General features: G+C 37.3%; 6 protein-coding genes across 21 annotated transcripts in view; 3 read left to right on the top strand and 3 right to left on the bottom strand.

The window, feature by feature from the left end:
• The window catches only part of LOC113660277 (ryanodine receptor 3), a 170,686-nt gene extending 163,092 nt beyond the window's left edge, over nt 1-7,594 (top strand). For all 12 annotated transcript variants that reach the window (XM_047821329.1, XM_047821332.1, XM_047821334.1 and 9 more), the window contains 9 exons: nt 235-362; nt 458-518; nt 635-781; nt 870-1,004; nt 1,182-1,338; nt 2,249-2,313; nt 3,065-3,165; nt 3,620-3,671; nt 4,077-7,594. In XM_047821329.1, coding sequence (XP_047677285.1) covers nt 235-362; nt 458-518; nt 635-781; nt 870-1,004; nt 1,182-1,338; nt 2,249-2,313; nt 3,065-3,165; nt 3,620-3,671; nt 4,077-4,172 — 942 coding nt within the window. In that variant the 3' untranslated portion in view covers nt 4,173-7,594. The remainder of the gene's footprint in view (nt 1-234; nt 363-457; nt 519-634; nt 782-869; nt 1,005-1,181; nt 1,339-2,248; nt 2,314-3,064; nt 3,166-3,619; nt 3,672-4,076) is intronic.
• A 15,653-nt stretch (nt 7,595-23,247) lies between these two features.
• chrm5a (cholinergic receptor, muscarinic 5a) lies at nt 23,248-25,934 on the top strand. The gene has a single exon (XM_027173695.2). The coding sequence runs from the start codon at nt 24,372-24,374 to the stop codon at nt 25,902-25,904; it is 1,533 nt and encodes a 510-aa protein (XP_027029496.2). The 5' UTR covers nt 23,248-24,371; the 3' UTR covers nt 25,905-25,934.
• zgc:194887 (uncharacterized protein LOC571819 homolog) lies at nt 25,885-28,962 on the bottom strand. Of its 3 annotated transcripts, none has more exons than XM_027173696.2 (3): nt 28,816-28,962; nt 28,459-28,609; nt 25,885-27,213 (listed from the first exon to the last, which is right to left on the bottom strand). In XM_027173696.2, exons 2-3 carry the CDS (start codon nt 28,598-28,600, stop codon nt 26,519-26,521), a joined length of 837 nt encoding a protein of 278 aa, XP_027029497.1. In that variant the 5' UTR covers nt 28,601-28,609; nt 28,816-28,962; the 3' UTR covers nt 25,885-26,518. The 3 variants fall into 3 exon arrangements, with proteins under 3 accessions (XP_027029497.1, XP_027029499.1, XP_027029498.1); XM_027173698.2 differs by having other exon boundaries at nt 28,821-28,949; XM_027173697.2 differs by having other exon boundaries at nt 28,826-28,943.
• A 511-nt stretch (nt 28,963-29,473) lies between these two features.
• LOC113660313 (ER membrane protein complex subunit 7-like) lies at nt 29,474-34,141 on the bottom strand. Of its 2 annotated transcripts, XM_027173699.2 has the most exons (5): nt 33,832-34,137; nt 33,633-33,752; nt 32,062-32,200; nt 31,443-31,523; nt 29,474-30,467 (listed from the first exon to the last, which is right to left on the bottom strand). In XM_027173699.2, the coding sequence occupies exons 1-5, from the start codon at nt 34,023-34,025 to the stop codon at nt 30,321-30,323; spliced, it is 681 nt and encodes a 226-aa protein (XP_027029500.2). In that variant the 5' UTR covers nt 34,026-34,137; the 3' UTR covers nt 29,474-30,320. The 2 variants fall into 2 exon arrangements, with proteins under 2 accessions (XP_027029500.2, XP_027029501.2); XM_027173700.2 differs by lacking the exon at nt 33,633-33,752 and having other exon boundaries at nt 33,832-34,141.
• A 1,542-nt stretch (nt 34,142-35,683) lies between these two features.
• Nucleotides 35,684-39,771, bottom strand: LOC113660264 (PH and SEC7 domain-containing protein 1-like). The gene is made up of 2 exons (XM_047821339.1): nt 38,167-39,771; nt 35,684-36,637 (listed from the first exon to the last, which is right to left on the bottom strand). The coding sequence occupies exon 1, from the start codon at nt 39,618-39,620 to the stop codon at nt 38,376-38,378; it is 1,245 nt and encodes a 414-aa protein (XP_047677295.1). The 5' UTR covers nt 39,621-39,771; the 3' UTR covers nt 35,684-36,637; nt 38,167-38,375.
• Nucleotides 39,772-41,562: 1,791 nt separating this feature from the next.
• On the top strand, nt 41,563-58,999 carry acp7 (acid phosphatase 7, tartrate resistant (putative)). Of its 2 annotated transcripts, none has more exons than XM_027173673.2 (14): nt 41,563-42,056; nt 43,348-43,483; nt 44,323-44,523; nt 44,916-45,098; nt 47,846-47,871; nt 48,755-48,852; nt 51,110-51,172; nt 53,181-53,295; nt 53,491-53,604; nt 55,204-55,270; nt 55,793-55,860; nt 56,034-56,105; nt 57,879-58,016; nt 58,599-58,999. In XM_027173673.2, exons 2-14 carry the CDS (start codon nt 43,372-43,374, stop codon nt 58,662-58,664), a joined length of 1,323 nt encoding a protein of 440 aa, XP_027029474.2. In that variant the 5' UTR covers nt 41,563-42,056; nt 43,348-43,371; the 3' UTR covers nt 58,665-58,999. The 2 variants fall into 2 exon arrangements, with proteins under 2 accessions (XP_027029474.2, XP_027029475.2); XM_027173674.2 differs by lacking the exon at nt 41,563-42,056 and adding an exon at nt 42,597-42,615.
• Nucleotides 59,000-72,089: the final 13,090 nt, after the last annotated feature.

Raw genomic sequence — 72,089 nt, 5'->3', positions numbered from 1 at the left:
TTACACATACGATTCCATACCTGTATATCTTGAGTGACAGGTGTCTTGTCCAATGATCGGTAAGTTTCCATTCAAAAACAATACCTACCTCTTCCGGGTTGTCTGACTTGTCGTTGTGTTTTCGGATTTGTTAATTTGTTTTCTGATTTGTTAATGTGTTTTGCACTTCTTGGCCACCATAGTTTATTCTGTAATAATGTATGTGTTTGTATTTTATGGCTAATTTATCTGTAGGTAATAAATAAATATGGGGACTTGTATGGAGCAGAGCGGATTGCTGAGTTGCTCGGTCTCGACAAAAGCGCTCTGGACTTCAACCCTACTGAGGAAACTATTGCTAAAGAAGCTTCACTGGTGTTCTGGTGAGACTGAAGGTTTAAGATCATTCTGATTTAAAATGACTGCAATTTAAAGTGTAGTCGTTGTTTTATAATTAAAGTACTTTCTCTTCTCTCAGGTTAAACTTCATTGATACAAAATATCACATCTGGAAAATGGGTGTAGTGTTTACAGACAATGTAAGTTCTCTGGCAACGGTTTAGTCTGATTTGTTTGTAACTCACAGGAGTCCACGTGCACGCCGATACCATGGCACGGGCAGATTTATTAGTTCCTTTTTTCTCTTCTTTTGCAGTCTTTTCTGTACCTGGTGTGGTATACCACGATGTCCATCCTAGGCCATTACAACAATTTCTTTTTTGCTGCTCACCTGCTAGACATTGCTATGGGTTTCAAGACTTTGAGGACTATCCTTTCTTCTGTCACCCACAACGGCAAACAGGTTGCAGTGCACGAATGTTCAGCTCAGTTTGTTGGTATTGTTTACAATTTATCCTATATTTACATTTTGTCTTCTTCCATTCTTCTAGCTGGTGCTGACTGTGGGTCTGCTGGCTGTAGTTGTGTATCTATACACTGTTGTGGCCTTTAACTTCTTCCGTAAATTCTACAACAAGAGCGAGAACGAAGACGAACCAGACATGAAGTGTGATGATATGATGACTGTATGTTTCATACACTTGTTTTTTTTTGTCTTTTTTGCTTCTTATAATTTCTCATTTGATATTTTCTCTAGATAGTCACCATTTTATTAAATCTTAAAAACATCATGCAAGACAATACAGCAAATACAGTACAAAGATAAGCTCTTATTACTAATTTATTTTCTATTTCTTTATCAGTGCTATTTGTTCCACATGTACGTGGGTGTGCGTGCTGGTGGGGGAATAGGAGATGAAATTGAGGATCCAGCAGGTGACCCCTATGAGCTTTACCGCATCCTCTTTGATATCACCTTTTTCTTCTTTGTCATTGTCATCCTTCTGGCCATTATTCAAGGTACAGTATGATTCAGTGGGCAAAGGCAAATAAGTAGTTTTAATATGTAACACAAAAACAACACCACATTCAGGACAATGTACAGAAATACTCTCACAATGATACTAGTAACGGTATTAGGGAGCTATTATATCTATTACTAATTTTAGAATACACAAATAGACATTAATTGTAAAATTAATTTTTTAAAATAAGATAGGATTAAAATACATTTAAAGTATGTACGCAACTCAAGCAGCTTCAGCAGACAGGTTGACACTGGCTTTGTCTCAGTGGGTTAAAGTCACTCTGACTGTGTGTCAGGATCTGGGAGGGCTCAGAAGGACACATGCTGAGAGGGGGATTAGAAGCATGCTGAGGAGTGTGTGACGTGAGGAGAAAGACATAAAGATTCTTAAAAATTAACACGTTTTTATGTACAACTTGTATTTACTGTTTATATTTTAAGTCATTTAACATCATGGCTGAAACACCGGATTTCATAAACCTTAGCTACTCGTAGGCAAACAAAAATTTCTATCACTTTATATTCCACTAAAAATATTTTAAATACTTTGGTTCTAGATTTATTCCAAAAAAAAGCTGAATAAAGTGCATGGAGACTTCTCCTGAATGAACTTAAGATATAATTTATGTATACGAATGTATACACATGCTTTAAAACTGTAATAGTTTTTGTTTTAACACATTTATTTATGTACATGTGTTTTTATGTACATGTGTTGCTATTGTGACCTTAATCGTTTAATTCCTCATGCAGAGAACTTTCTGTTACTATAAATTATTCAGTACATGCTGAGGTCTGTAAGGATAACACAGTGCACATCGATAGATATATCATATAGTCTAATATCTAATAAATGTTATTAAATAAATGTGCTCCGATTAAGCCTTACGTGTGTGGCTACAGGTTTGATTATCGATGCCTTCGGAGAACTGCGAGACCAGCAGGAGCAAGTCAAAGAGGACATGGAGGTAAGAGTACAACAGCAGAACAGCATTGCTTTGCATGCTTATAAAGAAGTACAAGCTACAAAACAAGGAAAATATGCAAAATAATAAATAATTGAGTATTCACAATGGCTATAATGGCTATAGTGTTCAAAGTAGTAGCTAACCCAGCCACTGAAGAGACTCTCACTGTTCTTTATTTCTGTTCTACTGGATGAGCAAATATTCCCTTGTGGCAAACTCGCGTTAAGTCATCAAGGCAGCAAGAGGATAAAACTGAACAGTGAATAATTGAATTTCATCAGAAACACATGAATTAAGATGTGAGTGAATGCAGAACAGAAATATGAAAGACTTGGACATGGACATTTGAACTTGATCTTGTTTTACAATCAACCAACTTAATACTCGACAGGATCTTGTCTAGTGGTCTTGGCTACAACCTTACCATCAATTGCAGTTTGCAAGAAAAGTAGTAAATGTTCTTAAAAACGTCAATGTACGCAATGATCTGAAAAACGAACAAACTAGGTGTTGTTTTTTTTTTCTTTTAATTCAGCCATGGGTAATTATATTGAGTTGACATTTCAATTTCCATCCCAAATAGCATAGGTAAAGTCTGTGGTTGTAAATTGGAGAGATTTTGTCACAAAAGAAACCTCACGTTGTAGATTTTCTATCAAGTTGGTTGTTCTATCAAACAGCAAAGAAAAAGAAAAAAAATCTAATAGTACTGGCCCTTTAAAATATGAGGGTTGATATTTGTGTGTTTCAGACTAAATGCTTCATCTGTGGCATTGGGAATGAATACTTTGACACGACTCCACATGGCTTTGAGACACACACATTACAAGAGCACAACTTGGCAAACTACCTGTAAGTAGCACACTCTTATATGAGCGACTTACATTTCTATCTCATTATTATACAGCTGAGCAATTGAGGGTTAAGGGCCTTGCTCAGGGGCCCAGCAGTGGCAGCTCGGTGGACTTGGTATTTGAGCTCACGACCTTCCGAGTGGTAGTCGAATACCTTAACCACTAGGCTAACCACATGCACATCTCATGTTTATCTTTATCCTCAATGAGACATTATATAAGCAATTAAACATTATAATGTTATAATGCATTGTTCAGTTAAAAGCATTTCATGGTCAAGCTACTGATGGACAGCCTGTTGTCTTTTCTAAAGCTAAAATCTAAAACCAGATTATCATGTTGTAACACCACCAGCTTAGTGTATGTTGGCTTCAGTCAGCACTTGAAATTAAACCTTGCTGTTTTAGCGTTATACCAATTCAGTTAACACGTTGTTATGCCTAACGTTATAGGTTTTTCCTAATGTACCTTGTCAACAAGGATGAAACAGAGCATACTGGGCAGGTAAGGTTGCCTTTTCTGTTTTACTGACTTGTCTAGTTCTGTCAATGAAACTAAACCGTAATATAAACTTCTTCTAGAGTATCAGAAAGTTTTTTTATTTGAAATATGTATAAATTGGGCTTGGTTCTAGAATAGGCTTAATGAGAAATGTCTTCATGAAGCAGGCTTAATAAAATGTCTTCATCTTTCTTAGTTTTTATACGTTAGTTGTTCCCAGTAGAGGTTCTGTTTTTTGCTTTTCTTGTTGTCATTCTTGCTAAATTTTTTCCACCATGTATATTCAGTGGTTTCCCGCTTGTGTTCATCTGGACTCGGGCCCTGCTAATTTGCTCAATCAAACACGTTTATTCATTTTTCTTCCCCACCAGTACAATTAAAAGCAGTTTCCGTTTATTACCTCTACAGGAGTCGTATGTGTGGAAGATGTATCAGGAGCGATGCTGGGATTTCTTTCCAGCTGGAGACTGTTTCAGGAAACAGTATGAGGACCAGCTGGGCTAAAGAAAGTGAGATTCCAACCCACCAGCCTGTCCTCAGAGCTGTGAGCAGGATACCAGCTGCTTTTTCAGTTTATATTTAAACCACTAACATTCTCAACCACTAGAAATGGCACTTCTCTTTCACACAGGAGGAGTCCCAGTGCCATGTTTTTGTTTTTTTTTGTACCACAGATGATGTTACATGATGCATTTAAAGTTCAAATTGTTACCTCGGTCAACAGTGCCAATTTAGCAAAGACATTCTTGTTTTACCTAGTATTATTTTCCATATTTGTTTGACAGCAAAAAAAGAGGAAACAAAAAAACAAACCTTTTGCCACATGACCCTGAAACCTCTGCGCAAAGATTTTTTTGTCCTTTTAAGAACCACTTGGTTTTGTCGGGTTACAGAACATGTGAGTCTATACTCTTATATGCACAAGAATACTATTTCAGTTTTTGGAGCAAATGGAGCAGAATAAACACATGCCAAATGGGAGTGATGAAGTATTTATAGAAGATATGCATTTTGAAGCCGTGCTCAGATTTCGTTAAACTGCTTGATTATATAAGCTATAGGATGAGCCCAGGGCAGGTATGTATAAAGCCTCTCAGAGTAAAAATTTGGTTCCAATAAATCATGAAATTTAATAACTCTACTCTTAAACCCAAGAATGGGCAAAAATTCTCACCAGGTGTTTCTTTACAGGTGGTAACTCTGAAATAGGATGTATGCTGTATTGCAAATTCAGAATGTCATGTTTAATTAGAAAGTCATTCATCAAAATCTCCAACAATATAAGAAACAATGCAATAATGGCTGATTGAGGCACAGCTATTAAATTCATTTGGTCATCTGGCTGCTCTGTCAATTTAACCTCAATAGTAAGACGGCATGTGGATTGTAAATATGAAAAAAATGACACATTTTTGTTAAGTGCTTCCATTCTTAGCCAGTTACTCACCATTTATTTACATGCTGACAACATAATATACAGTATCAGTGGCATTAGCTGTTATACTTTCTTGGACTGTCTTCATCCACAATGGCTTTACTGGAGTGACTAATTGCACACAGATTTCAATCCACCTGTAAATCTTTGCTTGAACCGTGCAAAACCAATATACAGTACAGTATAATTTACATTCACATTACATTTGCGGCATTTGGCAGACACCCTTATCCAGATCGACATACAACAGTGCTTTTAAGTCTCTATTGATGAATACACTAGTTTACTCAGTTACAGACTTAGGATCTCATCAACATAAAAATGTTCCTTTTTTTTTAAATATACACATACAACAAACAGGAAAAAGTGCTAGTTTGATGTGCTGGTAGATCTAAGGGAGAATCGTGCAGTGCAAGGTGTAAGAGGGAAATGGTCCACGTTTTGGCTTTGTAGGCAAGCAGCAGTGTTTTGAATTTGATGCGTGCATTTACTGGAAGCCAGTAGAGGGTTTGCAGCAGTGGAGTGATATGTTAGACCTTAGGCAGGTGGAAAACAATTCGAACAGCTGCATTTTTGGATCATTTGCAGAAGACGAACTGTGTTAATAGGTAGACTTGCCAGCAGTGATTTGCAGTAGTCCAGTATAGAGACTAAACAAGTACCTGGACAGCCTGTGTTGACAAAAATGGCCGAATCCTTCTAATGTTGTTGAGAAGAAACCAACATAAGCGTGTATCATGAGCAACATGGAGGAAATGGACAGTTGATTGTCCATGGTTACCCAAAAGTTGCGTGCTGTGACCGAAAGGGAGATCAGATTGTTGTGCAGGGATATTGTGGGATATCCTGACATCTTGGATGATCAGCAGTTCAGTTTTGCCAGAATTGACTGATTTCAACTGATGAGCTGTCATCCACAATGCTGAAATCCATGCAGAAGCTGTGGTATCTGAGGGAGAAAAAGAGAATATAAGTTGAGCATCATCAGCATAGCAGTGGTAAGAGAACTCGTGAGGAAATAACTTCACCAAGAGAGTGAGTATACAGGGAGACAATGAGAGGATACAGTACTGAACCCTGTGGCACACCAGTGGAGAGACTGCGTGGAGCAGAAGTCACTCCCCTCCATGTTACCTGATATGAATGACCTTGCAGGTAGGAAGCAAACCATTCCCAAACATCTGCCAATTTCAAGACTCCTGAAGCTGGATAAGAGAGTATTGTGGTTGACTGTATCAGACGAGGCCTTAAGGTCGAGGGGGACGAGGACAGATGACGACTTGGCTGATCTAGCAGCATGCAGTTTTTCAGAGACATCCAAAAGAGCAGTCTCTGTGGAACGTGCTGTTCTAATGCCAGACTGGTTAATCTTAGAGTTTGTTTTGTCAGAGATAGACAGACAGATGATTATACACTATGCGTTCAGGAATTTTTGAAAGAAAAGAGAGAATTGATACTGGTCTATAGTTACTGATGAATTCAGAGCAGAATTTAATACAGTCCAGTTGTTAAACCTGGATATAATATTTTTAATATTATATTTAATTTGTCTATGGCTTCTTATCATTTTTAAATTCTGTGATCTGCATCTAACATGCCATTAACTTGATCAAATCTTGATATTATCATTATCCTTTTTATCATATTCTTTATGCTGCCCTTACTTTCATCCAACTCCACTATAGGCTTCATATTTGGGTCCGGTAGGCTTTGTGTTTGAATAGAGAATTAAATGTCATAAAACTAAATCTCTAAAGCATCACTATTAAATATGAAGCTGTAACTGGATGTCTTTGTTGGAAGTGGCATTAAATCTGTTATTGATACTGTAGCTTATTAAATTATGTTTAATAAGTATATTTGAACATGTCTGTTTAAATTGCAGGGTTATTCTTTTCAGAAACGTACAAGACTGGTATGAAATCGTGATATAGTTAAGCAGTTTATCACAATGCAACTATTGTACTTTAGATATATTCCTGTAAGTAGGTACTCCTTGCTAAGAGTTGCTCAACAAACTTTTCTAACAGGTTTACACACAGCTTTGACATACAGTAAGGTTTCTTTTGAACTTGTCATATAAAAACCTTTATACATGCCAGCCCTGGCATAAAAAAATGGTTGGTCAGGGAATGAATTGCCTCTTATCAAGTACTGGTGAAGTGCCTTATCTTCATGACAACTAAAGCTATGCAAATGTGTTTCTTTCTTTATTTTATATTTTTGCCATTATAAGCATATGACAGATGCTCAGAGTATCACAGCTTTTAAATTTTATTTTGAAGAGGTATAAAATAAGTGTATGTCTTGCTAGAAGCAGTGTTATAATATGAAACAGAATGCTCATGAAGCAACATAAATTTAATAGAGAATTGTGGTGAACAACCTAATAAAAAAAAAGGCAGATTGCTGATGTATGGCCATTTCTATGTAGTAGCCTTGCTGAATTGTGCATTTCTTTTAAGGACAAATAAAGACATTGATGAATAAAGTCTTTTATTTTTGAATGCTAATTTCATTTGCTTTCAATATTTCATAACTAATGGTCCTGATTTAAATGGCATACAATTTGATGTTGATTAGAATGCTATTTGGAAACAGCTACAACAAAAACCACATAGATTTGTTATTTAAGTATTACATTCTTTCAGAAATTATATTTTATAATAACTATCCATAATGCACATCTGAATTACACTATAAAATCTTTGTTAATTCAGACACACTGAAACTCATCTACACTGCAAATATTCATTCATTCATTCATTCATTTTCTACCGCTTTTCTAACTTCTCGGGTCACGGGGAGCCTGTGGCTATCTCAGGCGTCATCGGGCATCGATGATGTCACGCTTGTCTGTCTTCAAAACTTGAGAGCCCTGCAACTATTTTACTGAACAATGGCATTTCATCTACTACATCAACACAAACAACTAATCCACAATGAAACTTCATTCCATCACACTTTACCCATGCAGTGTAATGTATAGCTAGGTCCATCAATAGGCAGAGCCGGCATACCTACAGATGCGATGGCATTTGAAGTTGGCAAATCCGAGCAATTCAGAAGTTCAGTGTCACTATTTTCTGTGTGAACAAGTTTAAGATGTCTTCTGAAACCACAGTAACTTTTAAATTCCAAAGAACAGCCATCCTGTGCACATAACAATTTGAACTTTTTGCCAGGATATAAAAAAAGGTTTGAGAAAGTTTGAGATGCCGAATAAACAGACCACCTGAATTATGTGATGTCCTACAAACATAACACCTAAATTTCCTTCAACAACTTGGCTCACAGTTTCTTCACTTTTGGAGTCTCTTTGGTGGTTCCCACATCAATCTCATAGCCAGTAGTCTGGATGAAAGTATACATGCTGCGAAGTGCGTCATCATAATTTAAGCTATGAACAAAGTGGGCCTTGAAAAGCTCATCAAACGCTGCAAGCAATGCTCTTCCTTGGCATGAGATGAGTTTTTTATCCGTGACTATATAGAAGTTGCCGATGGCTCGTCTGATGGTCCCTGAAGCAAGAAGGTAAGGCTGTTGACGTTTATCAGTATCCAAATGCTCTTTAAGACTCCAGCATGACCGATAGAAGCAAAGAAGAATGTAACATAGTACTTGTTCAAAAGAATATATTTAGGTTAGAGATTTACTGACAGATTCATGGAATCATAACATACCTTGTGAAAATCTATAAGGTGGTCCACAGCTTGACGAGCACTTATCTTATTTGTCCTAGTGCAGGAATACTGTCATTCGATTCATCAAAATAAAACTCAGTTTTGAGATAAAAATTTTACTTTTTTTCAACATCAAATACATAGTGCTACCCATCACTTAAACATCAAAACAAAACAAATATGGCTAATAAACATATGGCAATAATCATATTTATTAACCACCTAAAAACATTTGGATAAAAATCAAAAGCCTTTTTGCGGTTCAACATGTGGAAAGGAAGACGAAAAGATACACTGCTTTTCCAATACTGAACAATTTACCTTCTATGCTATCTTCAGATGATCCCCCTTGCTCCTCTTTGACAATGACAATGACAATTTATTTATATAGCACGAGTAATTTCAACTTCCGTCGACCAATGTGCTTTCCATTAGGTCATTAAGGACAGAAGAAAAAAAACACACAACAAACAAACAGAAAATCGTACAAACATCCCATCAGCCATATGCGTTTGAATATAAAAATGTCTTTAGCCTGGACTTAAAAATATTTAGAGAAGAGGCTTGTCTAATGGACAGTGGCAAGGAGCCTGGGGGCAGCAATACAAAAAGCACGATCTCCCCTGCACTTAAGCCTCTTTGGCAGACTGCAAAATCTGTTCCAGATATGGCGTTGTCACAAGCGCAGATGCCTCGTATATCAACTTTGGTGTGAATGATGGCCACATTTCCAGAAGTTTAGCAGATATTTCAGGTCCAAAGAGAAGGCTGAAATCTTGAAGAATCAAAACTATTGAATGACACAAGAAAAGACCTGAACACGATTTAATTGATAGTTCACCGAAAATGAAAACTGTCATCACACGAGGTAAATATTCTTCTGAACACACAAGACAATATTTCAAATACTCTACTTTTAACAAGACTAATATATTCCAAGTCTTTAAAAGTGACAATTAAAATCACATAATGCGTTTCATTAATCCATGGATTAAAAATTCCGAAAACTAGTTTTTTGTGTTCAGTTTCTATAAAATGTCGAACAGCATTGCAATGTTATTTAATAACAATACAATTGTTCATGTTACTTCATTGAGCATTAATGTTAACACTTACAACTTTCAATTAGATTAGTAAATGTATTAGTAAATGTTGAAAAAAATAACATGAACTTAGATAATTAATAAATGCTATCAACGTATTGCTCATTCTTAGCTGCCGTTAACAAATGCAAGCTCATTGTGAAACACAACAGTTATATTTCTACCATAAACCTGTAAAATGCAAACTTTAGAGTCTTTACTCACCAGCTGCTGTGCTCAGGGGGAAAATGGTGGCTCAATATGGTGCACTCCTCAAGCTGATGCTCGCCTTGACCAGCCTTCCTTATCCTTTGCTCGATTTGGCGCCTTAACACGAATTAATACAGAAAACATGGATTCACTTAGCACTCTCACTCTCACTCATTTTCTACTGCTTTATCCGAACTACCTCGGGTCACGGGGAGCCTGTGACTATCTCAGGCGTCATCGGGCATCAAGGCAGGATACACCCTGGACGGAGTGCCAACCCATCGCAGGGCACACACATACACTCTCATTTGCTCACACACTACGGACAATTTTCCAGAGATGCCAATCAACCTACCATGCATGTCTTTGGACTGGAGGAGGAAACCAGAGTACCCGGAGGAAACCCCGAGGCACGGGGAGAACATGCAAACTCCACACACACAAGGCGGAGGCGGGAATCGAACCCCGACCCTGGAGGTGTGAGGCGAACGTGCTACCCACTAAGCCTACCCACTAAACCTTTCAAATGGAGTACAGTGATTTATGGTGGTTAAATATAGTAATTAATGTTATATAATGTTTTACTGACTCCTACTGTATATAGCAATGACACAAACGATAACAAGTAGCTCGTTATAATGTGTTAGCTACATCTACAATAATAGTGCATATACTGTAAGTTATATTTCCATACAGTAAGTCTATAAAACGCATATTGTGTTGCTTGTTAGCTTTACAGCAGTTTTTTCTCTCACCCAGATGCGCTCTTGTGCGTGCGTGACGATGCTTCCCTTGGCTCATTTTGGCACTATTTTCCATACCAAAGGTATATAAAATGCTAACTTTTTATCGTCTTTACTCACCACTTGCTGATTGTCTGAGGGAAATGACACACTCGTGCCTGACGACGCTATTTACCGTTCTCGTTTTGGCATTTTAGTATACAATTTAATGTATTTTAAACTTTCGAACATCAGAAATCCTCATGTACCGACTCATAAATATCTGTTAAACTTATTTTTATTTTAAAAATTGCAGTAATTGCAGCTTTAGTGTCTTTACTCACCAACCGCTATCTGTCTGAGGCGAGGAGAAAATGGCACCTAGAAAATTCTAAATTAGATCGCTGCATAAATATGAAAAAGATGTTGGAAATAACACTGTCACAATCCAGCTTCTAACACTTATAGTGTTAATTTCTCAAGATTTAACACTACAGTTTCAACACTTTACTCTGAAATGCCTTAACATTGGGAATTTAACACTCATGAATTTTCTGTGTATTCATTCTTTTGTTAATGGCAAAGGAGCTTAGTACTAAGAATGAGAACAGCGAAACCTGTCAATAAAAACCTGTCCCAAAGCTATATTATTCCCAGTTAATTTATTGGGCCATGATCATGGGTCCAACAATGGAAACTTTACCTCTGAGGCTCTCCTGGATTGTCAAGCTACGCACACTATCATGAAGAATAAGCCCAGCACTAATGGTAGCTTTCTGAGGACAGAGTTGGGGACACCTTGGAATGGGTGCCATCCCATCACAGGGGAAGGAAAATAGAGTACCTGAAGTAAACCTCCAAAGTTTGGGAATCAACCCACAGAGGTGTGAAGCAAGGGTGCTGGCTACTAAAGCCATTGTTATTGTGTTGTAACAAAAAAGATGAGACTTTTCAGAGAAAGGTGGTTTTTCAACTCAGCGAAGGACAGCTAGGTTTTTTATTTAGCACAGTGGCTAGATTAACAAAAAAAAAACAGAAATCTGAACACAGCATTCCATCGCAGTTCAGTATTGAGGATTTTATGAGATTCTTCACTGACAAAATCGAAAGTATCAGGAATAAAATAGGTGATGCTCAACATATGAGAGCAACTAGTGACCCAGCCTCACCTAAGGCTCTAGACACACAACTACAGTGCTTTACAAGTACAGGACAGGAAGAGCTAGATAAACTTATTACTACAGCTAAATCAACAACATGTTCACTAGACCCCATTCCAACTAAATTACTGAAAGAAGTGTTACATAAAGCTGGTGAGTATCTTCTTTATATTATTAACTCCTCGTTATCTTTAGGTTACGTCCCTAAATCCTTCATGTTGGCAGTTATTAGGCCCCTCATTAAGAAACCTAATTTAGATCCTAATGAACTACCAAATTACAGACCTATTTCACACCTTCCGTTTATGTCTAAAATACTAGAAAAGGTTGTGTCTGTTCAACTGAGCTCCTTCTTACAAGAGAACAATATCTTCGAAGAGTTTCAATAAGGGTTCAGGCCCCATCATAGCACAGAAACTGCACTTGTTAAAGTCACAAACGACTTGCTCTTAGCTCCAGACAAAGACTGTATGTCTCTATTAGTTGTACTTGACCGTAGTGCTGCATTAGACACTATAGATCACAACATTCTCCTAGATCGCTTACAAAATTACACAGGTATTCATGTGTTCATACCTGTCTGATCGATACCATTTTGTAGAATTAAATGGTGCATCCTCCAGTTTATTGCCAGTTAATTATGGGGTCCCTCAAGGATCAGTTCTAGGACCTCTGCTTTTCTCGATATACATGCTTCCATTAGGGAACATTATTAGAAGGCATGGGATTAGTTTCCACTGCTATGCTGATGACACACAGTTATATATCTCATCAAAACCAGAAGTGTTCAAGTTACTCAATGCCTTAGAGATATAAAAAGTCTGGATGAGCTGCAATTTTCTGCTGTTGAACTCTAAGACAGAAATACTACTTATAGGTCCAAAAACTAGTACACAGAAACTCTCACAATTTAACTTCCATTTAGAGGGATGTACTGTTACTAGTAGCTCGACAGTGAAAGACCTGGGTTTTATATTAGACAGCAACTTGTCTTTTGAAAATCATATTGCCCATATTACAAAAACAGCCTACTTCCACCATAGAAATATTGCCAAGCTAAGAAACATCCTGTCTGTATCTGATGCTGAGAAGCTAGTTCATGCATTCATGACCTCCAGACTGGACTATTGTAATGCATTACTAGGTGGTTGTCCTGCAAATTTAATAAATAGGCGACAGTTAGTCCAAAATGCAGCTGCCAGAGTTCTCACTAGGACAAGAAAATATGACCATATAACCCCAATTTTATTATCTCTACACTGGATACCTGTTATGTTTAGAAATGATTACAAAGTGCTACTATTTACATACAAGGCTCTTAATGGTTTAGCTCCCATGTACATAACTAGACTTCTAACACGTTACAATCCTCTGAGATCACAAAACTCAGGACTTCTGGTAGTTCCCAGAATATCTAAGTCCACTAAAGGTGGTAGAGCATTTTCTTATTTAGCTCCCAAACTCTGGAATAGTCTTCCTGTTCGGAGCTCAGACACACTTTCCCAGTTCAAATGTAGATTAAAAACTCACCTCTTTAGTCAGGCGTACACATAATACATCCCATAATATTGTGCACTATTACATCAGACTTGCACATTTTTTATGAACAGCAGATATGTTAATCCCTCCCCACTGCTTCTCTCTTTTTACCCATCCCGAGGCATCCAGATATTGTACCAGCTCCGATCGTCTTCCGTGCGACGAAGATTTTGGACCTTCACCGAGATGAGGCCGACTCTGTGAGAATCCTGTGACATCTACAGATCTACCAGCTCCAGTTGGACTCTGTGATACTAAAGAGGAGACCCGAACTCCATGTGATCCTTACACCGATACAACATTTGTTTGACTGTGTATTTATAATCACACCCTCCAGTGTCACCCATATGAGGATGGGTTCCCCTTTGAGTCTGGTTCCTCTAAAGGTTCCTCTAAAGAGTTTTTCCTTGCCACTGCTGCCTGAGTCACCTCAGACTTGCTCATTGGGGATAAATCACATTGTGAACTAAATATATCTAATAATAATCTTGAATTTTTTTTTACTATATTAATTCTTTATATTATTCCTTATGTTTACCTTCTGTTCTATGTTTATGTTCTGTAAAGCTGCTTTGAGACAATGTCTATTGTAAAAAAGCGCTATACAAATAAACTTGAATTGAAAACTGGAATTGAACATATGTTTACATGCACATGTAATGGTTTTCTGCAATTTAGCCCATTGTCACCTTGCCCATTTCTCTTTACCTGCCTTCCAATATCTCACTGAAAGGTATTAGGTGGGGAATAAATGTCTTTTCCTTGTGAAAACCCTTTTCCCCCTAAATAATAAATGGAAAAATAAGAATTTTGTTAACTTGTTAAGATTGTTCATTTCTTAATGGTTTTGTATTTTTGGTGCTTATTCTGACAAAATACTAAATGAACACATAATGAACAGTAAAAAGGTATGTATAATAAGTACAATATTTAGTATATATTGGGTATCATCTTTTGGTTTGGAGATTGAGCTAGTTATTCAATTGTTCTTGTTCATATATTAGACTAAATACTACACATGTGGTGATAAAGTTGATAAAAGCCCATATAGAATAGAATTAATAAAACATAGAATGAAATATACTGTATATAACTGTGTACATGACAAATAAAATGTTAAATCTTGAAAAGCGTACTAGATATAGAGTTACTGGTACGAACAATCAAAGTGTTCTGATTCATGTTTGTGGACACTTTGCTGTTGCCATCTCTAATTCACTTAATATCAAAGACTTAATAAAAAGATTAGTCTGCACTGTGCAGGAAGGTAGAGCTAGAGCATCTGTCCTCCATCGTTTAGACACATAATTCTGCAACAGATGTGACGTCTCCTTTCAACTACCCTTGATATTGTGTGTATGCTTGGTTTTAAAAGACAAAAAGAAGAAAGAAAGAGCAGAAAGTGTGTGCATACACTAACACATGTAATAGAAAATGCAAACAAAAAACTTTAAACTTTAGACTAGTGTCCTATATGATTCCATTAACATCATACATTATAAATGACTGTCTTTCACATCAGGCCAGATACAACCACAGCCATTGACCTAGAAATTGGAGTAATGATGTAAACTCAGCAGGATTGTGTTAATCTCCAAATCCGCTGTGAACACTGACCTTGCATCTGCAGCTGGGGTTAAATTTAGTATTTAGTGTTGTGAATAATATCCAATATGAATGTAAGTCTCTATAGAAATTAGCTGTGAAATTGTCTACTATGTCTCATAAATCAAAGGTCGATTTTACCTTACAATTATTTTTTTAGTTTGGCTATTGTGATGGTTCAATCTGCTTAAGATACAGACTTTTTTGAAACCTGACATCTAATTCATCTTCAGACATCTAATTCATTCACATGTCAATTTGCCATAAAGAGATTAAAGGAATGCTCCATCTTCTAGAGATTTACACACTCTGTTTCCTGATAAGTGGATTGTTTTATTCATATATGTGTCACTGAGGAAAATCTAGGACAATACCTTAAACATTTTTGTAGTAAACTAATTCTGAGTATGGGTCACCGTACTTAGCCGTATGTCACTTTCACATCTCAGGGAGTTTTTCATTGCAGCTGTCGTCTCTGGCTTGCTCATCTGGTATAGAAATAGATATATAGTATTTAAAATTTGAAATTAATATTTTTAAAGTAATCTTAACTTTTAAATGCATGTTAATTTATTTATTTGTGTTCTTATTTTTTCTTCTTCTTCTTTATATATATTTATTTAATATTTGTATTTAATTTTTTTTCCCCAGTTCTGACTTCTGTCAATCTGCTTTGAGACAATGTTCATTCATTCATTTTCTACCGCTTATCCGAACTTCTCGGGTCACGTGGAGCCTGTGCCTATCTCAGGCATCATCGGGCATCAAGTCAGGATACACCCTGGATGGAGTGCCAACCCATCATAGGACACACACACTCTCATTCACTCACGCAATCACACACTACGGACAATTTACCAGAGATGCCAATCAACCTACCATGCATGTCTTTGGACCGGGGGAGGAAACCGGAGTACCCGGAGGAAACACCCGAGGCACAGGAAGAACATGCAAACTCCACACACACAAGGCGGAGACGGGAATCGAAGCCCCAACCCTAGAGGTGTGAGGCGAACGTGCTAACCACTAAGCCACCGTGCCCCCCGCTTTGAGACAATGTGAAATGTTAAAAGCACTATACAAATAAATTTAATTTGAATTTGTTTGGCAATTTGGGAATCACAAAATCCCATACTGAAATACTGAAATGAAAGCTTGAAAGAGAACAGTATATCACTGGATTCCACCCCACCCACCACCTACCCCCCCTTCCACAGCAAAGAATGAGGCAGGGATTTGCTTATCTAGACTGACTACATGACATGCTTCTCAGATTATAATGTAACAGGAAATCCCTCAGTAACATTATGTTTCTGTTCAAATTTCCCTTGCTGACCTCTACCTCTACCGCTCCCATATAACGGATGAGCAGGCCATGGATCGAACCATCAGAAACAGCCTCTTGAATTCTTCCTCTTCTACCATTATAGCCATTATAGCCATTATGACAGCTCAGGGTGGTGTTAAGGAATAACTAGAAATGGTTGAGGGCACCGTCTTGACATTGTCAGAGCTTCCCTTCCAGGCTTTTAAAACAGAAGGCCCAGCTGGCTACCCACAGACTGCTTAGTGAAAGCTATTGTATTTTATGGTTTAGACCCTCACACGTTCCTAGCTGTGAATAAATATTATCCTTGACTTTTGCTGTCTGCTTTAGAATACTCATAATAAACATGCTGAGATAATGACCTCTCCACTTGCACCTCACTTACATACAGTACACCAGAAAACTTCACTGCTATATGACACAGCGAATCAACTGTTCTACATCCTCCACCTTCTACTGTTCTACATCCTCCACCTTCTGCTGACCTTGAAAAATATGTTGGCAAACCACGTCCTGCTGACCATGAATATGATATTGTCATCTTGTGTCCTGCTGAATTCGTGGATGATGCCTCCGGCCAACTTTGAAGATCATGTTATTGCCCTGCCTCCTGCTGACTTTAAGGATAACATTTTAGTCTTGTCTCCTACTCATTTCAAGGATTACATTGTGGTCCCACATTAACGCTCTCCCAGGGACACCACACTGCCTTCCTGATCCACTGAGGACATTGCTCAGTTGTTCTGCTATGCTGAGGACATTGCTATGCCTCGATACTCTGCTGAGGACATTGAACTGCATCCTTGCACCACTGAGGTACTACTACACCTCCCTGCTATCATAAGGACACTTCATTTGTCGAAATACCCACCGCTAGGCCCTGTTCAGATTGCAGAAATTTTGCCTACGGGTCCCAAACTTTCTTGGCCCCTCTAGACAGGGGGGTTCTGTCATGAAAATTATTTTTTATTAACAGTGTTCTCAACCGAATGTATTCTTAGGCACTGACCTATTTGTGTTTGCATTAGTATATGATTTGGACAAAGATTACAAGGCATCTTAAGCCGCCCTGGTTAAAACCATGTGACAAATGCTATACATGTAAATGCACACCTCCTATAATGCCCATTGCTTTTATGTGCATGAATCAGTGGCTTAATGAGGACTAGAAATGAATGTAGGCCAACATCCTGCAGCAGTGTATGACTTGTACAGCCACACAAGCATGCATACACACACCTAAAATACCAGCAGCTAGGAGCGACATGACTTCTGAACTGCACTCTATATAATGGACTTAACAGGAAATTAAGCCTTGTCTCAACAATGTATACCACCATAGAATGCCTTTCATGGCAGCAGAATTTAAGCAGGTATCTTTGATAAGCAGAAAATAATAGGAATATTATCATCTCAAAGCTACAATTTAAACAATTTACACAATTGGAACTTTTGTTTCATTTGCTCCCACTGATATGAAAGAAGCAAAATCTAACACTGAATCCTCCAGGCTGTGTTTATCATACCAAAATTATTAGCTCTCTATCCAATATAACAGACTAGGTGTAAGCCTCTCTATTGCTCGAATAGTATTGCAAATAAATCAGTGTTACTGGTGTTTAGTGCAAAGTTTCCAAAGAACTTTCTCTGCAGCATGAGGTCTGTAATATAACCCTGTACATAAGTACTATTTCGAACTTCTACCTTTGGTGACAAAGTAGTTACTGCTATTGATTAATGAGGTTTTGCTTGAGAGTACTCCGTGACCATGTTTGTGGTGATTTTCCAAACACTGCAAAGAAAGATGCTAGTGCAAATGTGCTAGTGCAAAAGTCTTTTTTCATAGCTGAATAAATATAAATGGTTAAAGAATCAAGTTTTAGATAGAAAAAAAGCAAAAAAGGAAAGTTAATAATCTAGCCAGATATTGCTATTAGGTGTGAATGATTATGTGTTTGTATAGTGCCCGGCTGTGGACTGGGGTCTCACCACATTCAAGTGTCATATATTAAGATACTTCATTCCATACATCATATATACACATCCATATGCCTCCATACTTCAATCCATAATCACCTGAAATGTGTGAGAAACCTGAGAATTACTAGTTGAGAGGACAGAGGTTTACTGGTCATATTGTGCGTGTGTGTGTGTGTGTGTGTGGGTGTGTGTGCGTGTGCGTGTGTGTGTGTGTTTCCCATGCTTCAATTATTAGTCAAAGCAAATTGGAAAACATGATGTTTCATGTGTCTGTGCCAGCACCTGTCACCTCAATACTTTGTCACCACAATAACTTCAAATAAGACATTATTTTACATTATGGGGACCGAAAACCACTCAACCAAATGAATGGCATTTTAGCCAGTATTTGGCTACACAATGGGGTGATGGGTTGGGGTGTGTGGATGCAGAGTTTCTGCAGAGTCTGCAGAGACATTGATAAATAGCAAAGTAAAAGCACTTAAACGTGGTAGCAGCACTTAGTGGCAGGCACGACAGGGTGGCTAGTCAGCTAGAAGGATGGGGATGTTGAGTCACTAATAAAAAGTGTGGTATAGGCAAACCAGGAAATCACTCTAACAAATCTTATTCACAAGTACACCTTCAAATAAACGGCAGGGAATGCAGAACCAACCAAATACCAGCTAAGATAAGGAGATGCACCAGCAAATATGTGGTATGGTGAGGAAAACCCACTGAACCACAATAGCAGCAAGAAACAATGGCCAGTTAGGCAAAAGGAGATGTGGAACATTTTGATTCATTCATTTTCTACCGCTTATCCAAACTACTTGGGTGACGGGAGCCTGTGCCTCAAGCACGTTTGCCTCACACCTCCAGGGTTGGGGGTTCGATTCCCGCCTCCGCCTTGTGTGTGTGGAGTTTGCATGTTCTCCCCGTGCCTTGGGGGTTTCCTCCGGGTACTCCGGTTTCCTTCCCCCGGTCCAAAGACATGCATGGTAGGTTGATTGGCACCTCTGGAAAATTGTCCGTAGTGAGTGAATGAGAGTGTGTGTGCCCTGTGATGGGTTGGCACTCTATCCAGGGTGTATCCTGCCTCAATGCCCGATGACGCCTGAGATAGGCACAGGCTCCCCGTTACCCGAGTTAGTTCAGATAAGCGGTAGAAAATGATGAATGAATTACTATTATACTAATTTTAATAGGAATAACATAGATTATATAAGAGAGAAAAAATGTTTGTGTTGATGCATAGCTACCACTTGCATTCTGCCAAGGTACCAATCTATGTACGTACTGTACTTGTTTTTAGCAGGTAAGACCTGCCCACTGGTACTGTATGTAGATTTTCATTTTAATGTTGTCTTTTCAAAAGAATATTTTGTAACACATGATCATGCTGTTTAGTGAAACAGATCTGAGCTCAAACAGATTCAACTCTTTATGTCTTTACTCCCAGTGACACAGCCTGGAGGATGGACAAATAAAATAACGTAATAACACAGTGACACACATCAGAATGGTCAAATATGAAGCGGGAGCAGTTGAAATTCAGAATGAACGACTGAAACTAACGACCCCCACCCCCCACACACCCACCCTTACAGCCCTGTGTGCTGCCTAACACTTATGCAGACCTTCCACATCATCTCTCTCACTTTTCCCCTGTGCTCTCACTCTCTCTTTCTGCTCTCATTCCACGCTTGCATGCTCACTGTCCCGAAACATGATAAGACGTAAAGCCCTGTGGGAATTTCTCCCAGCCTGTGAGTGTCAGCTACATCTGTGACTTCCAAAGAGGACATCAACATCAGCAGCAGTAGCGTCTCCTGTCTAGACATCTAACCATCCATATTGCTTTATTCGTCATGTTCTATTTTTGGGGCAGATGAATCCAATTTTATATCCATCCATGAAGGAGCTCCATACAGCTGTTAAAGTTTGGAATTTTTTCGTTGTGATATTTTCACCTAACAGAACATATACTTGGAGAATGGAACTAGGGGTTTTTGATACATCTTGACTTGGATCTGAGGACTTTTTAAACATACGTCCTCAAAATGTTTTGCTTTTTCTACACTTCATGTCCGATTGTGAGACCGGAGGACAATGAGAACAATCACAGACTTTCACTGAGAAAGAAGTCTCTAGCACACCAATTCTAAAGAGTTACACATGTAAGTATACAGATATGCAAACAGTTGTTTGTTTTTAAAGTGCCAATATGCATACAAATTTTATGATAAAATGGTGCGAACTGTAAAAAGGGTTTATACCACAGTAAAGTGTTGTTTCTAGAAGCATCCAGCTTCTTAAGTTTATGACCTTATTCTTGAGTAAGTAATAGTACAATAGTAAGTAATATTGATTTCTAAATGCCACGAAGAAATCTGTCTATCGGCATGTACTGTATATTTGATATAGATTTAACTTAAAGAAAGGAAGAGAAGCAAGAGATACATCAGGTTAAAATGTGTGTGAATTTCTTGTGTCTGTTGGGAATCAGGGACACTGCTTTGTCTTAGAAAAAATCAATTAAATTTTTCCGTAAGAATAAATCTTATCCATGTAAGATGAAAACTGAAATTTTATTTCAGGGGCAAAGAGATTAAATGTATTTTATATAAAAAAAAATTAAAAAAAAAAAGGAAAGAGTGTTCATTTAAATGCTGTGTTCATTTAAATTTTAAGTGACTTATCTTCTGATGGTTTTCTTACTTACTGGTCTCCCACTATTATACTACACTAATCTGGATGCAGTAGGGGAAAAAAAATCAATAGTACACCACTAATCCTGAAAATAACAATTGCTTAATTTGGTGCTTGTTGGTTTCAGAAATGCTATTAAGAAATCTTCATTAATGTTACTGGATCTCTTTTTTTTTCTGAAAGCTTGTTGTACACTGGAGGTGACCTCAACTCAATCTTCTGTTTTATTATAATTCCTCTGATTGACTAAATCTACATCTTTGACCTGTAGAGAGGTAATATCCCTGGTTTCAATAATATAAGGACGATTCCAGCTTCGTGTGTCATTACCTCAGTTCTATTTCTCTGGGTCATAGTGACCTTAATAAGGTCTATACTATGAAAAGGAATCACAAAACATTTCCCTCACCTACACCATGATTGTGCCACTGTTTTTCTCCCGAAGAACAAGACTAGTGCCTTTTAACAGCTAAAGTTTTAGCTGTTTAATAAACATTTTATTAGACCAGCTACATCTTTGGCCTTAGCAAGATTACTTTTCTTGTCCTTACACTGTATACTGAGTTGTCTTTGTGAACAATCTGGCAATGAAATGTCATAACCCCTTGCCTCTGGTTCTGCCTCACTAGAAGCGCATACATCATTAGTCACGTATCTACTGATGCAGGATGGCTTTTAGCAAATGCCAGAGTCATGTCCCAGTTATTTTCAGTGAGATCTTCTGTTATATGCTCCTCAGGTATATCAAAGTTTATACAGATGATAATGATGTGTAATCATCTAACCTGGAGAAGCATGCAGGTCATACTGTACAGTATGTGAGCTATGTTGGCAAGACTGCAGTTATAGAGAAATGCAACAATGCTATGAATGACTCAGGGGTTAATTCAAACCACCACACCAGCACTGCATTTCTCTCCTGTTTTCCTCACCAAAACCACAATAACCCAGATATGCTACCTTATCCAACTCTCAGCTTGCAGCCAACCAGCAGCAGTCTTCTGTTGTCCGTGGGGACGTTGACCACAGTATACATTTTCCCCTCATAGGTGTACAAGGTATTTATGGAGCATGTGAGCATTTAACCTCTGGCCACCATGGTAAATTATGTAGAAGAAGGACATTACTGTGGATCAGCCGGCTGTTGTATTCCCTCCGAAATAAATATATCTAAAACTCTAGTGTACAGCACTCCATTTGGCTAAAGATCACTATACAATTAAGAACTCTACACTTATATTTGGTTTTATCTATTCTAATTTGTTACAAATTCTATTCTAAGTTGATACGTGGTGTACAGTTTAATGTGGCCGTTCTAATCAAAACGAGCAAAGCTTATAGGTCTGCGGCACTGCTCGCCTTCTAATGGTCTCTATATTCGTGAAACAAACACATTTCTACCATCTCTATCTACAAGCCTTTAAACCAACACAGGGGAGTGAATTACATGGTCATCTGTTTTTTGAGTGCTTGTTTCAATGATTTCCAGAGCAACTTTCCAGACTGGCTGAATCTCGTCATTCAAAAGAAATTGGTCAAATGTTTCCATAGAAACAAAAAGCTGCTGTGATTTATGGGCTGTATCCTTGGCCGTTAAACACACTGAATCATGTTTGCTGTATCTAATTCAATGAAAACAACAGACTGGTAGAGTAGTGAAAGTTAGGACATTAGATTCTATAAGCTGTATTTCAACTGATCTATCAAAATGTATTTACAGACAGGTGAAAACTGAAGGAAAAATTTGTGTTTATTTTATGCTCGATGTCACACTTTACTGCCATGGATTGGATTCCACTTGTCCACATGTCACATTTGAGGGAATATCATTGCAAATCACCACAGTAAGTCTGACATCCATGCCAAGGTGCAGCATTCTTGCCAAGGTGTACACAAACTGTCCTGGTGGCTTAAGGAGGCCTATTTATTTTAGTTTATTATATGTACCACTGCTGCAATGATTACAACTGAATTGTTAATACTAGGAGAAATACAAGTTTCGCAAAATGCTGCAGTTGTGTAACCAGAAAGGGTAAAAGTCTCCCTCTGCTGGTTGCAGACACCCTACACACACACACACACACACACACACACACACACACACACACACACACACACACACACACACACACACACACACACACACACACACACTTTCTTTTATTAATGATAAACATACCATTATGCCTGAACCAGATCCTCTGCAACCTTCAGAAAATGTACACGCTACTATAAAACTTGGCCATATTCACAGTGATGCTGCAAGGCAAAATGGGATGGATCTTTTAAACTACCTTTCATTAGAATGCCTGTATGATTTTCAGAACATTTTCTTTAAATTATGTTGAAGAAGGATTATTTACATTTATGGAATATTGCAGATGTCATATTCAGACCAAATGACAGGACAGCCATGTCTGGTGACATGTCAGGTGACAGTTATCTCATTACAGTGGCAACCTTTCAAGGGGTGTAAGGATCTGAGTATCTTTGACAAGGGTTAGATTGTGAATGCTAGATGACTACTGTAGCTCAGAGCATCTTTAAAACAACAGGGAATGTGGGGTGTTTCTGGTATGCATAAGGTAGTACCAGCCTAAAGTGGTACAAGAAAGGACAGTCACTGAACCAATGACAGGATTACAGGACCCATGGTTCAATGATCTGCATGGGGAGCAGAGGCTAGCTCATAGGGTTCAATCCCACGGTAGAACTACTATAACAGTTTTCTGTGTATGGCACTGTGTACCCACAGATCAGTCAGGGTGCCTATGCTGAACCCTGCCTACTGCCAAAATCGACAATAGGATTGTGATCATCAGAACTAGACCACGGAACAATGGAAAAAAAGGTAGTCTGATGAATCACATTTTATTTTACATTATGTGGCAGTCTGAGTCGTGTGCTTTGGTGTTAAATAATTTCAGTGGCATCTTACAGCAGGATAATGCCTGCCACATTCCAAAAATGTTCAGGATTTGTTTGAGGAATTATGTCAAAGCAGTCAAGGTGTTGAACTGGCATCAAATTTCAAATTTCAGAAAATGCAGTGTTAATTTTATGCCAGATGTAATGGGACACACACCTTTTTGCATCAAAAAGAAGAACTAGCTTGTACGCATCAACTTCTACAGGTTGAAACTGTTTCTATGTAATGTTAACCTGATATACATTTGGTCTAAAATACTGCCCTAAAGATCTCAAACTGCAAAAACATTTTAAAAAAATATGTTGATTTTGATTACTATTTGTTTCCTCTAGAAAACCAAATGAACTGCTTCTGGAAGCATATTGACAAAAGAACCATGGAAAGAAGTCAAATGGATAACTCCACTTTCAGTTACAACACTTCAGATGTCCACCTTACCACATATAGCCTGTGGGAGATCATCACTATTGCTACAGTGTCAGCCATAGTAAGCCTCATCACAATAACTGGAAATATTCTTGTGATGCTGTCCTTTAAGGTAAATAGTCAACTGAAAACTGTTAATAACTACTACCTACTAAGCCTGGCTTTTGCTGACCTTACCATTGGTATGTTTTCCATGAACTTATACACTTCCTATATACTCATGGGCTACTGGTCACTAGGTAGCCTTGCATGTGACCTCTGGTTGGCTATGGACTATGTTGTTAGTAATGCCTCTGTTATGAACTTGCTAGTAATTAGCTTTGATCGTTATTTCTCCATTACAAGACCACTGACCTATAGAGCTAAGCGAACGCCAAAGCGTGCTGGGATAATGATTGGACTGGCTTGGCTTGTGTCGATCATCCTGTGGGCACCTCCAATTTTGTGCTGGCAGTATTTTGTAGGCAAAAGAACAGTACCTGAGAAACAATGTCAAATCCAGTTCTTCTCAGAGCCTGTGATAACTTTTGGGACAGCAATTGCTGCATTTTATATCCCAATTTCTGTCATGACCATCTTGTACTGTCGGATTTATAAAGAGACAGAGAAACGCACTAAAGACCTGGCGGAACTCCAGGAAGTCAACCATTCTACAGAACCTGATACTAAAAATGAATCTCAGATGTCCATAATTAAGTCCTGCTTAAGCACCAATACCAGAAGGCAGAACCAGGTATCCTGGGCATCCTCAACCCAAAACAACACTAAATATGCCAACACTTTCAATGATGAGTGGTGTAAAGCTGACAAACTTACCACTTTTACCAGCTATGCATCTTCCGAAGAAGAGGAACATGCTCCTGGAGTCCTGTTGGTCTACAAAAATCATGTTCATAAAGAGAACAATTCAGTCCTCTGCAACAACGGTGAGGAAGAGAATTTCTTTCTATCAGCAGGGAGAAACAACTCCCACAACTGCAAGATGTTTGTTTCCTACAGTTTCAAACCAGGTGTGAAAGACAGCAACTCTACACAGACCAAAAATGAAAATCCCACAGCAACAAGCTCCATGCTTTCTTTGTCTGAGTCCATGAGCATGCAGTCAACAGCAATGTCTTCTAAACCTAACCACCCAATTCTGAAGAGCCAGATAACCAAACGCAAGAGGATGGTTCTGATCAAAGAAAGAAAAGCAGCACAGACTCTAAGTGCTATTCTACTGGCCTTCATCCTCACATGGACACCTTACAACATCATGGTGCTTATTTCTACCTTCTGTTCAGATTGCATACCTCTGTCTCTATGGCACCTGGGCTACTGGCTATGCTATGTCAACAGCACAGTCAACCCAATGTGCTATGCTCTCTGCAACAAAACCTTCCAGAAGACCTTCCGAATGCTTCTCTTATGCCAGTGGAAGAAGAGGCTGGAAGATAAACTTTATTAGAGTTCGTACAGTTCTCATGACCAGATTTGAACAAAAAAATAATTAGAATCTTAAAGAATGTACAGATGAGACTGCTACATTTTATCTAAACAAAGTAATATCTAATATAAGTCCACATGATCTTCCAGTGTTGTTTTCATTGACCTTTTTTTCAGAATATGTATAGTGACTAATGTATTGATTGCTCCACATACAGTAAAATAAATGCGCTATTAGCAAATCTTAGATCTTCAGTATTTTCATTAATCTTTTTCTGCCCTTTTTTTGTAACTCCATCTTTTATTATTATTATTATTATTATTATTATTATTATTAATAAACTATTAGATATCATTTTTGCCCTTTACACCAATCTCTTTGTATTTATGATTAGCAGAAACACAGATCAACTTCAAAACTTTGTCACTCCCTATACAATTATAATAATTTGATATTTATTAAACATCACAATTGATCTTCTAATAAATATTATCTAAGTCCCGGTCGATCTCAGTTACCTGAATTTTTATCAAATAAGAGAAAATTTATCCTGTCTTTAAACAAATGATCAAAGATATCTTTTTGTTTGTACTGGTCAGCCCTCTCACACCCTGATTTCAATGTAATAAGTTCACTCAAAGCTCATCCCTTTTGCATTCTGCAGAATGTATGATTTTAACCATCTCTGAAGGCTTTACCATCATCCAGGCATATTTACACAGATGCTCCTTGTTGCAGTCCTTTTGCCAATAGATGACGTTCCGGCGGTTGAGGTTGGCACCGGCACAAGCGTCATACCACCAACCCCCACCCGCAACTCCCTGGAACTCTAGCTTGGCACAGTTCTGGAAATAGTTATCATTGTCACGGTCCTTGGTAGTAAATTTCTGGTTATCATGGAGGTAGTTTTCTGGGTCCAGAGTTAGAGCATCTGCAGCAGTGCCATGGTACAAGCCTAGACGTAACTTGTACTGTGCATCTTCTCCTTCCACCAGTGTGGGGTCATATTCACCTGTTTTGGTAATAGCATCTTTGTCCACTAGCTTGATACCCAGCTTATAGCGAATAGGTCCACTGGTGAGCTGATGGATGTACTCATTGCCCAACCAGTGGTTGCCAGTCAAGGTTCCAAAGCCCAACTTATACTCCTCCCAAGAGCGGTCGAAGTCCACACTGCTGTTAACTGTGATGTGCTGGATCACAGTCCAGCCACCTTCCTGCATAGCACAGAACGCAACAATAGGGGAGTCTCTGGGCTTGATTATGTAGACACCATCCCGTGCCTGACCTCCAGAAATTTCCCACAGTTCATGACAGTCCCTGGGTAACCCTTGTACAGAAAGATACAGATGACTATAAAAGATCTATAAAAAACTCCAATGCAGAACAATACAATTCTAGATAAAAATGTTTTATCAAACAATCATATGCTATGATTTGTGAATTACACAAAATTAAGTAAAACAATACAAGAGATTGAGTACAAATAAAGCCTGCACAGGGCTATAAACCGAAAATGACAACCGTACCCATCAGTGCTTAGTTCCAGAATGCAGGCTAGAAAAGAAATCACCAGTGCGCTTAAAGGATCATGAGGTAGGGTAAACATTTTACAGTAAATATTACATATTCAACCACTACATAAGACTTTTATTTCCACTGCTATACAGGATGATATACAATACAGTACAGATGATTATTTGTTTAGATTCTGCAACTGCATACATGTACACTGTACGTACCAAAAGTCACATGCCATACTGAGCTCCTACTTAAACCACACCCTTAAGCATTGTGAGATGATGTGAAAATGAGTATAATTTATTGTAATACTTGTTGAAAGAAGACCCTAGAATGTATCCTATATCCTATACCAGGTGCATCCTTTCTTATACAGAAAGACTAACCATACTGTAGTCTACTTAAAGCCAAGCTCTGGCTCCTGCTTGATTAGAATGAAAACCTACCCTTTGCAGATAATATAAGAACTATAACTTGCCTATACAGTTAATCTGGTCATTTAATACAGTTAATAATACACAGAAGATGAGTTCATAGATGGCATCGGTTTATACTTTTTGTGTTTTTATTGTCAAGAAGGATGTGGTAGCCTAATGGTTAAGGTATTTGCTGCGAATTTGAATTCCAGGTCCACAAAGTTGCCATCACTGGCCCCCTGAGCAAGGGCCTTAACCCTCACTTGCTCAGTTTTACAAATATATTACTACAGAATATGGGCGTTCTGGATAAGGCCGTCTGCTAAATGCCATAAATGTAAATGTAAGAGCTTGGAGACAAAAGTCAGTGTCCTCAACCCATACAATACAAATTAGATATTTCATTGCAAACAGCACTAGAAAATGTCATTTGTTAAGATATATCATTAGGATTATATATATATATATATATATTTACTACAGCTAGTAATAATAATATATTAATAATATATACAGCTTCGGAAAGTTTAAAATGTTCTCACCTTAAAGCGCTCTTTCTCAAGAATTTAAAGTGTAATAATGAATATAGTCAAACAAATAAAAAAAGTCAATAGCCACGGAACCAGCCTGATTTTTACCTTTATGTCCAGCATTTTGAATCAATTCCTGCTCTTCTGGAGAAAGAAGATGGAGGTTTTTAACTTGCTGCTGTACAGCTAGTACTCCAGCTGAAATGGCAATGCCCACGAAAGCCATCACTGTACTCTTGAAAAGTATCATCCTTTAATACTATGAGAACAATAGGCAGATTATTAACCGTAGCATAGAAATCCATTTAACAAGATTTTACTGTGAGTTTGAAATGAATTTTTAATGAGGATCATTTCATTAGCAGTCTATATGCAAGATAATATTCTGTACATCTATTATAAAGTATATATTGTCATCTGTAACTAGTGGGACAGGAATATTTTAAATAAATAAAATCCACATACTCAACTTTACCATGTATCACGTCTGCTTGAAGAGGAAATCAGTCCCAATCTGAGTCCACACTGACTGTGTCATAGGCCACATACCTTGGGCCTATCAGCATTGGACTTCAGCCTCTTTCTCATATAACACTGGTACACACCAATGATTAAAGACTGTAGGCCTATCTGTGCCATCTGGGACAGGACCAGGCTTTATATTTTTCTGAATTATTCTGTCTTTTAATCTGTTATAACTTCGACAATTAATAATCTAGAATTTTTATTCTGTTAATTCTTATTTCTTTTATTATTCGTTAATTCCTTTATCATTAATTATGTTTACCATCTGCTCTATGTTTATGTTCTGTAAAGCTGCTTTGAGACAATGTCTATTGTAAAAAGCGCTATACAAATAAACTTGAATTGAATTGAACAATACCTTAATAGCTTAAAAGGCATAATATTTATCTATCATTTGCTAAAATCACTTTACATTCATAAAGTATTAGGCAGTTATAACCATCAGTTCCAATAAGCATATTATGCCTCTCCTTATCTCTGTTTAGATCATATATCACTAACTACAGTGACTTTACGACTATAAATCAGTGATCTGCTGCATATAAGGTGATCTGCTTTGTACATCAACAATAAATAGAGTAACATACTTTTTTAACACTGCTGGTTCAAATGTTTCTTTATTTTATAAGTTTTATAAGTTAAAGATATATTAGTATGTATTATGTACTAGTAGTATGTATTAGTATGGGTAGTATAAATCTTCATACAGTACAGTCATAACAGCCAAAAATATTTCACAGTCTATGAAATAGATGTCACAACAAATTGATCAACATGATAGGTGTTTACACTGTAACTAAAGGTTACAAACACTCAAATGTCCCCATCCACAAAAGAAGCAATACCCGATAACCAACATCAGTCTCAGCTTCTCTTACCGCTTGTCCCTTACAGCCCCTCTTACTCTCACTAGTGATATATTTAGCCTACAAGCATTCAACTTCCTTCGTAGTCAGCCAAGGCTGTTGCTTTTTAGAGACCCACATTTTCTAATCAGAGGTTCTAAAGTAATTTAATAGCATGCAGACAAAATCCACACAATGCATTAAATAAACTAGTAGCTCAACATGTTGCTTTCACTTTATGCTAATAAAATAGTATCATTCATAAAATGTATAACATTTATATATATATATATATATATATATATATATATATATATATATATCTTTGCTCTTAATATACATTTACTTGTTTTCTCCAAATCAATAAATAAAAACACTCAATAAATTCTGGCACAATAAGAACAGAAATGTAATAAGCAAAGGTATTCAAAAAGCAAAGAAATAAAAACTTACAGAACTAAAACCCCGTCGGTGGTAACAGCATCAAACATATTTGCAAACTCATGGTTCACAATTTGTGATAGTAATTTAGCAAAAGACTGAAATGGGGAAATCAGAATAAACAAAAGCATGAGTAACATGTCTTCTTGCTCACATACGTTATCTCCTGCGTGGACCACTACCCCTGTGTCCCCTGTGAGTTGATTTGCTTTGGCATTTAGGTGGGGCAAAGAACTTGGTCATGAGCTCAGATACATCTGGAATCTCAGGGCTGGGATTGAGCATATTCATTGACTGTTCCATTTCCTAATAAATAAACAAACAAATACAAGATACAATAGAGGTCATTACTAGAAAATATTTCAACATGATGATTCATTTGTCCAATTATATTTCTCAAAATATCATATTTAATAATGTACTACTTGAGTAAGACCAAGACCATAATCATGTATACTTGCCCAAACAAATGAATAAATGTAAAATCTCAATATAATTATTATAGGGCTGTCAACCGGGCAGGAACCAAGCGTCTCTCCCCTGGAGCTCTTGGTCGAGCCTGACACTTATCAGCCAATCAAAAAAAGAGGCTACACAATAGCCAATCAGAAAATAGCACTATTGAATATGGGTAAGATTTAACGCAACAACCAATGAGAAAAAAAAAACATTCGTTAGAGAGGGTATTTTCGATGGTCGGTTGAACAGAACCTCAACACGAAACAGCTTGTCTCCGGACGGGACATTGTCCTCAATCCCTAAAAACGGCTGGGCTTGAGCTGAACTGTTTTAAATAGGAGCAACATTACAAATGATAAAGGAGTCCAAAAAGGCAACAAACACTTACAATAAACAACACCATAATCTCTCTCTCTCTCTCTCTCTCTCTCTCTCACACACACACACACACACACACACACACACACACAAATAAATAAAAATGTAACAAATACTATTTGGTTAAAATGTGGTCAGTGATCCTGGTGAAACACAGTTTTTTTTGTTTTTTTTGGTGGTGGGTGGTGTTGTCGGTGTCGGGGGGTTGGGGTTTGCTGGGGGGTTGGAAATGTCACTCTTGCCTGTCTTCAAAACTTGAGTGCCCTGTTAGTGTCTATTGAAACAGAATTTTTTGTGGATAGAATGGCTGGTGGTAGCTGATTATGGGATTGAGGATATTTATTCTTGCGATTCCTGTGTATCACACAAGTTTGATAAGGACCTAACACAACAACCCAGGTTTCAACCAGCACTTTCTGAATGAGAAAGCTAGATTGAACTCACCCTTCTCATCCCTGGGTCATTCATGTTGATAAGCTTTGGGAGAAGAAGGATGATCAAAACAGGAGGAACCATCATGAGAACCTGAGGAATGTGGAAAAAAACAGGTGAGCCATGCCGATCTGTCATCACTTATTTACTATTATATATAAACAGACCCATTACAGAGTAACAAAGCAATTCTGGCCTAAAGGATGAAAGTATTTAGAAATAGAACTAAAAAGTAAAGTAAAAGTAAAAACTAAAATCATAAAGTAGCAGTAAATAGCATGAATCCAAGCCTTAAAATGATAAGTCTGGTGATTCCATGCAACATGTAGTAATTTAAACTAAGATGAATATATAATCGCTTCCTATAGATTTTTATTGTTTGTTTTTTTTACTACCTTTTTTAAATAGCACCCCACATAAAGACACACAAAAAATATATTTAAACAAATAAATTATCTCCTATTTTTAAACCTGGTTACACAAGAGCTTTTTAATACTGATCCTAAGACAGACAGACAGTCTTCCCAAGTGCCCTACAGGCTCCAGAACTTCAGCATACTGTAAGTATCTTTCCTTCTTATCACCTAATGCGACATCCTAAGATGAAAATATATAGTAACAACAAGCTTACCATAGGGTTCATGAAGAAATCAGACCAACCCCATGTGTCTCGTTTTGTGAAGTATGAATGATGTCCTGTACATGTCATCTGAACAGGGTAAGGCAATTGCAATACCTCGGATGTCTTGATATAATTGACTCTTCTGGCACTAAAGATAAGAAGTATTATAGCATATTATACCGTAATGCATATATTCAATCATGCTATAATCAGGCATACATCCACATTCAAAAGAATTAGATACACTTGCTTAACATTGAAAATAACTTAAGCAAAATAGTTAGTTTGACAATATTTTGAAAGACATTATTAAAAGGCTTCTGAATGGGGGCCATTTTGACTGTTTTGTCTATTTTTGGGGGGGTGGAAAAACACAATGCAAAATACATATTACTCATACACCATGTTTTTGTTGACACAATATTAATCATATACTAGGAAATTTGTATGTTATTACAAACGTTTTTGTACAAATGCAGAATAAACCTCTTGAATTTTAAAATGGACATTAAGTTTTACTAAAAAATCAGTAATACTTAATGATACTATAATACAACTGAGTTAGGTAACATTTTGTAAGTGCACTTATATGTAATAAAAAGCATTATTGTTTCACACATACATTATTCACTTGTGTCTATCTCCCAACTTCTAAATAGAACTGCTTTATTTTGGAGACTGAACCCGAATCACACACATATGTGCTATATGAATGTTCCCATTCCACATTTAGTAACCTTCACTATTATGAGATGTCTTTACACATCTTGTGTGTGACTGTGGGGATTTGGCCCATCATTCATCAATAAGAGTATTAGTGAAGTCTGGCATTTAATTTGGGTGATAAGGTCTGGGGTGCAGTCAGTGGTCCGGTTCATTCCATATGTCAGGACACTCAAGTTCTTCCACTCCAACCTTGACGACCATGTCTTTGGTTGCATGGGTGCACTGTAATGCTGGACCACACTCGGGTTTCATAGTTCAAATGAAGGGAGACTGTATTTCTACAGCAGACTTTGTTTGGGGAAGGATTGGTAAGGTGTCTATAAACTTTTGACAAAAACTTTGGCATAAACTAACCATATGGTGAATGTACATGGTTAGTTTATGGTTAGATGAAAAGAAAAAAAACAAAAACACAAAAAACAAAAGGTGTCTGCCAAATGCCGTAAAAATGTAGATAACATGAAATGAACAGAGAATTCTTCGTTCTTTAAGAAATCAATTATAAAATATTCTATTTTCTATAAGCTTTCTATTCCATTCCATCCTATTCCGAGTGTCTAATCTAACTTCATGTAACACGTTTTCATGATCCTGAAAATGCGAGCAACATGCAAATCAGTCCATGACCCCATCTGGTAACTTCCAGAGCATGGCTTATACTTTCCACTGAAAACAGCAGTCAACACTATTTCTGTTATGTAACAGTGCACCATCAAAATATTGTGACAAATCCGGCCACTATTCACTATTTTCCTCACACTAAACTATTCTAAAGATAACAAGAGCAGAAGTAGATATCTATATCTCTATATGTATTTCTATTCTACAGGATTATTTATCTAAGAGAGTCATACCGCATTTTGCCTGTTGAGGTAATGTCAACTCTGACAGGCTCGAATCTGTAGACTGGGGACACAATATGGACCACATATGATCCAGACGGCACATCATTTACTGTGAAACTTCCATCAAGTCTAGTGGGACAAAGTAATGATTAAAACATGGCATGGCAGCTAGTGCATGTGAGAATAGCGTGTTTTTGTTTGCTTGAACCTGACGAAGCCGACATGCTCCTGTCCATCCAGCTGCACGTGCGCTAGCGGAGTCCACTGCTCTGTCCTCACGCCGTGCACGAGCGCGCCGCCCTCAATGCGGAATTTCTCTTCTCCTTCCGCTTCTGCGTCATGGCAAGCGCACAACCCAAACAAAACCGTCAGAATTAAACCTTCCCGATATTTAAAAAGCATCTCGAACGTCAAAAAATGTCCCAATGAGCGTTCATAAACGTTCGTGCCTTTTTTTTTTTTTTTTTGCTGACAACGCAAAATCTAAACTTTTGACTTCGGGCCACGCTTGCGTGATGACGTCACAGCCACGTGCCGACCCCAGGGTTTAAAGTCAAAAACAAAAACAATACGTTTGTACAATTTTAAACAAACAAACAAATAAATAAATAAATAAATAAATAAATACTCTATTTAAGAGTTTCATACAATTGGATTATTAAAATGATTTATTTTATTATTAATGATTTATTTTTTAAATATTATTTTTAACTTTGATACATTTCAAGGATGCATTCAGTACCAAAAAATAAAACATATTTTATAAACATAATCCACATTATTAAATATTAGGTAAATTATTCAGAAATATAAGGACATTATTGTGGTTTATTGAAACCATAGAGTTTTTATTTCCAACAAATAAGACTCAGGTCAGCGTAAATCTTTTTGGGGTACTAGTTTTTGGAATATTGAACCTTGGATTAAACATATTTGGTTCAGGTGAGCAGTGAAATAGGCTAATCTGTCATGAACTCCACAGCGAATCACTAAAGTAAGATATGAATTCAGGAGAATTGGGGCATCAGTTAAATTGGGAGTTAAACAGAGCAGCAATTATTTTCTAGCCTGTTAAATGAACATATAACACAGTTAAGTGTCTCGTAGCCATCACAGTTCCTACAGGCCTGTACAGTCAACCCAAGACTGAAAGAGTAGTTTGATATTCCTCTATCCTTACACCTAATACTCTGTTCCTCAGTAGTCATCCCTTAATAATCAAAGTATATAGATAACAGTTGTATAGTAAACTGTATTGTTTTAAATAAGCTTATATTCTAATAGTGTTTACGTTACATTAAATGTTTCTGGTCATTTTGTGACTGTAATTGAAATCGCTGCCATTGTTGGGCTCTTGAGCAAAGCTTTATGTAGCTTTGTCTGTCATTCTATGTAGCACCATAGTCCTGAATAAATGTTCATTTCACTATGTACTGCATCAGCTATATATGGTTGTAATGGGAATAAGCTTCTTGATTTGACTTGATTAAAATAATAAAAAAAATAATGCAAAAAAAATAGTTTGTATTATTTATAGTATAAATAGTCAACACAATGGCATTACAAGAGACTGGGAAAAGCTGACCATAGTTAATACATAAATCTTGATAATGAATAACTAATGAATATGCCAAGATCAGATAGTTTTACTCTCAGACATAAGCTTAGTGGCTGAGATTAACATTAATAGCTTTGATAAACCTAAATGCAGTGGAGATCAAAAGTAAGAATTTATAAACACTTTTACAATTTTTGATTTTTTACAAAGATAAATGTGACAATCAATTTGCTATTGAGGGGAAAAACTCCTGTCCTAAAGACTTCCCCATGGATTAAAACAGTAACAATAAAGTGTTGACACTGGTAAAAAAAAAAATCAGCCTCTCAACAGTTTTTTTCCTTCTATTTATTATTAGCCCTAGATGTTGATCACACACCATATAAGTCCCTAAACTGTTACTTACAGCATTTAAGCATACATTTGCAGGGTTGATTGCTTACTTAGCCCCATAACAGTATATATCAAGAGTAATAATCACACAACAATCATATTTTATTATAAATAAGCATTTATTAATAAAAATATTGAAAAAGATTTTATATTTATAAAACTTTTTATTCTATCACTTTCAGTGTGGTTTGAATGAGGTCTGTGTTTACTTGCAGTAATAGTCCCTAAGACATTTCTTTTCATCTGAGAAGCACAGGCAAACATTGCACTTGCTACACAGTGTGTTTGTGTACCCGTAATTGGAGTGTCTGCAACGTCCTCTCTTCGTCTCTACTGGGATATGTGCAATAATGTCTTTGCATACATCCAGCAGGGGGTGGACCGATGACCGCTCCCTGACGTCACCTTCTGTGTGAATGTGTTCATCTTTCCTGAAGATGGTCTCCCTCTCTTGTGCATTGTGTTGTGTGTTCACCAGGATGAGAGAGGTTGTAAGTTGTGCCTGAAACTGTCTCCTGTTCAGTATATCTTTCTTAGCCATCTTCAGCGCTCTACAGTCCCGCTTGTAGAGGAGCCAGGCATTAATCACAGCTGGATGATGGTGTGCCAGAAGATGTAAATGTACCAGTGGTGGGATTTCAAGGGGAACTTGTACTTGTCAGCAAATGAGTGCAACAAATCCATACCTTCATTGTGTTTGTTGTAGGTACCAACAATTTAAGGCCTCTTGACATCAATGATGGTTTTGGTGGCTTTGTCTCAGCACTGAATCTTCTGCACAGATTCTGGTCCAGCAGAGTATGACACAAATGTGTCCATTTGAGAGTGCAGATGTTGTGGTTCCCCTCCACTCAGATATACAGTAAAAGCTTCCTCTCTCCTTATTCTTCAAGCTCTTTTCATCTTCAAGTTGCAGTTGGGTAGGCATATCTGCCTCGCTGTTCACACATAATGGAGTCCATGCTCAAGAAGCTTGATTACCAGTGGTACACTGGTGAAGTAGTTGTCTGTAGATCTTGTAGTCGATTTGTAGATTTGTGTTGTCGTATTCCATCTACACTCTCTTGGTAAAAAAATAAATCAATAAGTGAATAATACATACAGGTCTTATACTGTAGTATATAAACTGAAAGAATAGACAGAGTGGTAGACCATGTGTCGAAGGTAGAGGTCTAAGTATTATTTCAATAATATATTTGCATTGAAATTACATCATTTCAATTCAAATGCTAATCAAAATTCCACTACTACATTCAAACAATACTGTCTGACTGCACACCATCACACAACTCCAACCTCTTTATTACTTTTACTTTGTGCAGCATTGGTCTGCTCATTTTGCACTTTATCTGCCATATGCCTTGCACTGCTTTATTTAATTTCTATTTGTTAGTATTATCTAACATGCACCTTGGGACTGAGAGTAATGCAATTTCAATTCTCTGTATGTATGTACTGTACATGTGGAAGATTTGACAATAAAGCAAAACTTGACTTGATCCCCCAGAGCACTTACAGGTTCATATTCAAGACTATTTACACCTGTCCCTAAACAATGCAACAGGCATAATCCCAAAAAAATCCAGAACATCCAGAGCCTACTTTTCTATCTCCTAATGCTATAAACTGCTACTTGGTAAGCACTCATAAAACAATCTCAGGATCATTTAGACGTTAAATAACAAACAAAAAAACTACAAAGATACAGGTAGTTTCAGATACCACATACAATTTATTCATGTGTTTAATTATGGTCTAATCTAAACTTAGTATAAATGTAACAGAAAAGCACATTTAGAACTTGGTTACAATAAATCATCTAACAGTTTAAATTTCAGTTTGTGATCATGTGAGAAATGCAGTGTCCTTATGTAATGTGCAAGGAGCACAGGCTATTTTGACTACCACTCTGGCCTAACGTTGTAGAATTACAACATCACGGCTGTCAAGTGTCACGCATTGAGAGTGACAGTGACTCGTTTCGGTCTTTTATCCCGCTCTCCCGCCACACATCGTATTTCTCACGCAGAAAAACTCTTTGACTATTTATCATATATTTAATATGCTAAATGTATCTGTCCGCACCGCTGTCTCTATGGCATTGAAGATGGCAGGAATAAAGCGTGTCTCCCCTGGAGTTCTTAGTCGAGCCTGACACTTATCAGCCAATCAAAAAGAGGCTACACAATAGCGCAACAACTCAAAGAAAAAAACATGTTCATTAGAGATAGTATTTTCGATGGCCGGTTTGAACAAAACCTCAAGAGCCGAACTGTCTTAAAAGGGAGCAACATTACAAATGATAAAGGAGTCCAAAAAGGCAACACTTACAATAAACAACACCAGTCATAATCTCTCTCTCTCTCTCTCTCTCTCTCTCTCTCTCTCTCTCTCACACACACACACACACATAAACACACACAAACACACACAAAGACGTCACTCTTGCCTGTCTTCAAAACTTGAGAGCCCAGCAACATAAACCTAACAAGCTCTAAATCAAACTTGATTAAGGTTTTCCAAAATAAGTCAATATGTATGTGTTCTAGACATTGTAATAAACACAAAAAATATGTAAGGAACTTTACTTACTTGAATCATGACAAATCCAGTCGGGTAGAGTGAGTTCATGGCCAGATGACCGGACCTATAAACACTTCTTCTATCCAATAGCATTGAGGACAAACAATAAAACCCATGAACTATGCAAATGTGGTCTTGAGAAAAAAAAAAAACATTCGCAGGCCTTTTTTTAAAATTGTTAAAAGTGATCTAATTCTACAACAGTGGGCTTTACAGGGTTAAGTTGATTTGCCGAAGCCTTCTCTGGCACCTTTGGTTGCAACAAGTCTCTGTAACGCTTTTACATATGTTTTGTAGCGCGTCCTCTCCTGCACCATATAATCTAAAGATAAAGCTCCATCCCTAATAGGCAATGAGTTAAAGTAGCGTATATATGTTGAAGCCCTCAGAAACTGGTACATGTAGCACTCGAGCTGCTGGTCTAGAGAGAGATTTGTCTGGAATGAAGGTAGAAACAGAGGGCAATGTGCCTTCTTGTCATGTGAAACAGGAGTGAGCGGAGGAGCAGAGTAACAAGCGGCGATGCAGTTAATGGCTGCAACCCATGATGCTTGCTCTTTTTCACTCTCAGCTTGGAAGTAGAACTGTCTGAGGTCTGCAGTCCTGAGACACAACACATGTCTCCTCTTTTTGTGATCTACAGGGTATGCAAATGTATGATGCAGACTAATGACTTTGTCTGTCTTATTCGAGTTAGAATTGTCTTTTTGTAAATGAAGAACCATGCCTTGTAGAACTGCGGTGAATGGCTTCCATGCTCTCTGGCCCTTACTGGTTTTAGTCCCATTCTCATCCATAACTCTTTTGCAGATTAGATGTCCTATTTTGTGGACAGGTTCCATGGACATGGCCTCCTCCCCCTCCTCCTCAGTAACTTCTTCCCTTTCTAGTGCTTCATCTACAGTGTCATTGCTTTCTGTAAAATTGCTTGTAGATTCTTCACATTTTGTTTCAGCAACCTTAACTTCTTCCCTTTCTGTTGAGACGTCATCAACATTTTCACATTTTGTTGAAACGTCCTTAAGTTCTTCACATTTTTTTACCTCGCCCTTGGTTTCTTTGCATTTTGTCGAGATGTCCTCAACTCCTTCACCTTTTGTTGAAGGGTACTCAAATTCAATGTCTTTGCAATTTGTTGCTTTGTCTTTAACTTCTTTCCATTCTGTTGCAAATTGTCCCCCTTCTCTATCCTCATCCTCAACTTCTTCCCATTCTGTTGCAGCGTCTTCCCATTCTGTTGAACTGTCTTCATCTTCTTCCCATTCGTTTGCCTTGTCATCAATTTCTTCCCTGTCTGTTACTCTGTCCACAATGTTGCCCCTTTCTGTTACTCTGTCCACAATGTTGCCCCTTTCTGTTACTCTGTCCACAATGTTGTCCCTTTCTGTTAGTCTGTCCACATTTTCTTCCCTTTTCATTACTCTGTCCGTAACTTCGTCCTGCTCGTCACTGTCTGGCGTCATAATAACGTCACAGTCTCAAGGCTGTGTTCCAATTCCAGAATCGAATTTGGATATTCGGTACCGAGTGCGAGCCCGTAGTCACGTGATCATGCCACGGGCCGAACGTTACTATGCGCTGCGAACGGGAGATAATTATAAACAATCCGGTGCAGTGCGATAACCGGTGACCGACCACTTTATATTCAGTTTTCAGAGCATGATGTTCATCATCATTTCGACAAAATGAGCTGCCGTATTAAATATTGTGTATATTTACTTTAGAGACATGAATCAGCTAATTATTACAATAGCATTGTACTTGCTTGAATGGGTAATTTTTTACATTTCTACATGTCCTAAGTATGTTTACCCAACTATGAAACTATTACCCAAACATGAATATGAAAATCTGTTATCTGTAAAAAAAAAAAAAAAAATTAAAATAAACAAATAAATAATAATTCCTTAGTAGTAATCCTTCAGTCTGATCAGGCGGTATATTTGTTTCTAACACACACACACACACACACACACACACATATATATATGTATATATATAATTCATTCAAAAGTCAAAGTAAAGCATGGCTCATAAACAAACAACCTAACAAACAGGATGGGAATAACCAATATGCCTCATGGAATACAACTAAACAACACATAGGGTGGAAGTTGTGGCCTAATGGTTAGAGAGTCTGACTCCTAACCCTAAGGTTGTGGGTTTGAGTCTCGGGCCGGCCACGACTGAAGTGCCCTTGAGCAAGGCACCAAACCCCCCCAACTGCTCCCTGGGCACCACAGCATAGATGTGTTAAATGCAGAGAACAAATTCTGAGTATGGGTCACCATACTTAGCTGTATGTCACTTTCATAGTTACAGTACCTTCATGCGCCACTGCCAAGGTTAGCTGAACATTTTTTTTAAGCATTGTAACTCATGGTACACTTCAGATGTGAAGAATGGACAGTGGTATCTAAGGTTACCTCAACATGTGGTGCACAGTGCAACCGGTGCATTGTTAATAAAAAAATATATATCTATGAATAAAAATATATACTGCATATAAGGAAGAAAACATGACAGGTAGTGTGGTTTATGCAAAATGAAGCCACGTCCTATAAAGGTCATGTTGATGTGGCCTGATGCAATGCAGATGGCTATTACCACACAAAAGTTGTTTTATTTTTTCATTAGCATTTTTTTTTTAATTAAATACACCGTACAGAAAGCATCACCATATTTTGCTTATTCTTTGTTAAATAGCAGTAGGTTATAGATATGTTTATTATTATCATTAGATTATTTGAATCATAATGCAGTGTTCACAAGCCCTTTAAATTACAGTCAAGATATAGTCAGGGATTTTAGTTAAATAAATAAATGAAATAAACGAAAGCCTTTTCATCCATAACATTCGAGAACTCACACAACTATTACTTTATGGGATGAGTTACATGCATGAAGAAACTATCAATTACATTTGAGTTGGGTTGAAGCCCAATTAGTGATTAGCCCAAAAAGTAGTGAATTCTACTTAACTAAACAGACATAACAGAAAGTTCCATCTCACTACATGCAGTCAGAAGGACATCAACTTTAGGTTACACAGCTTTCAGTCCAGCAATTGATTTCAACCTCTACATAGTTAGCACACACAATTCTTAATCAATTCAAGTAACTGCAATTAAAATACATTACAGTGTAAAATGTGTACTTTTTTGTTTGTTTGTTTTCTTTATGCTCTAAATCATGCTTTCTGCAGAAAAAGGAATGGAGTGAACCTGATCCAAACTCCTCCCATAACCCCAAAACGTAAACAACAATACGCATGTGAGCCTGAGAAAGGTAACGTCCCAAATGCTCGGGTTTAAACTCATACGTCACTGAGGAGGCTACAACTGACCATAGGTTCACAAGCAAAGTGTACACTTTGTTAAGAGACTCGCGGAGCTGTGAGCGGTATTTGGGACATGACCCGGCGATATCGCCTTCTAACAAGACAGAATAAAAACCTTTTCCTGAGTTTATTTTTTATTTTTTAACTTCCTCCAAACTTGTAACAAAACTGGTTACACACTCTTCTTAATGGATGGTGTATTTTCCTGTTTATATGCCAAATGCTTGTTAGTTACAGAGCCTGTTTATAGCTTAGCTAACTTACTTCTGTTTAATACCTCTATTAAAACTGACTAGCTGCTGGTTAGATAACAGTGGATAAATGAGTAAAATAGCTCGGTGTACAATGGTTTAGGTGCGAATTCGAGTGTTTATTCTAATCTTTAACATTCTGGAAAACTGTTTGCCGACTACTGTTACTTTTTGCTAAAGTTTAGCAAAGCTAACTAGCGTGCTACATATAACACGGAATAGAAACCCGTCGCGGTTTTCAGCTGAATAAACAAAGTGTTGCGAAACATACAAGCTCTTGTTTCCTACAAATGTTTATTTGATCCTGGGTAAGTGTGAAAATAAATGTTTTTACCCCACAATAATTGCCATATAAGAGTCATATATTTACTACGAGAATATAATTAAGTCAAAAGTCGAATGGAACGGAGTTGTAAGGACATCTGTGTCTGTGTGTGTGTGTGTGTGTGTTTGTTTGTTTGTTTGTTTGTTTGTTTTTGTTTGTTTTGAATATTGCCATTTTCACACAGTGATTTTTCATTGTATAAAACTCAACAGAAAATGATCTGCCTGTGCTGTCCAGTAATTATAATAATTATAAACATAGATTATTATAAACATTATGATCACCTACATTACATTATAATTCACTACTCTTTGGTATTTATCAGATCTGTGCTATCAGAAAAAAATGCTATCTTAAAAATCCTATCTTTGGTAATCAGATATTACAAAGAAAAGAAAAAAAACACACAAAAAAAAATGCTGCGTGAATAAGTATTTGCCCCCTTTTCTGAAGAAAAAAACAACACCTTTTTGAACTGTCATTCAAGAGACTACTGTCAGTCTGACAGGAAAGTAAGGGAGACTACCTAACAAACTAACAAGGTAAAAGAATTTAATTAAAAAAAGATATCTAATCTGTTTGCCATCTCTGTAAGAACTTTTTGAGTGGTAGAGTTAGCAGTGTTAGTAAGTGGAAGCTGCCACATAAACACAATGAGTATGACCCAGTGAACGTGTGTGTGTGTGTGTGTGTTTAAAACAGACCACACTTCAAATAAAATTGATTAAAAAAAACAAATAAAATTGATTCCTAAGGTGAAATATGGTGGTGGAAGCATTACAATGCTTTTTTTTTAATCTGCAGAAACTGGGCTTTTATGTCAAAATAAAAATTAGTGGAGCATTATACTGTACATAGGAATATAAGAGAACATGCTATAGTCTGGAGAAAAAAACTGAAGAAAGTTTGTAGCTAACATCTCCAATTGACTTGCATGTATCCTCTTTTCCCCCCATTTTGTTGTTGTTATTATTATCTTGTTGTTGAGTTCTACTACAACTATTAATAATAATAGTAATGTCCATAATAATACTTTATTTTCTAATTCTAATTCAACGTCATTGTCCAGTTGTTGACGCAAAGGTTTATTAAAATTAATTTTTAATTTAGCTGAATCACTGAAGGAACAGAGTCCACACAAAGTTACTGTATATGTTTTGAGGAATTATGATCTTGTGACATTTGGCTGAGCTTACGTAGGCAATCATGAGGCTGTGGTGTGGTCACTATGTAACAGACCTATGTTAAAGCAATTGTCTCTGTCTCTTGTGCAGAAATAAGACAGCAAGTAGACTAATATGAGAAAGATGGCTGTACTGCATCTTTTCCTTTTTTGTGGCCTGCTTTCTCTGGCCTCCTGCGTGCCACCTATATTTTCCCAACCTGAGCAGGTGCATATTTCCTACCCAGGTATGAACTTTAATACTTTATGTTATTCATCGTGACGTCTTTTCTTTTGCCATTTAGGTGATGTGTAAAGTAAGTGATACAAAGAGTTATTTATCATTACTAATATTAAATGAATCTGTTAACCACTGTGTTCTTTATAATTTAAAAAAAAAATATATATATATATTTATTTATTTATATAAATATATATAAAATATAAATATATATGGTGTGGGATTTTTTTATATATATATATATATATATATATATACACACATTCTCGATAACAAATTAAATTTACATGAATAATTATATAAAATAATGAATATATGTTTTCTCTTTTTTTAAATATATGATTCTGTTGGATTTCTGGGTTAAATACAATAGTTGATTGATAAAACATATTACTGATTATGGCTTAACAGTGTCTATTTTACCAAATTAGAAATACAACTTTATAAAATATTCCAAGAGAAAACAGCACCATAATACATGTAAACGAGTTATAAAACAACTTGTATTATATTAAATGTTGTTAGCTATTGCAATCTTGTTCTGCAAAAAAATGTAACCCAAGCACTTAGTTTGTGGAACAAATCCATTGTTGCAGTATGTGCATAGTGAAAAACTATAGCTTTTTACAGGGTTAAGCAGTGCTTTCAAAAATTCATTATGTCACAGAGATGTTGTCAAGAAGCAAAACTAATTAAATCTTTCTCCACTAGAATAAATTTGATTGTAATAGAGGCGAGGCTGAAAAACTCATTTGTTTCTACTGAAGGAAAAAGAATTTGTTGTGTCTTCATGTTGGTGTGTGAAGCACTCTGTGAATTATGACTAATGCTTTCACATGTCCACAGGTGTAGAAGGTTCAATGGTGATCACTTGGACAACATTTGACTACACAGAGAGTGTGGTGGAATATGGACTGTGGGGTGGGAAGCTCTTCAGTCATACCGCTAAGGGAAACTCTACTTTGTTTGTTGATGGAGGCCCAGAGAAGCGTAAAATGTACGTTCACAAAGTCATATTGCCAGAACTCAGACCTGGGGACAAATATGGTAAGCATATTATGCAGTGCAGTGGTGTGGTTTGGTGTGGTGTGGTGTGGTGTGGTGTGGGACTGGAGATTAATCTCTGCTGTTTAAAGACTTACCTGATATAACTCTTTGCTCAAGTTACTGTACTAATGTAAAGAAAATCTAAAATAATTGGGTCCACACGGTTAACTTTATGCCATACTGCTGTAAATAATTATAAACATGATATTGCGTAAAACTGATATTGGATCATAAAATGATCACACCTAATATTTCTCAAATATCAGTATATGCATATGTAAGATAATGTTCCAAGTTTGTTTAGAAATTGTGGCCAGTGTAAGAGAGAATTAATTAACGGTTTACGTCATGTAATATTTACTGATTGTAAATCTGTGTGTGTGCTTTTACAGTCTACCACTGTGGTAGTGATGAGGGCTGGAGCGATATTCTCTTCTTTACTGCTCTGAATGATGCTACGAGTGTTAGCCCTAGATTTGTTCTGTTTGGTGACATGGGCAATGAAAACCCTCAGTCACTTGCCAGACTTCAGAAAGAAACACAAGCTGGAATGTATGATGTTATCCTGCACATTGGTAAGATTTACAACCATGAAATTATCTCCAAAGGAAATTTTTTTTTGTTTGCTTTTAATATACGAAGTTTTTGATGTTTCCACCTGAAGTTTCTTATGTTTTATTACAAAATAAAATAACTACAGTGAGTTTCATATGTTTTATTAGTTGAATCAATGTTATTGCCAAAGACAAAATGATTCAGAAAAGCATTAAATAAGGAAACTTTTACTCTCGGCTCATAATGGGTCTCAAAATGAGGGCTTTTAAAGAAAAACCCTATAATTGTATTTAATAGACTCTTAAATGGTGCAAATATTAAAAAATATATTAAATTGATTGTTTGGCATTTTCCAAGTAGAGGATTATTCAATTAAATTGTCATTTCTTATGTTTCTCAATTCAGCATTTAATAACAAAGAATACCCATTTTATTTAATGTTAAAATGGATAAGTGCTGAAATGTACAGTGCTCAGAAACATTTGACTGGCAGTGTATTGAGACCACTGCCTACACTCACTAATTACACCATTAGAAACACTATACTGAGACTGGGTAGGGTCTTTCTTTGCTCTTAAAACAGCCTCATATATTCATGGCATGGATTCCACAAGATTTTAGAAACCATTGAGATTGTGGACCAAGCTGAAATGACTGCATCACTGCAACAGGTGTACTTTCCTGCTGCAAATCTCGTGCTTTACTTCATCCCAGAGGTGTTTATATGGATTCAAATCCACTAAAGCACAGTTAATTCGTCGTCATGTACATGAAAGAAGGTCTCTTTTTCAATTTGAGGCTCTCCCATGCACTAACGTACAGTTAAAGTTTATATATATATATATGTGTGTGTGTATGTATGTATGTACTGTATGTATAACAAACAATTTGGGACACTCCCAAATCATCATTGTATTCAGGCTTTCCAATCAGTTCCTTTGGTGTCCACAGGTGTATGAAATCAAGCACCTTGCCATGCAGACTGCTTCAAACATTTGTGAAAAAATGGGTCACTCTCAGGAGCTCATTGAATTCAGGCATGGTAACATGATCGGTTGCCACCTCGCTAAAATTATCGCTAAATAATCCACAGTCAACTTTTAGTGGTATTACAACATCATCTGAGTCATGTGAAATCATAGAGCTGGGTCATTACAAGCTGACGTGCACAGTATGCAGAAGTCAGCAACTTTCTGCAGAGTCAGTAGCTACAGACCAAACAAAAATTTCCAAAATTTGTGCGGTTTTCAGATTAGCTCAAGAAGAGTATACATAGAGGGCTTCATGGAATAAATGGCAATTCTCTGATTCTGAAGGGATGTGCATGGTCAGTAACAGTACTCATATAGGATGTGGGATTCAGCTGTTTAACTGGTAAAATTCATCAGCCCACGTTTTACCAGTATTCAGGTGTCCACATTTACAGTACTGAACGTGTCCACGCTAGCTTTTGGTTCTTGGCTGACAGAATTGGAACCTGTAACCCATCCTCCACAAGGTTCATTGTGTGTTGTGCATTCTGAGATGCTTTTCTGCACACCATGATTGTATAGCATGATTATATGAGTTACTGTAGTCTTTCTGTCAGCTTGATCCAGTCTCACATTTCTTATTGGCCTCTCTCATGAACCAGACTGCTGCTTAGTGGAGGTTTTTATTTTATTGAAACTTTAAAGACTGCTGTGTGTGTAAAAATACCAGGAAATGAGCAGCTATGAAATATTCATTCAAGCCCATCTGGCACCAACAACCCTGCTAAGGTCATAGTTACTGAGATCATGTCGTAACTGTATCTGAGGCCCTCTAGTGGCTGCCTGCATTTTTAACCCTTCCCAGTCTTGTGTTACTGGGCGGTTTCATCTCATGAATCATTTTCAACACTAAAGTATGGTCTAGTTCAAAGTCTAGTGTTTTATTGTTTTTACACAAGAGTGTTATAGTCTCAGATTCTTATTCTTAGCTGACAGAAATGGAACTTGGGCCTATCGACCTCAAGGTTTGACGTACTGTGTGTTAATGAGATGCTTTTCTGCTCACCACGGTTGTAAACAATGCTTATGGGTTACTGTAGACTCCCTGTCAATCAGCTCAGACAATTCTGCTCATTCTCTTCTGATCTGTCTAATCAACATCAACAGCATTTCCACCCCACAGATCTGTTGCTCGCTCAGTGTTTTTTTTTTTTATAGTTTTTGATTTGGTTTTGTTTTTCCACACCATTCTTTTTAAACTCTGGAGTTTTTTTTGTTTGTGAAATTCAGAGGAGATAGCAGAAATATTCAGACTAGCCCTTTGGTACCATATCTATGCCATGATCACACTTTTTCTTAATTCTGATTGATGTGTACATTGATGGAACTCTTGACCTGTATCTGCATGACTTTTAAATTTCCCTTCCATCACATGATTGGCTGATTTAGAGAAGTCTGTAATCTGCAGTTCTACATGTTTTCCTAATAAAATGGGCAGAGAGTGTACAGTCATTATTTTAAACTGAATCCTGACTCTCAATGTTGTTGCAATGTATAGAGCATATTTTCCCACTGTTAATAATACCCTGTGCTTACATAAAGGCTATCGACAACCAAAAAGACGTTTTTACAAGTAAATACTCTTAGCCCAGTAATGGTAGATGATATTAATATATGTAAAAAATTCTGTAAAAATCCTTTTTTTTAGCATTAATGAGCATGTAAATGTTCATGAGACTTGATTAGATTGATTTATTAATTACAATTCTCTAATGTTCTATCTGCTTGATTTTCAGGAGACTTTGCGTATGATATGCATGAGGTAAAGTTACACCAACCACATGTTTTAATGAATTAGACTATAATATTAGAATGCCTATACTGTAGCATGTAGCGTGTCTCTATTAAGTTGTTTATCAAACAGACTGCAGTAACAAATTGATGCCCTTTCAGTGTAATATCTGGAAAATCAGCTTAAACATATCTTCAGTGTAAACAATGCCTGACTGTTACAATACTACCAGTGTTAGAATCACTGTGTGGAGTTTACCATAAAACTATAGGATCATTTAGTCTTCCGTGAACTATTTTCATAAGCGTGCTTCTGTGTAAACATACTATTATAGGAAGCCACAGAATGTGCAACGATGCCTCCATTTTTCTAATACGGAATTTTATTATTTTGAACATTTATTTTAAAGACTATTTTGTACAACCAGTTCTGTGATGAAATCCATTCCACGTTTCTTAGAGTCCTAGATAAACAGAACTGGAGCTGTCAAAAAGCTTGAAAAATGATTTTCCCACCATTACCCTCATCCCAACATTTATCCCACAATTACCCTCATTATAATATTTGTCATAGCATATGGTTCAGTTTTTATGAAGGTCTTATTGTCCTCTTTTGATGCCGTGATGGGGTTGTGAGTAAGTTGCCTGGAAAATTGATTTGGTCTAATGATAGTTCTTATTTTTATAGCTTTTTTTCTCTTAACTATACATACTTACAGTCATTACTGAGGTTTTTCAGTTACGCTTGTCAGCAGCTTGGCCACCGTTCACATATATATGACTTGTTATTGATATGTTATGAGTCAGCACACATATTAATATTTGCTAAAGTTAAAGCTATTTGTATATTGCCTTTTTGTTGTATAAGCATTAATGTATTTGGTTAGCTTACATTCTATGTCTTTTTGTTTTAGGACAATGGCAGAATTGGGGATGAGTTTATGAGACAAATAGAGTCCATCGCTGCCTATGTGCCATATATGACCTGTCCTGGTAATCACGAATGGGCCTAGTAAGTATGATGATTGTTTATTAAATTATCCATTAAAAGTACTAAAGTACTGTTTATTTATATTACACATGAGCTCATTTTGCCCAGTATCTTCATTTATTATGACCGTACAACTGTAGCTCATTTTTTTAAACCATCTGATGTACCCTATTGCTCAGTAATGTATTTGTACTGCACACATGGCGCGGTTTATAAAAATATAAATAACATTTTTTCCTAACTGAACTCCGATGACTTTGTGTGGATGTAATGATATGACCGTTGAAGGGCTCATTCTTTGGATGCACAGCAAGTCTGGAGTCTAGACAATATATCTGTTTCAGATCAGCTCTGATTTCCCCGTACTCTCTGTTCCTCACAATCCTGTCCATGCAAACCCTAAACTGGCTGATGTTAAAAAGCTTTGTGGCAGAGCTTAAATGCATATTCCATAAACTTATGAATAGTTGTAGCATTAAACACTCAACCTTCTCATGGACCACTGCTACTGGTCTGGAAAAAGAAGCATGGTAGAGAAGAAGGGGTGCTGTCGAAATCTAGAACATTTAGTAAGGAATTTGCTTTGCTTTTGAATTTAAACGAGTATCTGTGACTTAACCGGTGAGACACTCATAACAAATAGACTAGAGTGAGCAGTAATTTCTCCCTCAATGCCAGAAATGGAAAGATGTTTATTTAAGTTTTATTAGTAATCGTTGTCCATAATGCAGTTGTTTTCTGCTTTCACTAGTCAGCCAGGGCAGGACATTTGGGATAGCTTTGAGATTGATTGTGGAACAATTGACTGAAAAAAGGCTGATCAACAGTGTCAGGGAAAGACATTAAACTTGTATTTAGTCCGGCAGAACTTGTATTTAGTCCTTTTTTGTATGATGCTTTGTGTATGATGACAAAACAAAAAGAAAGTATAGACTTTCATTTAAACAACAACAATAATAATAATAACAATCTCAAAACGGTGATGATGGATTTAAGAATAATTGCCACTTTAGGAAACATCGATGAATGACTTATCTTCATTAATTAATTATAAAGATTGATTGAATTGTTATCATTAGTAGTCATAACAGAAATAGGAAAATGTATGCTTCATTTTTTTTTTACTGTACAGTTTATAATAAATGCGTCAGTCTTTTTTCTAGCCACAAGGGGGTGCTAGAAAGTTGTCTGTCCTTTGAGCTCTGTTCACGTTTACTTTCACTCATTAGGTTTGTGTTCACATTAAACTAATCACATAACACATTTTAGATTTGCAGTTAGTGGTCTTGAAATCAAACTTGTTTCCACATATAATTAGAAATAGTTTGATCGTTTTACTAGTTTTATCGGTCGTGTCCTGCCCAGTAAGGTGCACATTTACAGGGATTATTACCACTGCTTTTTCTGCTTAAATCTTGCCAGCATGTTGTTACTCAATAGATGATCTCAAACCTTGTGTTTGCAAGAAGAACTGCTTACTTACTTTATCATTTCTGGCATTTGGCAGATGCTCTTATCCGGAGCGACTTACATTTATCTCATTTATACAGCTGAGCTATTGAGGGTTAAGGCCTTGCTCAGAGGACCAGAAGTGACAGCTTGGTGGCACTGGGATTCGAAGTCATGACCTTCTGATCAGTAGTCCAACACATTAACCACTGATCTATCACGACTTTATGCAATCAATGTTTTTTTCTGCACCACATGACCAAAATCTTCATTTTAAAAGCTTTCCATGTTTATAGACTCCAAGAAAACAGTATTATTTCATCCAGCTACATTTACAACATTTGGCCCTAGTCCTAGGTGAACTTATCCAGAGCCAATTATACGATTACACAACTGAGCAGTTTATTAAAAGGTTAAGGGCTTTGCTCCTGGGACCAGAAATGACAACTTGGTAGGCCTAGCATTTGAACTCACAACCTTCTCACAACCTTCCAAAGCTACCTTTGAACTAATACCCTGAATGTCTGAATTTAATCAGGGGCTCCCTCTGCTTTGTATTTCATTATATGCTCTTTTCATTCCATTCCAGTACTAGTGAAGAATCGGTCTGTCTTTACAAAGGAAAAACTGTCCATTGTGAAACATGAAAATGAAAAGTTAGCACTTCTGCCAGCTACAGAATTCTTAGACGTTTGTTTCTGTTGTATCCCTCTGCTTAACTGAAATGTGTTGACATTGTTTATTCAGATCAGGTAACTCTAACTGATTGAAAAAACAGACTCTGGGATTTGTCATGTGTTAATAATTTATTTTTATTCATTTTTTCCAGCAATTTCTCACACTATAAGGTCCGCTTCAGTATGCCAGGGGAAACCGAGAGCTTGTGGTACAGGTATGAGCTTTAGTTACCGTCTCACCCTCTCCAATCATCAGATACCGTTTATATCCAGAGCAGATGTTCTCCTTTGTGGGTTGCATAAGAATGATGTGTTTTAACCACATACCAAAGAGCTGACAAACCAGGCAGTTATGCTCTGACTTAAGCACTTGACCCATATTATCTAAACTCTTACCAGTGAATTTTCTTCGTAACCCCTGTTAATGAACTTGCTGAGAAGCTTGAGCTGATGATGGCATGTTTCATGAGTAATCATCATTCAATCCATATCATTCAATAATATTATATAAACTGAGAAATGGGAACACATTTGATAGTGGAATTTTCTGTATCAGTATAAAACAAAATTGAAATACATACTTTCTGTGAAATATGTGAACTCATTAATCACAGTAGCGATCGCATTTGGTGAACATCTTCAAGAAACTGAAGAAGTTATCAAGCAATGTTTAGTTGGATTATATAAAACAGCTGAGATTTCCAAAGCTTATTTGCACCGAGTGACACTATTTTTCTTGTGGCCAAGTAGCAGAGAATTATAGCATTACTCTTCTTAGTAGTTGAGTAATCTCCAGTCTTTGCAACACCACTTGGTAGTGACTTCAGTTGCCAGCAGCAACAGTTGTTTATGATTTATTTTCAGTGTCAATAGAATATTTGGATTAGGCAAGCTGCTCTAAATACATGTTTTTCACAAAATCAGACCAGTAGGACTTACTTTTAACCCTGAGACCTTTTTGTGAATGTGAGCTTGAGCTTCTTGAGCTTTGTTTGTGTGACTGGAAAGTGGACTGTGGAGCAAAGATCTGCTGATGGCCTGCCTACAGTTGTAATATATAGTCAAACATACATTTGCTTAATGAACGTCCCATTCCAAAACTAGGGGAAGTAATATAGGATTGGTTCCCTTTCTTTACAGCCTCCACTCTTCTGGGAAGGATTTCCAATCAGATTGTAGTATCCGGCTGTGGGGATTTGTTTTCTTTCAGTGACTAGAGCATTTGTCAGATAGTGATGTTGGGTAGGGGTCACGGTGGCTTAGTGGTTAGCACGTTCGCCTCACACCTGCAGTGTTGGGGGTTCGATTCCTGCCTCCGCCTTGTGTGTGTGGAGTTTGCATGTTCTCACCGTGCCTCAGGGGTTTCCTCCTGGTACTCCGGTTTCCTCCCCCGGTCCAAAGACATGCATGGTATGTTGATTGGCATCTTTGGAAAATTGTCCGTAGTGTGTGAGTGTGTGAGTGAATGAGTGTGTGTGTGTGTGCACTGTGATGGGTTGGCACTCCGTCCAGGGTGTATCCTGCCTTGATGCGCGATGACGCTTGAGATAGGCACAGGCTACCCGTGACCCGAGTAGTTCGGATAAGTAGTAGAAAATGAATGAATGAATGAATGATGGGTAAGAAGGCCTGGCATGCAGGCTCCATTGCAATTAAATCCAAAGGTAATCAGTGGGGTTGAAGTCTTCAGCTCTGTGCAGGAGACCTTCTACTTCAACCTTAGTCCTCGCTTTGTGCACAGGGGCATTGTCGTGCCAGAACAGGTGTAGACCCCTTTCTGCCACTAGAATACTTTCTAGACAGTTCAACTTAGTAACATCATGTTGGGGAAGGCCCACACATACGTATGTGTGATAGTCAGATGTCAGCATCATTTTAGTCGTTAGCTTTCTTGCTTAGAGAAGGGGCTCTGGTTTTTCTGCCACGGACCCTTTAAAAAAAGTTCCCGGAATTTTTATTGTATGAACATATTCTAACTATTCAAACATGGGGCCTGAACTTTGTACAAAAAAAGAACATTTGTACTAAAATGGCCATTACATCAAGTTACTGAAGTGGCAAATAAATATATTCTATATAAGAATTAAAACCATTACAAACAAGATGGTTATAAGAGCTCAATCATAAGTAAATATAATGCATAAATACATTTGATAGTAGGCTATGATAACAGATTTATGCTTGCTTCTGCTTTTTAAAACATTTTTTTGTCTCCCTCCGCAGCTGGAACATTGGTTCAGCACACATCATCTCGTTCTCCACCGAGGTTTACTTCTATCTCGAATATGGCCTAGAGCTCCTCTTTAAACAGTATGAGTGGCTACAGAAAGACCTGAAGGTATTTGCCCAAGATAATAGTACAGTAGATCATGCAGTGAACTGATTTTGTTCTTCAACATTGGATGACATTGGTTTGTTTAACTCACTGGAAGTGTTCAAACCAGCTACTTACTGTACCAATGGATGTGCAGATAATAAATCAATTGTATTGAGGTTGATCACATATGATCTGCTATTTCTCTCCTCTGACTAGGAAGCCAACAAACCAGAGAACAGGGCTGCAAGACCCTGGATAATCACCATGGCACACAGACCCATGTACTGCTCCAATGATGATAAAGATGACTGCACCAAGTTTGAAAGCTACGTAAGGATCTTTTGGATTCATGGCGTTCAACATTTTACCACTAAGATACTGGTTAAAACAGCAGAAACCTCTACAAATATTTTATTCAGACATTTTAGAGCATCATTTTCATCATGAAAAAGTGACATTTTGGGCCTTTTTACACCTGGTCACTTCATGTGTTTTCTCTGATCCGATAGCTATCTGATTTGTTAAAACTGTTCCATTTACATTAGGCCACATAAATACGTCTTGGCGAATCGGATATCAATCCCATCTTTGTACTCTTTTTGCCCAAAACGCAAATATATTTTACCTCATTTCCGGGGTAATTGAAATGGAACACGCTTTGGTGTGTGCGGTTGCTACAAAAAACAGCATTTAGTGTTTGCTGCATTTTCGCTGGCGGCAGCAGTGCATTTTAAGACCCAAACGAGACACCTGGGTGAAAGATCGAAGCAGCGCTGGTGGGAAAACATATTTGTTTCTGGCACGATGCATGACTCGCGAGTCACCTGCGAGTGACGTACTTCCGTTTGGGAGGAGTATAGCGCTGACGTATGTGGCTTGAACAACCACATGCATTTACACCTGTCCAGTTTCATCTGAAATGCGTCCCAGACCACCTCCTGAAGAGGTTTGAACGATCGGATTTATATCCGTCTCAAAACCGTTTCGGAGGGCATTTAGACCTGGTCTTTTTACCATCGGATAGCTATCTGATCACAGAAAACGCATGAAGTGAACAGGTGTAAAAACCCCCTTTTATTCGTCCGTGTGCTGTTTTCCAGTCATACAGGTGTGGGGTAGCATTCGTAGATTCATTATTTTTTACCCACTGCTTAAAACATTAGTGAATGAACATTCTATCAGTCTATTAGGCAAAATGAGCTGATTTTGCACCAAGCCTGCCAAACTTTAGACAATCGACGCTCGTATTGTCGTATTGAGGAATCGCTGGAAAATGTGGCATCAGGAAAAACAGAAGGTAGCGTCTGCAGCCATACATACAAAAAATAAAGTGTATTGTATTTCATAATGTGTTACTATTTTGAAGTCATAAACAAAACTTTCATAACCTGCTGTCTTACTCCAAAGCAGAAAACAAAACATCATCCATTGATGCATTTTACCATCCCTTGTCTCTGCTTTTATTAAACAGATAAAGTCACGAAGGTCCTCACTATCAATACTATCAAAACAGAGTTTCATTAAAAACATAATGCCATGTGTTGTTTATCAGGGCTACTTTGCTATATCAGAATTTAATAAGTATTTCCAGTGCTGTTCAACAACGAGTACACGCATACATAGTCTATGTAAATACAATAGAATTTTAACCTGTGTGTGTTATGTGAAGACATTAATATTTTCATGTAAAAGACAGTCCTGTTTTAGACCCCTCTAGTAAATCAGCATGTTTGTTCAAGTGTCATCAAGTTTGCACATACACAATAGACATGCATTAAATTTATTAAATACTTTTATGTACAAGTTTTTCCTTCTGTTCTAAAGGCAAACCAAACCTCTATATTGGACTTTCCTTGGTTTCATAAAGAAAATTTATAAAGAATATTTGAACTTAGTTTAATTAACGGATTCGCTTTTTTTACTTTTTAGGTACGGCTTGGACGCAGTGACACAACGCCAACAGCCCCTGGTCTGGAGGATTTATTCTATCAGTATGGTATGCTTCAGTGACATCAGATTTTTTTTGTTACCTCTTCTTCTGAATCACTGTAAAATTCCAAGCCTCTGAATAAGAATATTGTGGCAAACTCTAGCCAACCAGACAATGTCTAATTCAGTGCTTATAGTAAACATTTCAGTGTGCATAAGATGAGATCGGATGTTCTGGTTGAACCTTTGTTCATTTAGAATGGGTGGAATGTTACACTTAATCCCATAAAACGTATCAAAGTATTAACAAAGAGTCCTCTTATGTTTGGCCACAGCAAGCAGTATCTGAGCTCTGGTCTGAATGGACACTTCTGGATTTCATCTAAGAGTTTATTTACACGTGGAAGCGCGGGTCTCTTGCCAAGCCGAATTTTTTCTCGACACTCATCATAACCATTTTGAAAGGATTTAAACATCTTCATAAATCATAAGTTGATTACTTAGAAACCCTGTAATATGTGTTATAAGACTGAGATGACTCCTCATCGGCATAATTGTATATATATGTGGCCATCTTGTGTTGGTACAGGAGTGGATCTAGAGCTTTGGGCACATGAACACACCTACGAGAGACTTTGGCCTGTGTATAATTATAAGGTTTATTCCACACACTGTAAAAACATTGTCAGCATGTGACACAACATATGTCATAAATATCAATAGAATTATTATACAATCTATTAAAAATGAAATAAAATGGTTTATTATTATTATTATTATTATTATTATTATTATTATTATGTTTACAGTCTATTGTTAATTTGTTACAGGTATTTAATGGAAGCATTGACAAGCCATACGTGAATCCTAAAGCACCCGTGCATATTATTACTGGCTCAGCTGTAAGTGTTTTTCCAATAAAAGTGCATCACTTTAAGCACAATCTATTTTTTATAAGTCCCTTACACTTGAGTGGGCCTTTCAAAAGTTTGAAAAAAGAATCAAATTAAACCAACGTCCATGAAAGTGTCTAATATACAACGATTAGCAACATATTCATCATTGCACAAGCGTCAATGTACTGTACCTCCTGACTAAAGCCCTCTGTCATGCCAAACCTGCAAATTTGGTTAATCTGAATACGACTTTCTCAATACTTACTCAACAGCTTGTAAAATAACACTTGATTAAGCACATCCTATTATTTTGCATCCCACAGTTAATTGAACTTTTAATTAGCTATGGTCAGTGGTTCAATTACAAAAATAATGCCAGTAATATTGTTTATTCATGGCAAGAATGCAGAATGTTGACCAATGCTGTTGATGATGCATTTGAGTGTTGTTTGAAATTATATTTATTATGAATCCCTTTTGGCACGATGGCTTAGTGGTTAGCACGTTTGCTTCACACCTCCAGGGTTGGGGGTTCGATTCCCGCCTCCGCCTTGTGTGTGTGGAGTTTGCATGTTCTCCCCGTGCCTCGGGGGTTTCCTCCGGGTACTCCAGTTTCCTCCCCCGGTCCAAAGACATGCATAGTAGGTAGATTGGCATCTCTGGATAATTGTCCGTAGTGTGTGTGTGAGTGAATGAGTGTGTGTGCCCTGCGATGGGTTGGCACTCCGTCCAGGCACTCCGTCCAACCTGCCTCGATGCCCAATGACGCCTGGCACAGGCTCCCTGTGACTCGAGGTAGTTCGGATAAGCAGTAGAAAATGAATGAATGAATGAATGAATAAATCCATTTTGTTTAGGAGAGTGGAGTAGAATGCAAGCTATTTGACTATGCCATGATTGCATGAATACATGATAATCACCATGACATTCGGAACTAGATATGGATCAGTGAAAAAACACATTAATGGTGGTATCAATTGTAAATGCTAACCCGAACCTCATTATGAATCTTTGTTGAAACATTTTGTAGAAAGTATTTAGCCAGAGGTACACAGTAGTGTGGAAGTATGGTAGTGTGGGGAAAACTAAATGAAAAATAATTTACCTAGAAACATAAATAAACCAAAATGAAATGGATTTTCTTCTTGTATTCGAACTCGCTGTTGATGTTAGGGTAAAATCCTTGGAGACATGGGGTCCAAAAGATTGATTGTTGTAGTTAGTGGACTTTGTTTTCCATGTCATTTTAGACTATTTGTATTGTTTCATTATTTATAAAACATTTACACAATGTAAAGGCAGCTGTTGGAAAAAGAAAGTCAGAGTATACGGCTTTCTGATGAAATAAAGGCAAACGTTCAAATTGTAAACGGCTCCAGGGCAAGACCATAAATATTAATTGCACAGAAACAAAAGTGCAGTTGGCTTTGGCAAAACACTGTTGGTAAGGTAACTGCTGGACAAACAGACACACACTTATAAAAGGGTTTACCTCAGGTGTGTTGTGATTGGCCAGGATTAGATTAGGTTTGATTAGATCAGGTTTTGATTAGGTCCAGGCTTTTTTTTTTTTGTTCCACAGATGTTTTCCCAGAATTTACACAGCCTCATTAGTAATCGCTTGAATTAATAACCGTGCAAATATAAGGAGATTTTTTTTTAACATAAAAATGTAAGAAGTGAGTTTTATGGCTATTATATTAAATATCTGTAGATTACATATCATTAAAAACATAAATAAATGAAAATAAATAAAAATAAATATCTTGTCTTTCTTAGGGGTGTCGAGAAAAACATGATGGTTTCATTCCCAAGCCTCGAGATTGGAGTGCCTTCAGAAGCACTGATTATGGCTACACACGAATGCACCTCATTAACTCAACACATATCTACCTGGAACAGGTCTCTGATGACCAGGTAAAAAAAAAAATCACCCTTTCTCTAGTCTCTATTTAGTCCCAGTAGCTAAAATGTACCTAACTGACGTAGGAGACTTCAGTTTGATTTTTAAAGCAAGATCCAAGAATTTTGCTAAGTTATAAACTAGAGAGCTACATTAAGTCTTTCTGCAGCAGAATGTAGTGGTTGACTTAATGTGGTCAAAGAAGCTGACATATAATCAAACAGCTCTCTAGATTTGGCTGTAAAGAATTGATTTGGTATATAATTCTGTCTCTAGAAATATTTCCAGAATTAGTGAAGTGAATATTTATGGGAAGTAATTATGGAATGAACAGTAATTGTCTATATAGTATGCCTTGCAATTCTGTATATTACTTTGCTATAGAATGGTAATGGATGCAGAAATTTCCTATTGAATGTCAGTAAGCATTTCTGTAGTTCTCTGTTCCAGCAGTAACAGTATTTGACTATAGACGTTTTATAGCATAATTTTGTTATTAAATCTTATTTAAATATATAACTATTGACTTTAAGAGAATTGTCAAACTAACGATCTCCTCAATATTCTTGTCACCGAATTAATTGTTTTGTCCTCAGTCTGGAAAAATTATAGACAGCTTCACACTGATAAAGGAAGTTCATGGGCCTGAGGCTTGGCTCTGAAGACTCCACTGACTCTAAGAAAGGGAGCACAATCAACGTTTTACTCAGAACTTTAGAACTTTAATCGATGCTTAATGGGCAATTGGAGAATATGCATCACAGGAGTAATGCAAATGAAATGCATCAATCATTCATGTAAGAGACTACATGATTGATCAATTCCCAAAGATTCTTCTCTTATTTTTTAACATGAAACATTTAATGATTATTTATTGTTATCCAATTGGAAATGTTCTGCGTGCACTCTGATTTTGGGAATCATTATGTTCCTGAACACAAAATGCTGCTACTTTTTGATTTGCTACTGTGAACCTCAATAAACTTTGTTAAAGACATTGATAGTCACCATTTCTTTAATCCTTCCTTACAACAAAGTTTTCATTGCCTTAAGGACCCAAAATGTAAATTCCATCAAATTTAGTAAATAAAAGATTGTGTGTACCTTTGAACCTCTGGAATTACAGTCCTCTCTGAAAGACATGTTGACTGAAGATGAATGACTGAAGACATTTTGGTTTGAAATTAAAAGATGAATATTAGACAGGTAGATAGAAATTTCCTTTCATTTCCTCTCTCTCACTCATTTTCTACCGCTTATCCGAACTACCTCGGGTCACGGGGAGCCTGTGTCTATCTCAGGTGTCATCAGGCATCAAGGCAGGATACACCCTGGATGGAGTGCCAACCCATCACAGGGCACACACACACTCTCATTCACTCACACACTACGGACAATTTACCAGAGATGCCAATCAACCTACCATGCATGTCTTTGGACCGGGGGAGGAAACCAGAGTACCCGGAGGAAACCCCCAAGGCACGGGGAGAACATGCAAACTCAGCACACACAAGGCAGAGGTGGGAATCGAACCCCCAATCCTGGAGGTGTGAGGTGAACGTGCTAACCATTAAGCCACCGTGTCCCCCCCCCTTCATTTCCTGATATTTTTATTATTTAGGTGTTAAACAACTTTTAACATTGCACTTTTTTACCCATTTTAACAAAATACTGGAACATTTGACTATTCTGAAGAATGGTATTTTGTTTTCCAGTGTAGTTCTCAGTCCTTGCCACAGGCTCCTGTAGCCACTCTGTTGGAACTGGGACTTGAATTTTCTTCTTGCTTTTCCTCACTTCACTGTTTTGGACATGTTGCAGCCTTGAATTTATCCATGTTCCTGATGGTGAGCCCCTGAGGAGGCTGATTTTGTTTATTCTAAGAAATCCCACAACTGCTTCCGTAACCATATTGACATAATCAGAGCTGCTCTTCAACATGTCAAAATCATCTAGAGCTTCCTGCAGAGTGGCCTCTCTGTGGTCTGTTCAGCGTGCAACCACCCTCTGAACTGGAGGGAGCTGTCTTTTAATTTAGTGTAGCAGTTGTCTATGGCCCTTTCACCTTCTGGTGGGGCAGGGAGAAACTGATCTTTGCTCCGGGTGTGTGTTCACGGTGTGTGTATGTGTGTGTGTGTGTTCACTCTTGTGTGTGTGCACTTCGGATGGGTCAAATGCAGAGAACGAATTCTGAGTATGGGTCACCGTACTTAGCCGTATGTCACGTCACTTTCACTTAACAACTACTAGAAGGCCTGTCTGGAGGAGATAAAAAGCCTGGAGAACTGGTGACATGCCAGTAACCACCTCCTGAATGTCAGCATGACATAAGATGTTCAGACTTCAGCACAAAGCAGGAGAAGTGTTAACAGCCACTTGACCCCAGTGGACAGAGTGGACAGTTTCTGGTACCTTAATGTTCAAACCATGGTCCTATCAAATCAATACCCTGGTGAGAAAGGCTTGTCAGGGTCTTTATCACCTTAAATGAAGTGACTTTAAACTGCCATAATAATGTGTTAAGGACCATTTACACCGACATTTAAAGCATTTAAAGCATCCTGTAGGGAAGTATCACAGCCTGGTTTGGGAGCACCCAAATGGTCAGATAAGCATACCATCTGCACTGACCTCCCTGACCTGCAATTAGTCTACAGCAAGCGACTCTGTATCATAGTGAAGGACCTCAGCTATCTGACCAATGGACTTTTCTCTCTGTTGCAGTCAGGAAAGTGCTTATTCTCTCTGAAAGCACACACAGAGAGAATGAGGAGGAGCTTCTTCGCACAGGTCATTTAAGCCCTCCAATTGTGCAACAAATTGAACTAGAGCTTGGATTTTTCTGGACTTTTCTACACAAAATTGAATTTATTCACAATCGTTATACTGTTCTGACACCAATTAATATTTATTTAAGTTTTATATAATAAATAGTTTTCTATATATTTTGATTGTATAAATCATTTTATTTTTTGTTCTACTTTTTATTACACAAAGTCGAAAAGCTTTTCACTACATATATACATATATGTACTACATATATAGTTATGTATATGGCAAGTTAATCTAAATTTGACTAACAGCTGTTTAAAAGCTCTTCCCTGCTAGGGAGTTAGAGTATCTGCTCTTGGTTTGGGCCTTATAGAATAAAAGCAAGCCATTTTGAAGCTGAAAAGTAAGAGAAAATCTGAGCCATTTCTCAAACATTGGACAAAGCCAGTGCAACAATCTTGAATGTCCCGAAGAACAAATTAATCCAATGGTATACTAAAAAACTGACAGGTTAACTAAGGAAAGCAACAACAGTTTAAAAGAAACATAAGAGCTGTGAAGAAAAAACAGTGACATCCACCGGGTAGGGTGAAGGTATCACAACCTACTATTCAAAGATGAACGGTGGGTTGAGAAATATAGATCCCATACCACAAGATGCAAACCAGTCATCATCAGTAGGAATCAGAGGGCCAGACTGGAATTTGTAAAGAAATACAGAACAGAACCACTAAAGTTCTGAAACCAAGATTCCAAATTGATGACAAGGCCAAATTGTGGTGAAAGTAAAATCCAAAGCAACTAAGCTCATTGGTCAAGTTCAGTGGAGGTAGTATCATGACTGGTAGTGTCAATGTTTACAAAAACATTCTGTTTGCCAATTTACAGAGAAGTGCATCCACTCTGATTGAGACAAACTCCATACTGCAAGACAATGATCCAAACCCAAAGCTCACTGCCAACACAACAAAGATCTGGCCAAGTAAATCACCAGTCCTTAAACGGATTAAGCGTGCATTTCACCCCCTGAATATGAGACTGAAAAGAGAAGTCCTCAAAACAAACAACAACTGAAAGAAGCTGTGGTACAGGCCTGGAAATGCATCACAAAAGAAGAACAGTTTGATGTCGGTGGGTTGCCAGTTTGATGCAGTCATACAAGTTAAGGGATATGCAACCAAATTAATGTAGAACAGCATGGGGCACTGACTACTTACTTTTATTAAAAAGTATATTTTGATGTCAGTATCACCTAAAGGGATGCTGAACTTTTGCTCAATTCAGTTCATTTTCTGCTGATTGCAATGATAATTCCTTTAAATCCTACGTACACTTGTAGGTTCTCTCAATATCTGGCAAATGAATATCTGTCAGATTTCACAGTACTCCTAAAATGTTTCAAAGCTTTGCTGTTGTTTTAATAACCTTCTCCTTTTTTTAACTAACTTCATCTCAAAGCTTTACAGGTCTACTTGATAGCAGGACTGGTCTGATCTATATCTGATTTATATCGATATGATTTATAGTACAATCATTCATTCAATTTGTTTGTTTGCCTCACTTGGAACAAATTGAGGAGACCATAAAACTTTCTTTCTTTTCTTAATGTGCAGGATTTTTAGAGAGGAACTGAAGCTTGTTAAGTCTTTGGATAAACAACATAGTCATTGAGCACAGTATAATAAATAACCACTGGTGCAACAGCAGGCCAACATGTTCAGCAGTCAAAACAAACGGTCAGAGTGTATGTTGTGGTTCGACAGTCAGACGCACTGTGGTGGATCCTCAAACTGTTATTTTGTCTCTCTGGAGTTGTCTCAGCCACTGGCAGTGGGTAGTATTTCTCCCCCATCATGTGATGAAAGCTGAAGTATGTTTCACAGTATCTGTAAAGCAACTTGTTGGAGGCCAGATGGTTTGTGGTAGTTTCATCTCTGCTGAAGCCAGCATGTGTGCTTTTCAACCACAGTGCTACTACTGGAGCATTCCATCAGGGCAGTACAAAGAATATTTGCTAGTGTGTTAAAGACATCTTGTTGAAGACCTGGGTTTAATAATAATCCTATCATCCTCCTAAATTTCTTGGAATGCAGGCATGGCATGAAATGCTAAGGATTTTGCACACAGCTTTTGAAAAATTAATCATTTTCTACCATTTTCTGCTGGGAACTAAATTGTAATATTATAGTGTACAGATATGGAAATCTATAAGAACCTTTTCTTATTGAATGACATGCTGAATTTGTACTGTCTACAGGCATCCTTTTTCCAGATAGATACAAATTGATTCGCAAATTGTTCACAGGGGCATTTGCATAACATTAGCGGCATTCATGATGATTCAGTTCGGAAAATACACTCATACTATGAGAGCTCCTGTAAGGAAATTCCTAACATGAACCTAAACTACACTTATATAAGTGTTACATATTTAATATTAAACTTTTATGCACACAAATAAATGAATTAATAAACAAACAAAATTTGAAAGAAAATCAGGTGTTTCTGAAACCAGGGATGTGGTAGTCTAGTGGTTAAGGTGTTGTTCTGTCACTCGGAAGGTTGTGAGTTCAAATCCCAGGTCCAACAAGCTGCCATTGCTGGGCCCCTGAACAAGGCCCTCAATTGCTCAGTTGTATAAAATGAGAGCTAAGTCGCATTTTTTAGTTCGAATGATAGGATTCAGGGTCTCAGAATCTATCATTCCATTCTGTTTTACTAAATAAACCTGTAATTGGCTGAGCTCTGACATTTATACTAAATGAAGCTATACTAAACTGTAATATGTTTACAGTCTTGGAGTAAACAATGAATGCAGTCCACTAGGCTTTGCTTTACAAAATACATGAAAATGCCCTCAGGACTTTAAAACAATGACATGAATAGGTTGTACATTTTTGAGCTACAAAAGTCCTGTTATGTTTTAAAGCTAGATCCTGAACACTAATATTTACTGCCCTTGATAACTACTTTTCTTGACATTCAAAACGTTTAGAATTTTGAAAGGCATTAGTTATTCCATAGATTCCATTGCACTAGAGGGCAGTATTTTAACACAATGTTTATTTAAAGAATTACTGATTGGACAGAAAGCAAGTGCATTCAACTCTGACCTCTGATCGTTGTTCTTGAACTCCATAAACTTGCAGAGTTACAGATTTATCCCATTCTCAACAAACCAGTCTTGGAGTATTTTATCAGTAGGATTAAAAGCAAGGTTTAAGTGGCAGTGAGTTTTCAGGACTGAGGTTGAGAAACTACCCAAAACAAAAAGAAATATGAAACAGCCTGAATACATACCTAAGCCAGCAGGGGTGACATTCCAAAGTGCTAAACACTAACATGCATAATGGAAGCATTTATATTGAGGAAATGGCTGTCTATACAGAGCTCATGTGTAGGCCTTCCTGTTATCTGCTAGATTTACACCATACAATGTATACAAGGACTATATATCAAGACACATGATTTTTGACAGGATATTTATTCATGAAAATTCAATATGGATAATGGGTATAACATGTGGTTAACACGAAGCTGAACAGTCCCAGCATATAGTCCCAGCATCCTCACTTAGGGTACATTGTGTCCAGAGCAGCAAAGTTGCAGGATTGAATGATCACTCAACACAGGAAGTGATGGAATGCAGTTGGTAAAACTGCATACTTCTGGTGTCCAGAAGCTCAGATTGCTAGAATGTCTTGGTTCATTCTTGATTTTATGGTGACCATTTTTCTTTTTTAAACTGTCTCACAGTCTAATATACATGAATGACCCAGTTAATGCCAGCAAGTAATCTGTTCCAAAATGTCTACTACCACATGTGTTTTCTTCATCACCACATGCCTGAAAATTATAGGATGCAGGCCGTTACTTAGTTATTTTGTGTATATTTTGCATAAAACATCTTTCAGTAATTTAGCAACACTAATGTTATATGTGCAATACTATAACCTGGAACTATACACAGTTATAAAACTTTTGGCTTATCTGCTAAATATTCAGATCATTTACATGTATTCATTTGGAATTAATTTGAATGAAACTTTCATCAAAAGACACTTGAAAGAAAAAAGACAAGAACAAAAAGTTGAATTGGGAGCCAGTACTTCAATTGGAGCCGGAGGTTTCCATCAAAGCTATAACCTTCCTCTGTAAAGGTCTACAAATACATTAGTGTTTATATACTCAATGTTGTTTATTAAAACAACATTAAATGGCTAAGAAGGAGTAACTCGGCTCATTTATCTTCTGATTCCCTGTGATTACTGTTGGAGGTGTTTTATTTAATAGTATACACAGGAAAAAAGTTTATTCAATCCAAATGTATTTGTATGGTGCTTTTAACAGTAGACATTTTCACAAAGCAGCTTTACAGAAATACATATTCAGGAGCAAGCCAGAGTTGATAGTGACAAGGAAAAACTCCCTGAGAGTTTTCCCCCATGAGAGAAACTCCCACATTTTTTCCAATGATATGTGAAAGTACAACTTCATAACCAAGAAATTCATTCAAGTTTATTCATTTTAATTTTAACTCCAACTTCAGTCCAAAGCCATATTTATGGGGTAAATATGTGGTTCTTAGTGGTACTATTCAAAGCAATCCCATTTGTTTCAGATTGTCCATGCGAACAGTCTTTAGCAACAGTAGCAGCAGCAAGTAACCACCAAATGATGAGACTCCAAACAGAAGTAGCGCATTAGGATGGATCAGACAGGTTTGAAGAACAGAAGGGGTCCAGATGACTGGTATCTTTTATGAATGTGTTTATGATTGTGAAACCCTACAAAACTATATTACATTTTAGAAAAATAAGTCTGGGTTGCGGCTAAACATCACTATAGTCTCATGCTAGGTTTCTGTAAATAAGAGACGTGACAGTTTTCATAGTGATCTGTCTGAACATCAAGACATAATACACCTTTTTTCTAATGAAGGAAATGGAGTTCAAACTGTCAGGCTTAAGTAGTCTTCAGCTCCTAAAGAAGCAGTTTTGGCTGGTGTTACTGAGTAAATTATGTTGTTGCTCTTCTGCATTATGCACATTTTTTTATACTTTTTGATTTAGATTTTTTGATTTATTTTTTAATATTAATGTATCTGTTGTTTAATGGATACCAGCTGCCACAAAAGGCTTTGGCTCAGTAGGAAGGAACATCTACAGCTGTGTTAGGAATCAGTTTTTTTTTATTTAGTTAATTGTTTGCAGATATAATTTCTTTTTATGTTTTTAAAGCATCTGTTGAATGAAGGAAAATAATTTGTTTTAAATGTTTTCTCCTAAGAAACCTAAAAAAAGGAAAGGAACACAGAGTGCCATGAGCTTAGGTATTTGGCCAAAAAAAGATGACATTGACTCATACTCAGGCTCTTCAGATTAAAGATTAAAAGATGAACATGAATGAAAACATAAAATCTGATCCTAATTTTGTGTCCTGTATTTTTATAAAAGAGCAGAACATTTTGTGTTTGGGATTTCTGGCTTATTTTAGGCTTGTGGCAGAACTGCAGTTGTAATTGGTTTGTTGCGTCTCTTGAACTGGCTAAACGTAATACTAGGAATCTGAAGGAATGTTATGGATATACGATGGACATCTGATCAATCACACCCATTTGTATGTGTTGAACATCCCATCCCACTTAATACCCTCTGAATCTGCAGATTTAATCTCAAACCTAGTTTTTAGAGACATAAGAGAGCTCTCAACCAGGACTGGATCATTGTCTGACCACAAAGAAATTGATAAGGTGATTAAAACCCAGAGTCAGCACTATAGTGTTCTGCAAGGTTCTGTATTAGGCCCGCTACCTTTGTATTCATATAAGCTACTTCTAAATAAAACTATTTGAAAAACATAGTATAAGCTTCCATTATGCTAAGGGTTATGGTTGTGGCTAGGGCTAGGGTTAGGGAACTAGGACATATGGATGTTGTAACCTCCCCCCTCTCACGCTTTCACTCAGGTTTGCTGACAGTGGAATGGTAGGCCATTTTATGTTTTTGGACACCCTCAAGTCTGTCACCCTCTGTCTCTTAGTTTTAATGTGTAATCACTAACAATATTTTCTGTCTTTCTCTGTCTCTCTCTGCTTTTCTCGCTCTGTCTCTCTGTCTGTCTGTCTATCTATCTATCTATCTATCTATCTATCTATCTATCTATCTATCTATCTATCTATCTATCTATCTATCTATCTATCTATCTATCTATCTATCTATCTATCTATCTCTACCTCCCTCCCTCTGTTGAGCTACACATGCTAATTCTAAGATACCAAGAGACCCTGACTTCTGCTTCTATCAGTGACCCACTTATGCTCTTACAGTTGATCAGTTGGAAGCCACTGGCTGCTGCTGAGTATGGCTCACATGGACATCCTGGAAATATACAGGATTTATGTAGATAATACAACTTAGAAACCATGCAGGAGGCTTTGGATTGCAATTTTCACAATCAGTTTTTCACTCAAGTGTCCATCAGTGAACCGTTAACTTGAACATGAATGAGTGGAATGAATCTCCTGGTTATGCATTTTTAATTTTTGTGCATATAATACAGACCAGTATGGGTTCTACCTAATATCATTCTATTTAGTTATAAATTTTAAATATATCCCTTTTATCCTGAATTTCTATATTTATGTAAAGCCCCTTTGTGACCATTGTACCACTGCATTGTGTACCTTTGTTCAGGTACAGGTATGCAAGTGAATCTTTACTTTCTCTGTATCTAAGCTCTGAATAGCAGGTTACGTCATGATGAAACCGAAGTAATTATTGGGCGTGCATTTATATTCTTGGGAAGCAATAAATATATTTTACTAGATGTCTTATATTACATTTACAGTGTATGTTTTTATTCCTTGGAACATTAAAACGTTCTTTGTGGACTTGCAGTGAATTTTATCTATTACAACCATGCTAATCAGAAAAATCTTATCATGCACAAAATTTTGACTTCAGCGGGAAATGAGCTACAACAGCATAAGACCATACTGGGTTTCACTGCTGTCAGCCAAGTACAGGAATTTGATGCACTGACTCACCCAAAATGTACATCCAAATTAAACAAACACAAAAAAATCACCTGGTCGATATATAGGAGTGGTGATGAGGTTGTAGCCCATTAACCTCAAGATATGATGTATTGTGCATTCTCACCTTGGATGTAAAAAAAGACAGCTCAAACCAGTCTGTTCATTCTCCCCTGAGCTCTCACACCAAAAAAGTAGACAGGCAATGAAAGACATGATCAAGACTGTCTGATAACAAGTTAAAAAATGCCTTTCTTTAGTCATGCTAGTAATCTGAGCATGTTCTTTAACAAGTTCTTATGTGAATAGTTTTTATTAAAGGAAATAAAAAACCTAGGTCCTACATTCCAATATTCCTTCTTTGGAAAGATTTATAACTCTCTTTCAACAAATTAAAAGCACCTAAGAAAACTGAAAAACGTTGTGTTTTATTCTGTTGCCTCTACATTAAACATGCATCAATCAACCACAATAACAAGCTCTACTTGTATTTCTATATCTAAAACATTTACACAGTTGCTTTCATTGTTGGTGCTGTCCATTTATGCAATCAGCAATTCCTTAAATTCCCTGTCTTGTGTATGAAATATCTTCAAGAATATCTAAACAGTCTCAGACTGTGGATCAGTGAGACGATTCCTCTGTGATAAAATGGGTGCTAGGATACTTTAGAGATATATTTAACAAAACTCTTCAAAATGTTTATTTTTGTTTTGCGCTACTGTAAAGACCGAAGTCTATGAAGCTGTTAACATAAAAATATGTTCATTAAAGACTAAAGGATTTCATTTGCACTAAATACAAAACTAAAGATGGTTTACTATCCTATCCTTTATTATTAGTGTCACAGCAATCTGGTCTTCATAAAGATCGGGACAGGAAAAAACAGAAAGTATCTTCAAGAATTGGTTTAGACAGAGGCAGTTGTCAGGGGCAGCAATGACCTCAATATGCAGCTTTGTTCTCACTATAGCCAAAGGGAGTGCACAAAATAAGAGCCAAGAGCAACAGACTGTGGCTTGCAAAAGATACTCTTTGTGACTTTGTCACAGAGAAGAAATGTGGGAAAGAGAAAATATGCCTCCAGAAGTTCCTTCTGGTTGTAATTTAAGCCTTCCCTAGTTGCCCATTTTTCAATGAGGCAGATTAAAAGGTTGGACCTGCTTGTCAATTGATATTATTTTAAAATGGCTGGGTGTTTCCTTCCCAAGGCTATATGTGAAGGTATTAAAAGTGTGTAATATCAGCATGAGCTGCAGTCACTCTGTATTGAATCTGTACCTTAATTAGTCTACTAATAGTATAAATCAAACACGGTACACACTGGCAATTAAAAAGAAATATTTATCTGGAGATTCCTAAGAGAAAGACAGTCACAAGAAGGGATGCAGAGAAGAAAGCATTTTTATTCAGAAAGGGCAAGTCTCACCATTTTGTGATTAACCAAGGAAGCAAATCTGGTCTTGGTTTGTGTGTGGAAGAAGACTTCCAGACAAGAGACAGTACAGACAGACCATACAATACACTACAGGACAGATCAGTATACTGTACAGTCTGTATGTATGGACTATTGTGCAAGAAAAAAAAAGATGCTTTTAAACATGTATACACATCAGCAACTGGTAGAAGCATTAGACTGTGATTGGCAGCAGTAAAAAAAGTGATGCTGTGAACATAGATATATATTGATTAAGTGTGGGTATGTGTGTGTAGGTTCTGGGTATTAAGGAGGAAACTGTTACACAGCCTGGTTGTGAGAGCCTGAATGCTTCTGTACCTTTTTCTAGTCAGCAGGAGGATAAAGAATGTGTGTGAGATGTGCTGTTGGCTTTATGGATGTAGTGTGTATTGTAGATGTCCACGATAGAGGGAAGAGAGATGATCTTCTCAGCTGTCCTCACTGTCTGCTACAGGGTCTTGCACTCCAAGACGGTGCAATTCCCAAATCAGACAGCAATGCAGCTGCACAGGATGCTCTCTATGGTCTCTCTCTAAAATATGGTCAGTATTAGGGGTGGAAGGTGGGCTTTCCTCAGACTTTGTATAAAGGGGAGATGATGCTGGGATTTCTCACTGATGGAGCTGGTGTTGAGCCACAAGGTGACTTTCACCGCCAGGTGAACACCAAGCAATTTGGTGCTCTTGACAGTCTCTGCAGAGCATCCATTGATGTTCAGTAGAGAATGGTCATTCTCTGCTCTCCTAAAGTCAACAACCATCTCTTTTGTCCATGTTAAGAGACAGGCTGTTGGCTCTACACTAGACCTTTAGCTGTTCCACCTCTTGTCCTTCTTGCTGAAGAAATCTACCACGGACGTGTCATTGTAATACTTCATGATTCTGCTTATTTGGTCAGCTTGTGTATTTTAAGTCAGAAGACACATCATGAAATATTTAGTGTTTGTTATGCTAACTGATGAGGTCCTTAACTCTATTGTAGTAACGGATTCAGTAGGACTGTTGCTAACAAGGCAAACAAGGAAACAGTGAAAAGTACATAATACAAATATAAGTGATAGAAGTCCCAATGATTTGAGGTACACAGAATTAGCTTAAAATTGGCCACATTTTATGAAAGTAAAGCTCAAGAATGGATGCATCCTGCCCACTCGCATCAGCATCACTGACGAACATAAGAAACATTATGTATGTTCCTCTCTTTGCTTCTGCACTAAATAAAATGGTGCATGAAGATGATTCATAATTGATCCCAAATGTTTCGTTAAGCCATCCAAAGGTCAAATGTACTTCCTTAGACTCAGCTGTTCAATAACAAGACGCTGGTTGATCTAGAGATGTTTTTTATTTTCTCAGTAATTATCTCTCTGCATCTCAATAGTTATTTCTCAGACATGAACTGCTGTATAAATGCCAAACGTTTCTTGGTGCACTTGAGGTTAAGATCACAGCAACTTTGTTCTTTGTTCAAATAACTTTTCCCCTAATGTAGCCATTTGACCACATTTCACATAACCAGATCCAATTCCTTATCTTGACTTGAACAGACTATGGTTAATTACCTTATTTTCAAGGTCAGGCTTAACCATTACCCATCACACCCTTTACCTGATTGTTTGACTGTAAAGACTCAGATGTGATACTGAATTACAATCATTCACTTGGATGTACCTAGCTATCTTACAACCCAATTCCTGCCATTGCATGAAATCTAATAAATACTGGGCAAAGAAAACCTGTTGGCTTTTTGAACTTAAACTCAGTGTTTTGCATCAGGTCCACCCAAGCCATACTGGATATCAGGGGTCTTCCTGTCACTGTGGTGTTTCTTTTGCCCAAAATCTATAAGATTTACTCACCTTTCTAGTCTGTCATAGAGTGAGTTGGTTCCTTCTGACATTGTGCTATCGATTACTGTCACATGACAGTCTGTGGTTCTATGAACAGTTTATATCTATGATCATGAAAATAGAAACAGAGAACAAACATGAAGATAACTTAAGTATGTATGTACCAAACAAAAATAACTACACATTGGTTTGTACAAGACAAAGAGTTCTTGCTCTTGCTGGTTTCAGTGCTTTCCAAATTGATATTTTACCTCTGTATTCTTTGAGTGCCTGCTTACAAGAACAAGCTTCTTTTCCGCTCTATATGGATGCCTAAAAAAGGAAGAGGAGGAAGTTGATATGTCATCATACAGGACTGGGAGACTTCGCTTCACAGGCGGCCTGAAAGCACCCAGCTGCTGAGTCAGTGAGTCACAGTCTCAGAGGAATGCAGTTCTCACTCCCACTCTTCATTAAAGTCTAAGCAGATACAAGTTGACGTTTTGCATGTCTTTGCACTGAATCAGTTAACAAAGATATTGTCTGTTATAATACTCATGAGACATCCTGATAAGTTTTCTGTTTAAAGTGATTAGGAGGAAAAAATGTGAGAAATTGTGTATTTCTGGTAAGCACAGCGTGTCACAAAATAGCCAAGCACCCTGACTTGGAGTTTAATACAAAATATTAATATGCTGTGTGTGTTGTTACACAGGACATAGCATCCAAGGTAACAGGGATAACACTGTTTTAACAAGAAACTTGTTTAAAATATGTAGTAAGTACCACCGGTTTATGTTCATGTCCATTGTACAAGTGCCAAATAATGCTGAGGTGATTGAGGTAATAAAACTTTGCTCTTTTGCTTTGTAAGTTGCTCCAACAAATAATGCAAGTCTAGTTCTTGTGCATAATGCCACACTATAAGTGCACATTTACCAAAATGTTACCCAATTGGATCAAACCCCAATTTAAAATATTCACAAGCCATT

Source organism: Tachysurus fulvidraco, chromosome 12, assembly GCF_022655615.1.
Source record: "Tachysurus fulvidraco isolate hzauxx_2018 chromosome 12, HZAU_PFXX_2.0, whole genome shotgun sequence".
Taxonomy (NCBI): Eukaryota; Metazoa; Chordata; class Actinopteri; order Siluriformes; family Bagridae; genus Tachysurus; species Tachysurus fulvidraco.
This window is presented reverse-complemented; position numbering and strand designations above follow the sequence as displayed.

Coding starts and splice junctions, on each gene's coding strand:
- chrm5a (XM_027173695.2), top strand. CDS start 24,372: ATGAACTGCTTCTGGAAGCATATTGACAAAAGAACCATGGAAAGAAGT.
- zgc:194887 (XM_027173696.2), bottom strand. CDS start 28,600: ATGATACTTTTCAAGAGTACAGTGATGGCTTTCGTGGGCATTGCCATT. Junction 27,214..28,458: donor TCAAAATGCTGGACATAAAG/GTAAAAATCAGG, acceptor TTTCTGTACAAG/GGTTACCCAGGGACTGTCAT.
- LOC113660313 (XM_027173699.2), bottom strand. CDS start 34,025: ATGCTTTTTAAATATCGGGAAGGTTTAATTCTGACGGTTTTGTTTGGG. Junction 32,201..33,632: donor ACCTCAACAGGCAAAATGCG/GTATGACTCTCT, acceptor TCTTATCTTTAG/TGCCAGAAGAGTCAATTATA. Junction 30,468..31,442: donor ATGACCCAGGGATGAGAAGG/GTGAGTTCAATC, acceptor TTTATTTATTAG/GAAATGGAACAGTCAATGAA.
- LOC113660264 (XM_047821339.1), bottom strand. CDS start 39,620: ATGACGCCAGACAGTGACGAGCAGGACGAAGTTACGGACAGAGTAATG.
- acp7 (XM_027173673.2), top strand. CDS start 43,372: ATGAGAAAGATGGCTGTACTGCATCTTTTCCTTTTTTGTGGCCTGCTT. Junction 43,484..44,322: donor GGTGCATATTTCCTACCCAG/GTATGAACTTTA, acceptor ACATGTCCACAG/GTGTAGAAGGTTCAATGGTG. Junction 45,099..47,845: donor TGATGTTATCCTGCACATTG/GTAAGATTTACA, acceptor CTTGATTTTCAG/GAGACTTTGCGTATGATATG.